Source organism: Vigna angularis, chromosome 10 (genome assembly GCF_016808095.1).
Source record: "Vigna angularis cultivar LongXiaoDou No.4 chromosome 10, ASM1680809v1, whole genome shotgun sequence".
NCBI lineage: Eukaryota > Viridiplantae > Streptophyta > Magnoliopsida > Fabales > Fabaceae > Vigna > Vigna angularis.
Window position 1 is genome coordinate 2125015 of NC_068979.1, and position 71777 is coordinate 2196791.

Consider the following 71777-nt stretch of genomic DNA (forward strand, 5'->3'; position numbering starts at 1 on the left):
ACCTATCTACAAGCATGACAGTTTTATCTTGTGCTATATATTTTTGTTAATGGCTATATATAGTTTATTGGTCAAACGGTTGTCTATGTCTCATTAAACTAAATTGGCAAAATTTTATGCTTGATAGCTTATAATATATATAACAATATATTTCTTTTGTTTCATTTTTTTTATATCAATTGGTCCAATTATTACTCTTTCAATTTGATCGATCAAAGTAACATGTTATAAGAATCTGAGAAAAGAGGGTGAAAACAAAAGGTTAATTAAGTGAGCCAATGAGCCAACTCGTTTAACCCATCAACCCGTGGTGGGTCGGGTCGGGTTCAAATTTTTTCGGCTTGTTAATAAATGAGCCGAGTTGGGTTGACTCACTAAATGACCAACCTGTGGTGGATCGGGTCGGATTGGGCCGGGTTACACGTTTTGACAGCTCTACCTTTTGATGTAAAGCTAGTAAATAGACCAATACTATTATTTAGGGTTTGCTTTTGGAAAATTTTCTGTCAGTGTTTTTGAGAAAAGGAAAGAATTTTTTTAATATTAAAATTAAAATTAGTTTGTAGATAAATTAATATTTTTTATAATCTTAATGTAAAAGATTTTTGATTTAATGTCTAGATAGGTCTCTATTTTCGTCCGGAATCTCAAATAGGTCCCTTTTCTTTTCGGCATCTCAATTGGGTTATTGTTTTTGTAAAATTGAAGCAATTAAAGGTCTGCCGTCAAATTAGACAAACGGTAGTTTAAGTTTCGGTTACGTGGCATGGTCAGTGTTTTCATTAATCACACGTGCCATTAAAAACAAATTCTTTATTAAAAATTTGGATTGGACACAGAAATGAGATTTAGGAAAGGGAAAAGTGGGCAAAACAAAAAAAATATAAGTGCAACCCCTGCAATTGAGAAATGGAAATGAGATTGGGGAAAAAAATTTGGGACTATAATATTAATAATATTAGGGTTCTTGTGAGAGAAAAAAAGTGCTCTTTCATCTGAGAAGATGAAGCCACAAGCAAGAGAAGCAACGCAACTTGGAGCCAGAAGCGTTCCTACGCCGTGGAGAGTAATAGAATTAGCTCCAGGAAGCGGAGGCAGAAATCTCCGGCGAGAAAGCCAGAAATTCCGCTGAGGTCACAACCGGTTCCCTGGAGAGATTCTGATCAGGTACGCCGTCTTTCCGGCGGGGGTTCCATCCGACAGTCGAGGTCACCAACGCATGGAGGCTAGAGTAATATTCGACCGCCGACGCGGCAGGTTCCGGTGACTAAAGATGTCGTGCAGAGAAACGACGGCGTTTCGGTGAAGGAGTCATTAGAGAACCCGCACATGTCATTGGAGTGCTTTATTTTTCTGTAGGTTCGGCAAGCAAGTTTCTCTATTAGTTGTTTCAAGGGTTTTTGGTTTGGTGGAAGCAAATTTGAGTCACATCACATGACCTGTTTTGCATCTTAGTAGCAATTTCAAGTTCATTCCTTTCCTTGTTTATCAGACATGTTACTCACAAAATTGCTTCTGTAAATACCTGCAACTCCATAGATGTTTTCTTTTTTGGTGTTCTAGCCTTAATCGTGGAACTAATTTAACTTGATGAAAAAATTTTCATAATTGTATGGATGTTGAAGTATATTTTATTTAATTATATGATTTTGAACAAAAAATATGTAAAAATATTAGGATTGAAATATGATTGATGAACTTATGGGATCTGGATTGATTGTTGTAAAAGAATTGACAGAACACTGTGCTTAGTCAGAGAAGATTAAACTATGTTAATCTGTAAGTTTGTATGAATATATGTTATAATGTATGATAGTAATTCATGAGAAGAGTTCAATGCAGTCATCGAAGAAAGAAAGAACGTTTTTTTTTTATTTTGTCCACTTTGCCCTTTTCTAAATCTCATTTCATCTATGTGCAATCCAAATTTTTAATAAATAATTCGTTTTTAATGCCATGTGTGATTAATGAAAACACTGACCATGCCACGTAATCCTAACTTAAACGGTTGTTTGTTTAATTTGACGGCAGACCTTTAATTGCTTCAATTTTACAAAAACAAGGATCCAATTGAAACGCCGAAAATAAAAGGAACCTATTTGAGATTCCGGAAGAAAATAGTAACCTATCGAAACATTAAACCAAGATATTTTTACAAATTAACTTATTTTTACATTTATTTTAATTTTTAGGGAGTTTATTTTAATTATTTTTATTTCTTTAAAGGATTTACAAAACAAATCACAATAATCTGATTCTTAATACTTCATTGAATTACTTTACTTCATCAAATGTATATTATTTAATTTCACAATATAAGTAAAATTATAATATTTTTGAAAGAACTATCATTTAGTTGTATTTTAGTCTTTCAATATAAAGTAACAAATGTATAATTTTTGTAGTTCTACTTTTAACTGTTGCAAGTGAGTTTGATATTGATCAGGATCGGGATCAGGATAGAATATGAAAAGCCATTTAAAAAAGAAGGAAAATTATAAACATCTCTTAATCTTCCAACAACTATTTAACACTTAATAAAAAATAATATTTTTTTTTAATTTTATCCTCTCAAATTATTAATTTTATATTTTAAAATATTTTTTTTTTTGGCGTTGAAAAGATATAGATTATAAAAAAGAATACACATATATACCCATTGTCTTTTCTCTGTCCTAATTCTATCTAATATTTAATTAAATTAACTGTAACGACAAAAAGTGATATAAATTAGTATAACTACATGCAGTGGCTAAAAAGCACACTATTTGAATTAAATGACCTATAAAAGAGCTGGTTATCATTTGAACGAGAACTCATATCATTTTATTATTATTATTATTTTGGTAATAATGTACAAAAGAATAATATCCTTTGACTTCGAGTATATTAATTGCTTAAATATTATATGAAACTAGAACGGTGGACTCGACCTAATGGTAAAAAATTTATATGTTCGATTAATACAATATTCAGTTAGTCTAAAATTTCACGGTAAAAAAAATTAAAATTACTTATAAATTCTTTTACGATTAAATATATTTTTAATATCTTAATTTTGATATAAAATTAAAATTTATTCATATATAAAATTTTAATATATTTTATTTTCTAAATTTTTAAAAATAAATAAATATAATTCTTTTAATTTAATTATATTAATTTTTTTAGTATAAAGCGTGTTTTTTCAACTAATATTAAATGAAAAACGTATTAAATAATATAAATAATTAAATATTATCATAAAACATATTAAAAAATTTAATGTAATTAAATTAAAAAATTATATCTTTTTTTTTATTTTTAAAGTTTGAAACTCTCTTAAATTATAATTTTGTATTAATTTAGTGAATAAAAACATAGATTTTTTTTTTAAGATCGATGATCATCTCTAAAGCCAACCCGTTAAAGATTCCAACTTTAAATGCCACGAAGCAATCAAATCCAAGAAACGAACGTATAAGCACTGCGAATTGCAACAAATTCTGAGAAAAATAACTTCTTAAGTCATACACATTACTAGACACAACAGCATATAATGACTGAAGAACCAGATAAAGATTCTTATCAACTTGAAGAAGGATCAAGATTCTCTGAATGAATATGCAAGGTAAACCAGGTTTATGCAGAACGCTTTCCTATCCAGGTATCATGCCATAGAACATCAACGAGGAAAAGAAAAGAGAAAGAGAATGAGAAAAATGATCATACCCATAAAATGTTTATGAATCTATGAAGAGAATATTATGTATAAACAAAACCGCAACTCTAATGGGGTGAAACTGAAAAGTAAAAACTGTATCTTTTGTAAATTTGTAAACATTGAGAGATCCCATTCCTCAGGTTTCAGTCTATATATATTGATACCATTGAAGATCAGAAAGGTTAGATGCACAGGAAAAACTGACAGTAACAAAAGTATAAAACTCAAGATTAAAGGAAAGATTTTCAAGGATTCAATTATTAATGTTCTTCACTAATTGTCCATTATAATGGTTTCCGACAAGTTGCTGAAGAGACAGTGGTAATATGAGCCCCAAGTGTCCCAACCCAACATATTCCTGAACAGACATTACCCACTTCACTGCTTGTCTACTATTTATCACAATGACATGATATGCAGACTGGTTCACGTGCAATCTTTCCTTCTTTCATCTTTTTCCTCGAACCTCTTGGTCCATTCATGCTCATTTAGTACTTAGTTTTATTTGAAGTTGGAACAAGTTAAGCCACACAACATAAAGTTATAATTATCACTCAATTAATTTCCTGTTAAACAATCACACCAAGCCAGCTATTAGCCCACTTAAGCACCCCCTACATTTATTTATCTGTTTTTATTTTCATGTTCAACACAAATTCATGAAAGCAAATTATGTTGATAGTGTAATTAATAATATCAATATATGTAAAATATGTGTACTATATAGCACAAGCATTATGATCACCCTTCCTCTCTACTTCATGAAATGAACTGCATAACCATCCTTCTTTAATCTAATGCAAAAATACATAGCATGAATCAGTTTTATTCTGCCAAAGTCAATAACTCTTAAAATATTTATCTTAAACATCATAACAACAGTTTTCACTTTTGATTGAATGATAATTGATGGTAATAATCATTAAACCAGTATAATTACGAGCAATATTCCTTAAATATAAACTAAGATATCACAGAAATTTTGTGACTTAATATAAACTCCAGACTTTAATAAAGTGTTTTTTAAAAGAGTGCAGTGGAGAGTATATTTTATAGATTTTCGTGATAAGGATGTCTAGATATAATATATATATATATATATATATATATATATATATATATATATATATATATATATATATATATATATACACACATATAAAGTATGCTTTTATTTCTAAAATATTCAAACTTCTTTTGTTATTTTTCTTCTGTCAGCAACATGTTTACAAGGTTTATTTTAGATCGCCATGTATTAGTCAAATGCTTATATAATGCTGAATAGAGTCACTATCATTTTATCAGAAAAAAAACACAGAAAAGAAGGTTTAAACTCTGAAAGACACAAAGGATCAAATGTTTTGTACAATAACTACATGCATTGTTTGAGATTTTTTACATTATCAATGATATATATATATATTCAACGAATGAATCACTGATATAAATACTGTAAATTTAATTATATCAGTTGTGTTAAATTATATGTACAGTACACACATGCATTTCTAAGATCAAGAATATGGTTGACACATGCAGTATACTCTCACCCTCCTTCTCGCCCATGTCCAATAGTGAAACACAAAAGGGTCAAGTTCTTTGAACATGTCAAAACCTAAACTGAAATGAACGTTTACTTCTGAAAAACACCACATCCATGTTCTTCTACTACCAAAATGCAGAAAAATTATAAACATGTAATACTATCTCTCATTTCATTTCCATATATATGTTCTTTAGTTATCATATCATTTATAATATTTATTATTATTATTACCTTTTTCTTTTCCACACTATCCAAAAAATGGAGTTGATCTTGAACACAATTAAAAAATGACTAGCCTGAAAAATTAATGTTAGTTTTCCACTAAATCAAATTAAGAGCTCATCAATCACAACAATCCCACCAGGAAGGGTTAGCAAACACGGAACACATACTTTATACGAAGTAAATAGAACACATAATCTCGAATTGTGTGAGAGTGTTTCCAGTATAACATTTTCTGAAATAAATGCTAGAGGATAAAATCTAAAGAAAGAAGAACACCACTTAAAGTACACTTCTAAGCTCGTAAGCCTTTGCTCTAATTCTTTAAAATTTGAAGTATAGTAATAGTACTAAGAACAGGAATAAACTGTTATTAATTAAAACACTTAATAAAGTTGTTTGTCGCTGAAGAATATCTTAGTCGACCAACATATAAGAACAAATCCCTGATCATCATAAGTAAGACATAAAAGTAAGCAAAATTGAAGCAAATCCAGTCTGTATTCAATCGGAAAGCTATGAGACGAATGATTCTCTATCTCTAACTTTCTTAATTAAAAAAGTTCCGGGTCAACTGAAAATAAATACATGATTAAGGATGCTAGCTAAAGATCAACCACAGAACAGAATACAAAGTTTCTTATCCGTTTCAAGTACAACTACACAACAATAATAGATTTAACATTCCATTTAAACTGATTAAACTAGCAGACAAAGCACACACTGGTTTATTTTTCACTCGCATGACCCACATTATTCACCTGTATAAACCTGCAACAAAAAGGAAACTTAATCCCTTACTTGATTTGATTTTTTTTTTCTTTTTACATTCTAATAAAATCAAATTATAGGTGATTGATTCACTCAAACCTCACACAGATAAGCTACAATAAAAAGTATCGATTCTCCTTGTCAGATAGCACCAGTACTATCAATCAATGTCGGAGAATGAAATATCACTTATCTCCAAACAAGTATCCAAGCGATGAATGACCTCCGGGAACCGATTTGACTTTTGTCGATGGACGATCCTGTAATATATATATAGAGAAAAAAAAACTATATTAATTAACGAAAAAACTATAATTAAGATGACTATGAAGGTTAATAAAATGGGAGATTATCTTACAGTTACAATGTTTCCCAAGTGGTGGCCTTGAGATCGGTTGTTGGTGACAACAAGTTGGGTGTTGGGAGGATTAACAGTGTTGTCGATTTCAACGCCATAGGGTGGTAATGAAACTGTTCTTGTGGGTTGAGGTTCATTTCGCTGTTCTTCTGACCCAAATAGATACCCCAAAGAGCTCTGACCACCACCAGAACTTTCACCTCTACTCATGGCGCACGCAATTCCCTTCAAGATCTATGCCCTCTTAATTGCAGATCAAGCCAACGTTAATTTCAGTCACAACAACATTAACCCTAGATATGTGTATCTATCTATCTATCTTTATATATACCCGGTGGTGCGGTTTGTTGTGTGCTGAAGCAAAGTATCAAAATACAGTAAAATGGTGCAGATGATGTGATAATGCACTGTACCTAATTGCCCATTATTGCCTTCATCATACACTTAAATATGTAGTTTACATTACTACAAAGGAGTAAGTGGAAGGGGTCCTTTCTAAACCCAAATACACACTGAATCGTTTTCTCCATGGGAATACTATATATATATATATATATATATATATATCAAAGGTAGGTATTTTATGACTGCTTTAATCATTTATATACAAGAAACTAAAGATGCTTTTTCTTACTGCGGAAAGAGTGAGAAAAGAAACCCTTTATAGAGTTTAGCCGAAAGTATGTAACCAGTGTTGGAACAATCCATGAGGTTTTTTTATTCAGGTATACATCTCAACATTAATGTAATTCAACCTTATATATCTCATCCATATCAAACTTGACAAAATTATAATTTAATTCCCTTGTTATTACATTAATTAATACACCAAATTTTTTCTGAAAATTGCTCAGTTATAATTCTTCTTTTTTTCATAATAGTGTTAAATCAATGATCTTATACATACTACCTCAATCTCTTTGACTCTATAAATTATATGAAGGAGATTTCAATAAAACCAATCCGTCTAACACTCTAGCTAATACAATGAAAGTGCATATATCCTCATAAAACCAAGTATAAAAAACTGGGTGAACTATTTTTAGTTAGTGTATTCAATTAAGTGATGTTTAATTGTGATTGATTATCATCATCCATGTAAGTGCTACTTATATTTTATTTGAATTTTATTTTTAAGAATGACCAGTTTTTTATTCTGATCAATAGTTCTTGACACTATTGTGTACAATTAATTAAATGTTTGTGTGTTGATATAGAAACTCCAGTAATAACTGTCTCAAGTGAGATCAACAAATATTTTTAATATCATGTCAACAGGTACTTCTAATTTCTTTTATATATCTAACTATTTATAAATGAATGTCGGAGAAAAAAATAGCGATTTTAAGATAATACAAAAATTGTGTATCAATCACGACTAACATAATAAAAACGTTAATAAAAAAGCTTAAAATTAGCTTAAACACTTGTGAAGTATAATACTGATAAAAAGTTTTCCAATGAATGCTACTTAAGAAGTTATACCTAAAAGTATTCTTCATATATTATATATTCAAATTCATACTTTTCAAATTAATGTGGCATGTTCAACTCTCTTAGGCGTAGGTGGAGTTAAATTCTTTGCTGATGTTATGCATATATATAGCTAATAAGTCAGTTAACATACAATCTGCGTAATTATTTACTTTTAATCAAAAGTTAATAAAGTCATGGATCGTTAAGAGATAAGAAGAATATTAAAGTTGAAGCTTTGTGATTCAGGTGGACCAGAAAGTAGGTTAAGTGTCAAATATCACATAACCATTCATTAATAATCTACAACAACATGTTCATTAATTAATTAATTACCCTTAATCCTTCTCTTTCTACATTATTTTCACTAAAGAAAACTAGTGTTATTCCCCATGGATGTGTGCTGCAAACAAAGCTTAATGTCCAAAAAACCATCATTTTAAACATGGAATTTTAACGAGATAGAGAAGGATTTACAATCTTTTCTGGAATATAATAATTCATGTCTAGAGAGAGGATACAAAATATAAATTAATATATCAAACACTAAAGAAAAAGTTATCATGTGCTCAATACTATCTTAAAGTGGTCTCGTACTTTGTATGTTTTATGGATCATTATTAAATTTTACCTTTTTGTGTCGATATTATCAGTGTAACATTTTTTCTGTTTTCATGTGTTAATGTTTATGAAAAATTCATTAGTTTCGAGTTTATGTAAGTTGAATTCATTCCACTGTGCACAAGTGGATGAATCATGGATTAGCATAAGTTTTTTTTTTTAATATATGATGTTACATTCATTGAATTATTATTTGTTTTAACTTTAACTCTTTTTAAATTAGTTTAAAATATTTTTTTGAATATAATAATCTATTATATAAAAACAAAATAAATTATATTTTACAATTAGTGTTTGGTATATTAATTTATATTTTGTGATACATTGTAGTCCATATAAAGTGTAGTTGTAATAAGATTTATATATATATATATATATATATATATATATATATATATATATATATATATATATATATATAGTGTCTAGGTAATTGAAAGTGAATATATATATTTGAATCAGTGTATAAGTTTTTGTGTTTTCTATATCTGATTAATTAAAAAGAAAAAGTTTTTTAAAATATCAATTCACTTTCTTGTGAGATAGACCCAATTTTTCTTCACTATATAAAATATATTTAATAAAATGTTATTTAATCGTATTATATAATTACGAATCATTAATATGTAAAATAAAATATTAAACATTTTATAAACTCCTAGACATGGAGTTTATTTATAAAATAAGTTGATGATTTATCTTTGTAAATCCCATTGTTATTAATTATTAATAAAAATTAATGTCATTTCAATACTTTATCTTAGCTATGAAATTTAAAGAAAATTTAAAGAAAATAGACAATAGTAACACTTATAAAAAATTCCTTCCTTATATTCTTGTTATGTTTTAAAAGTTAGATAATAATATTTATATTTTTGTATGGAAAATATTTAATGTTAAAAATTATGCCTCGTTCGACTAAACAAGTTATTCAGTATTTCAATTAGTTCAGTTTTAAAATTCATTAATTTTACTAATTTTATAAGAGATTGTTTAAAATAAAATAAAAACATTTTTACCATTGTTAAAAATCCATTTAAAAAAATTTTAAATTACAATGGCTTTATAATATTTATATATTAAATAATTACGTATATTTATCTGAAATAAATAAATTGTCAATGTCATTAGGGAGAAGTTGCATTGCCATGGGATCATGCACTAACTACGTTTTTCTAAAATTATCGTAGGAAAGTTATTATTCGTCGATGGAAGGAAGTACAACAAAAACTATGCTACTTAGGGGCATTGTCTTTTCATCATTAGTTCGACATAATCATGAGCTTTTGAATCTAAGTAATAATATTTAAGTTGCTGACTATTGATTAGACGAAGGTCAAGAAAGTATTTTTATTTTAAAAATGCTTGAAAATGGAAGAACATAAATAATATTTTTTATTATTTTTGGGTAATTAATGACCAACTTATAGTAATGAATATTTTTTACAAGAAAAACTAAATACATTTTTTTAAAAAAATTTCATAATGTTTTAGAAAGCAATCTCTTTTTATATATTATTAAAATAATTTTTATAAATTATGAAATAATAAAAAATGGAAATAATGGGTGGGTGTAAAGGGTGAGACATAAAGAGTGAAATAATGGGTGGTGTTGCACTTGAATATGAATGGACCCATAGATGACATGTATTCCTTTGGAAAAAGATGAGAAGATTAAAGGAAGCCACAAAGCTCCATTGATAGAGTTCGGTTGGTAGGGATCTTGTAGGACCTATGATCCTTTCCAAGTTAAACCATGTCTTAGCTTCTAATTATGTTAAATGTGTCATATATATATAAATTATTATAAATAATTTTATATCTAATAGTTTTCTATTTTAAATTCTAAACACAAAACCAAACACTTTTGATTTCATTTCATATTATCATATTCAAATACTAGCAACTTCCACATTACTCTTTGCTTATATGTATTTGTGAGATCTTTTCAATTAATGAAAACATTAAGAAAAAAATATTTTTTAGTTTATATAGCACAATAAATGTATTAATAAATTATATATTTTTTAAATTATTTTAATTTCTTAATATCAAAGTTTATTAACCTTGTCTCTATATTTTAAATTAAAAGTAATATACATATATATAAGTTAATGTTTTAAAATTTGAATTAATCTTCTTATTCACTGTATTGTTTTTTAGAAAAATAACAACAAAAAACAATGGAAGAATAATTTGGTTCAAGTAGTTAGAACATAGAATAAATAAACGTTGTAATTTGAAAAAGGATACCCGTCTTAAAAAGAATTAGGTCATGTAATTTAATATTTGATTTATTTTCTTAAAGTTCATATAAGTATCCAACTTTTTATCCGTGTCCTTAAAAGTAGAAACATGTTAGAACATCACAATGACAAAAAGAAAAAAATAGTTACTAAATAAACTTTAATAACAAATTATATTTATTCATAAATTTTACAATGAAAATATACAAAATGAATAAAAATATTATTTATATAAATAAAATATATAAAAGAATATTTATAGAATAAAAAGAATAAAAATATTTTATTGATAAAATAATAATTAAAATATATTAACTAATTGATCAAATTTATTCTAAAATAAAACAATAAAACTTTTAATAATATTTTGGAAAAAATAAATTTATTTTAAAGTAATTACTTTTAATTCAAACCTTTTTTATGTATAACAGTACTATTAACGACGAACATAAGTTATATTTTCCACTTTCTACTCTCTTTTTTTATCATAGTTTCATCTTAAGACTCATAAAAAATGAAGCGTGGGGATAATAAATAGTAACGCATACCATTCCAAAAGATCTGGGTAGTCATGAGAACCGATGTATCTAACACCCACTACCCCATAATTTATATCAAAATCAATATATATATATATATATATATATATATATATATATATATATATATATATATATATATATATATATATATATAAACATTTCTATAACTATTACAAAATATGAATAAAAGGAACAATTATCTAACGAAACTTTTCATAACATAATATATTGTGTTTAATTTATTCAAATTACTTAATGTTAACAATAATAGTTACAATTTTTGTTATACACGGAAATTGATTAATTATCGTGAAAAGAAAAATACAAAAAACAACAATAAATTTACTAAATGGAATTGTTGTTAGAATTAAATTTCACCCTAAATGATACTTTTAATAATTGTCGATAATATATATTTATTTTAGAATATTGATTATTTTGATTTTTTTAACTATTGTTAAAACAAGAATGTGTAAGAATTTTGTTTTTGAGATTAATAAAAACGTCTAATAAAATAGCAAGCTAAATGTGATTAAATAATATTTTGAATGCTCATAGACATGATATATTTGTTAACAAATCTTAAATGATATAAAATTACTTTGACTTTACATAAATAATGTACCATGTTAAACTTTACATCTAAATGAATTGTGCAAGTACCACAATTGTTTCTACAAAAATAATATAGCATTTAACTTTTCACAAAAGTTATATACTTACGTCAAAGTCAATATCTAACTGATTTTTTCAAAGCTGCTTATATGAATAATATCGCATAAAAAGAACAATAATCTGAACTACATATACTTTTACACTATAAAAACTTTCTTTCAGTTGTGTTGTTTAAACTTTAAAAGAAGAAAATTTTTGTAAAAAGTTTTTTGGATAAATTTTGTATTACTTAAATATCTTCTGTAAGAAAGTTCTTATCAACATTATAAAAACAACTTTATTATTTTTGTATAATGACTTAAAATACTTGTTTGTTTAATTTAGAAAAGTGAAGAAGTACAATAAGTTTAACTATTTAATACCAAAAGTAATTATATTCACAGTAAATATAGTGCTTAAAAAATAATTAAATATAATTTAATTGAAATAAACCAATATAAAAACTAATAAATTATACAAGAATTAAAGAGAAACTATTGTTATTATTGTATTTCCTAAAAATTTATTATATTGAATATGTCTATCCAAAATATATAACATGTCATTTAAAACATCTCATTAAATCTTCCCATTTATAAATCTTCCCATTTATAAAGTAGGTATCATAATTATTTTATATTGATGTTAAAAATCATCTTGTTGAATAAACTTTACTTTTGCTAAATTGAATAGAGCAGGTGTTCCAAGATTTAAGGAGAAAAAAGTTTGTATTAATGTATATAATTATTAAATTTTCCTAACAAACACACATAACTAATATATATGTCCAAAATATATGAGCATCAAATATTTATTACATTTTCTTAACAAATGCACAGTTTTTTAATAATTATGTCATCAAAATAAACATATCAGCATAACGTAAGTCAGATATGAAGTCCCATCTATACAATTCATTCCATACAACTATTGATTTAATATTGAGTCTACATGTTCACACATATAGTGTCATTGTATCACCATAAACAATTATTTCATAATTAAACTAGGAAAATTGATATATATTAAATAAATACTGATATAAAATATTATTATGTTGAGTTTCGAATATATAAAGATTTATTTAATGGTAAAGTTGAAAAATAGAATGAAAGAAATTATGAGTTTAACTTTTCTCACTAAAACTTGACTTATTATAAAAATAAAAATCAAAGAGAAATTCATATAACTATTTTAGTTATCCAATAAATGGAAGATATATTAGTTTAAATCGAGAATGAACATTTGAATAGACAGGTGGACAAATATGGAATTGAGATATGTACTTATTTATCTCTATTTTTATATTTAATTTTAAAGAATCAAATATTATTTATACTTATATTGTATTTATACCTAACCAATGCAATAATTTCCCATAAAAATTGAGACACAGAATAGAAGAAAATTTTGAAATTTCGAAAAAAATATCCAGATGTACAATTTTAATTTTTCAATATCATTGTTTTATTATATTTTAAACATAAAAGTATATCTCTTTATTCGTCTGCTTGACTACTTCCTTTCCTTCAAATAATATAAAATATAAAAAGTTAAATGGAAGGTCCGAAGTGGAAGGTGAGATGAATAGCAATTAGCATGGGCCTGTGGTGTTACTCTGTTAGTGGTCCAGTCCAGTCCACTCCGGTTCAATCTATGAAATGAAATTGAGTGATAGGAATCTTCGGGAACAATCCATTTTCCGTTGGATTTAATCAGCTTCCAATCTCTTCTCCTTCCTTTCGCCTCTGTTTCTTTCTCATCCTTCCAATACAGATTTAATCCTTTCTGTAAGTTTTCTTTTCACTCTTATCATTGCTTCACACATACTCTTGCAAGCTTGCTATTTTCTCAATTAATTCCTCGGAGTTTGTTGTTCATGATCTCCAATTTGTGTAAGTGAATGCGCTGGCTTGAATTGAATGAATTGAAGCGTTCATAATGTATTCTTGTACGTATAGTCATAGCACAATTGCTCTTCCTCTTCTTTTTTTTCTTCTTTTTTTTTCAATAAAACAAGTTATTCAAATTAAAGAGTGCGAAGAATCCTATTGTTGCTTAGTGCATGGCTGCGATCTTTAATTTTGTAGATAAATTTGTGATCGTAAACCATTTTTGAAACCTTGTATAAGAATTGTATGTTAATAACTGATAAATATAAATTTTCGTTTTCTCCGCTGGCTAAATCAGTTGAGTTATCCTTTGCAAAAATTCATTCTTATGTAGATGCTTTATCAGAAGTAGTTAATGCGTATGGCCATATAGATTGGATTCTGCTGCTAATATCAATCTGTGATGTGATGACACCAGTTGCAGTAATCGATTTGTAGATGTGTCTAACACCTTTTATGAACGAGACTCTGTTTGGCCTTTCCTATGTTTTAAGTTGGTCATATGTGTTTTTCTCCCGATGTAGTTATTCATAAATCTAAAGCATGTTTCCTTCAATCATTGCAGGTAACGGACGGTAGCTACAGAAAAAAATGCGGGGTTCTGTTGCACTCGTGCTGCCTCCAAAATGCAGGTTCTGGCAAAAGTACTCGATGAAAGGATCACGGGGTATTGTGTAAATTCTATATTTTATATTGTATAGATTGTATTTTTTAATTTCTTGGAAGCTTTTGTTTATTTGTTACCTGTTAAACTGCGCGAGCAGATAAGAAAATTTATTTATCACACAATTTTATGCTTGAAACAGGATTATTGACGACTCCAATACCTAAGAAACAAGAGGAGAATGAAGCTAGCAAAACTAGGATAAAGTTGGCTGACCCAATAGTCGCCTATAGCAAGCCTCCACCACTTCCACCTGTTATTGGACCGTTGGTTGTTCTCTCGTTGCTAGAGAGTACTGATGAAAGAGACAAGTGATGTGATATCTAACCCTCTGGTGCTAGCAGTTCTTAAGACGAAGTATATGCTAAGTAGTGTGATCCTTAATTGAAGAAAGTCTTGGAAATAAAAATCACTAGAGTGATTGCAGAGCTTAGTAATCGAACAAAGAAACTCCATAGCTTTATGTAGCCATCTAGGAGAGGATGAAGCCAGCATGCTATAAATATATTGTAAACTTTCAATATCCATGATAGTATCACATGAGGACTTCTCAAGAACCCTGCAGGAACATGCACTTGTGTATGTTAATTGAAGTTTTTTGGATGGCTAAAAGGATTTGTAAAATACAGGAACGATGACTTACACTCAGCTAGTTTTGGAAAGTTGTCAAATGTCGAAGTCACGTTTTTCAATAGGGTCTGAATTTTTCAAGAGGGACGCCAATTAAACATACCCGAAAAAAAAAAGTATCATAGATTATCATATATGAGATGGCTGTGCATAAAGGAAGGTGAAAAAATAAAGTTGCTTTCAGTATCACAGAAAGAAAAAAACTAGGGAAGAAACAATTCACGTTTTGGGGCTTACCAAAACTATGGTTCCTGGTTTGATAGGTGATTCAATTAATACCTCAGTTCTCCTGGATTAACTTTTATTGTGAGCACATGATTTACACAAATAAAAGACCGGAATGAATTGTTTTGCTACGTACCAAATGATCAGGTTCTTTCCCAATTTTGTTAACTTGAAGAAGGTGCAACCTCTTGTGAATGGGATCTGTTTCTCTTTCCATTCTGCCATACCACAAAGATTGTAATCAACCTCTTGATCATTTGTTTATAAAGAGAACACTAAAAACTAATGAGAAAATTAATAGATGTACGAAAGAAATATGACCCATATGCCAGTTCGCTGCGGCAGTTAAATCGTCTCCCTCGTATATATGTTTCACCCTGAATTTCACATTCCGGCCCATGCATTCAGTAAGCTGTTGTAAGAAGTGCATAACTTCCTGCAATGTTATTTTTAGACTGTGTAGCAGAGCTATTTACACTTTGCAACAAACCATGGCTTAGTTTTGGTAGAAAATATGGTTCTGAAACAAACCTTCTTTCCCTGGAATGGTTTGGTGAAGGCATGGTCTTCAAAGCAAGCATCTTCGGATATGCACTCATCCAATTGTCGCAGATCTTTACCGTTGATGCTTGTGAAGTACTGATCAACAGTTTCTGCTGAAGAAAGAGAATTTTGCTGAGAATTGGGATCTCTTTTTGAAGCCATGGCTAAAATTCTGTTTCTACCCCAATATTTGCCCAGGACATTGTTGTTGATGGTGTGTCGTTTTATCTCTATCTTGTCTGAGAACCTGATGGCCAGTCTCTTTGTGATGTTGGAGTCTATTCCCAGCCAATGGCATGAAGTTCTGGCGGGTAAATTGATCACAGCATTCATTTGTAAATTTTCTTACCCAAATATTACCATTGACGAGCAATGGCAACTCACTGATACTAATATCTTCTTCCTATGTGACTTCCTTGAGGAAAAGAACAAAGAGTTTTCTCTAGCCTTAATCAAAGAATCGTTCCTAGTTTGCTTAGATGCTTCATTTGTTTTGCTGTATCTGACTTGGCATGAAATCCAAGAATATGTTATCTCAGGAACAAAAGTCAAGTACACAAGGAAAGAAAGACAAATTCTATCTGTCTATGTCCTTGTGTCCACCTTAACAGGAGGCAGGCCTGAATCTTCCACGTAATAGACAAGTTAGGTCAACCAAATACCATCCAGTCAACCGTCATAAAAAGCACCAATTGAACACATATCAGACAGAAATTGACAAACCTTCTTTTATTTTTTTTATATCATGGTGCACGGTGGTCGTGTTTGATATCAGAAAAACAAGTTTTATAACCCTGTGACACCGCACCATCATCATGTGTATATAAATAACATGAAAAATGTTCCATACACACTCAAATAATTAACATACAATCATATATTAATATTTGCTTGACCTGAATATACATAAACACAGCCAGCTGGTCTTGCAGCTGAATCTGAGACAGCGACAAAGAAGTGCAACATGCTCTTGAATTGATGTCCAAATGTCAACATACGTATCTGACCAAGGAAGAAACAAGCGACTGGTGAAGATACCAAAGATCCTACTGATTTACCCGCACGTGTTCATCGCTCCTACTGGTGAAGGCTGAAAAGAACAATAAACCTATATCTTTGAAACTACATAATATAGTACACGCTTGTGATGATTTGTTTTTGTTTCATTCAAAATAAAAAAGTATGGATTCGACGCTGAAGTTGTCATGTTGAGAGGAAAGGAATCTTATAGAGTAACACAAAATAGCTGGCATGCTTCCTAACTCCCACCAGCGAGACAGTGCTGCTTCACCCTCTTTCCCGATATTAATTTGCATCACTCTTCCACGCTCTCTCGTACCTAACTATATTAAAATATGGATAGAGTTTTTCAGGGTTCTTTTCTATATAAACTCCTTCCTACCTTACATTTCCTCCTACCCAGCTCTTCACATAAACACTATTTGCTACCTTCACTCAAAAGATCAGTTTTTTTAACAGTAAGAGAATGAACAACAGAATGGGTCGTGTTTCAGCTGCTGAATTTGCCAACAGGAACAGGTTGAGAAGCCAAAAGCCACTTCCAAAAAGAGGGCAGATTAAGTCCAAGATAGCAGCCAATGCTTTTCATTCAATCATATCTGTAATTTCCAGAGCATCTTCCTCAGGCTCCAATTCTCCAAGGAAAATCTAGTTGCTGTCATAATCCACTAGTTGTTCACGTTCATTTGTAATTTGTATTCCCTTTTAGGTAGCTTTCCTTCTATCCTTTATATATTGTTCTCTCTTTCTCAGTTAGCAATATCCAGTTTTGAATGTACACTCAATTAGAAAGGAATTTTTGTCAATTTCTAGGCTATGCCGTGCACTTAATCCAATATTTGTTAATTAATAGTTATACCGTCAAGTGCATAATGAATTCTATTCTATGGAATATGAGTACATGGGTTAGTGCATAATTTGTCAATTTTTTTCTGGGCCCATAGTTTATTGGATAGGCCTGGAAACGTATTTCGAAGTCAACTTAATGTATATCTTGTTCATTCTTCACGACTTGCTTGAAGGTGGGTTGTGTGTGTGGTGGGAGAGGGATGTATACTTGTGATCTGTGAGTAAAAAAGGTGACATGATCCAGTTCAAAACGAGTAACTGAGGTTTGATTTATCGACTCATTTAATTATAATTTCTTTTACCTATAAAAAAATATTTTTTTTAAATTTAAAATTAAATAAATTTTAAAATAAAGAAGTTAAATATATCAAAATTATCATAAATTCTAAATATAATTCAAAAACTAGAATAAAAAGTGAAATTAGGTAGATTAGTGAATCAAAACTTAACTTATCACATACTCAATTTAAGTAGTCTGAATTCTTAATAAGTCAAGTTCAAAATTAATTTATATCAAAATTTTAATTTTTTAACTCAATCCAACTCACTGGAATGATCATGGTTCCAATCCATTTTAACAAGTGAGATAGATATAAAGAGAAAGGTAAAGATTTTCTTACCCTGGCGAGAAAGTTGGGTCAATTGATTGATATAGAAAAGTTTAGAGGTGAAGGAAGAAAAATTGGAGTTGCAGGAAGGAAGCTCCGTAGAATAGAAAATTGGGGAAGTCTCTAAGGCACAACTACCCTTGCAGATGATGGGTCGATAGTAACGGTCCTATGGGAGCGAGACATGAATATTTTTCTTCTGTGCTGTATAGGGTGCACGAGTTAGCAAACACAATACAGAGAACATGTAAAAAGTTAAAAAAATTATAGAAGATAGTTTCTAAGTTTGTAAAAAGGTGTTTATGAAGTTTTTCAAGAACATGTACCATTCATCATCGTGGTTTTGTGGGGTAAAATTTCTCATTATTATATGTTGCTCCCAGTACTTTATGTATACGTTAAAGGAAAAATAACTACCGTGTTATATTAGTTATCTGCTTCTGCTTTATCTCAATAGGTTGACTTTCTTATATTTAACACATGTTTCCACCTTGGACATAAAAGTTGTCAGAATACCACAGAATATGTTAGTAGCATTTCTCATAAAATTCATATTAACATAAATTTCCTTCAACAAATGAGTAGTATAAATTATAAAGTTTTCCAGTGGGAAACAGAACAGAGACAGAATAAAGTACCACTTCGTAAGGCATTATCATGTTAACTATATAAAAAATTATCTACAACGAAAACCACAATTCATAGGTGAACAAGGCATAGTTTTACGAGATCAGGAGTTAACAAAAAAATTTCAAACACACAAATCAACGAGGCTTTCTGAATTGTTACGAGGATAATAATATTTTAAGAACATTTTTTGACAACATTTTAACATCATCTACGTATCATTTTGTGATTGTTCTATGTTGATGTTTATGATTATTATTATTGATTGTGAAGTAATTTTGGACCAATTACATAATGACACGTAGATGATATTAAAATGTTGTAAAAAAAATGTAGTTAAAATATATAAAAAAAAGAAAATCACAACGTATTAATATTTATACACTAAAAAAATTGTAATGTAGTATGTAAAAATCAATCCGTTGACCAGCTAAAAAAGTGTAGTATCTAGCAATAAGTACATGGTTATTTCTAGTTGAATGAAATCAGCAGAAAATCCCTTTCACTAACTCGAGCATGGTAAGTGGTAAGTAAAAGGTGTTGTGTATGCGTAGCAATAGTTGTTGGACAAGTAATAGAAATTGACATTATTGCTTTCCTTTTTCCTTAAAAGGTGCTGACTTCTATTGTGGATGAGAAATTTGGTTTTATTAAGAAAAGTAACATTGTCAAATAGAAAAGAAGTCTCGTCTGAAATGAAAATTTCAGACAAAAAATGGCAGCACACGGTTCTATTGTTAATATGTTGTCAATGACTGTCACAGAGAACGATAGATTTTTCATGTTTGCGCAAAACTAATATATAAAGATATTCTTGAACATAACAAATTGATATAAGTTAACAACAATAATCCGTTAGTGACCAAGAAGAAGATAAACGAAAGAAAAAGACAAACGGGGAGGACTTTACCATTGCCAGTTTTAGATGATAGAAAGTAGTTAAGCACTTAATCCCCAGAAGAGTAAAAACAAAGAGAGGTGAAAATTGCTAATTATAAAAGTAGAAATTTAGACGTTTGTCTAACTCCGATAACGAGTATTTATCTAATGCATTCACTCTCCTTATTTTCATTGCATATATAGCTCACACACAAACCCATCACCTCCATTGACACCTCTGCATGTTTCATCTTCCTCAAAATTAATAAGTGCTACCTCGTAATGTGTGCTCGTAACTGGAGACTAATGTTTTGTTCTATTCAATTCATTTTTGTGTCTAACGGTATTGAAAGGATATATTTTTGTGCAGGAGAGAAGTTGAGTAAATGAAAGAATCGGAGAAAGTAACGTGGGATCAGGGACGATGTCCGGCGCAGGCACGATCCTTAGGCTCACAGAAGCTTATGGTATGGCTAATGCTCTTCGTTTCGCTCATCTACATGCTTTATACTCTGAAGCTCGTCTCAACATCGTCAAGCGCCTGCAACCACGCGCCTTTCATCATCAACCATCTCGGTTCTTCCTCTTTCCCCTACGCAAACGTTACGGAGAAGAGGGAATCCTCCTCTTTGGGTACCGGAACGGGGAAGCGCCGAGACCAGAAGACGGAGCTCCGTCACGTGGTGTTCGGAATCGCGGCGTCGTCGAAGCTGTGGGAGCACAGAAAGAATTACATAAAGATTTGGTACAGGAAGAAGGAGATGAGGGGAGTGGTGTGGCTGGACGATCGCGTGAAGATCGACCCGGGGGAAGGGTTGCCGCCGGTGAAGGTTTCGACGGACACCTCTAATTTCGTCTACACCAACAAGCTGGGTCACCGCTCCGCCATTCGGATCTCCCGCATTGTCACCGAAACGCTGCGTCTGGGGCTCAAGGACGTGCGGTGGTTCGTCATGGGCGATGACGACACTGTTTTCGTGACGGACAACCTGCTGAAGATTCTGAACAAGTACGACCACAACCACATGTACTACATTGGGAGCTTGTCGGAGAGTCACTTGCAGAACATATTCTTCTCCTACGGCATGGCCTACGGCGGAGGGGGCTTCGCCATCAGCTACCCCTTGGCTAAAGCTCTGAGCAAAACTCAAGACCGTTGTATTCAGAGGTACCCTTCTCTGTATGGCTCCGATGATCGAATGCAAGCTTGCATGGCTGAACTCGGTGTTCCACTCACCAAGGAACTCGGTTTTCACCAGGTCTCTATTCCTACCTCTACCCCTACTAATTTATTCTTGCAAAAAATCTAGCTTTATAAAATACGTACTTTTTCTTTTTCATGATTAATTAATTAAAGTACAAAAACATGTCTACCCAAGGTGTACCAAAGTTTGAGATTAATTTTAGAATATTTATAAAATGAGAAATATTTCTGAAAATAGAATTTGTTGTTTGATATATATCATCAAAATTAAACTTTTTATGCAGACGTATAGTAATCTATATTCAAAATAAAAAGATGAGTCTATAAAGGAGAAAGGAGAAAGAGGGAGAGGTGGTGAAGGATATAACAGTACAACTTTCCAATTTACTGTTATTGCAAACAGTACAACAGTTCACTCAATGGTGTCGGTGGTCTCGATTATGTCTTTCTCTTTTGTTTCACATCTAATAATTTATCAACTGAATAATAACTGTGCCTTTAAAACATCTACAAAGTTTCATGTCAGGGATACCTTTAACAAAATTTAGATTCATACCCATTTTATAAATGTCTTTGATAAACCAGATAATACATCAAATATGGAATATATCAAATTAAATACATTTAATTTTGTTGGTAGCTTTTATTAGTGTTTAACAAACACATTTGTTTGAAAGTGAAATGATTTGTTTTTCTTTAAATGAAGTGAAGTTATAAGTATAGATTAGTTTTTAATTTTTTTTAAATGAAAATAGTTTTTTTTTTATCGAAAATAGAACCTTATATAAAAGAGAGTAACTTTAATTGCTAAAAAGAAGAAAGGAAAATAAATCATGCTTTACTATTTTTTTTATTTCTTTTCCTTTTGATTTAATCACAAAATTTTCGAAAGCACTATATGATCTTAAAAAACATGATATATTCACCTTGTATTATCAATTGATGTTTCATTTCTGATTTCCTTACGTAGGTCCAATCACTTCGTTAAGAAAATTTATTATCAATTTTTAACTTTTTAAGTTACACACTAATTAACACATAAAATAGATTTTTTTTAAAAATAAAATAAAAATTTCAATGGTTATTGAATTAATTAATTATTATAATTTTTAGTATTTGATTGTTATGATCAATACTTAAAATCTGTAATCGATATTAATTATGATAACATGTTTATATTTTTTTTCACAAATTTCTCTATAATATAAATTAGTTAAAAATTATTCTTTAATTAAAAATAACTATTTTCAAAGTATATTATATATGCATATACTTGTGGATAATCACTTATAAAATTCAGGTTCATAACTATTGTATTAATGAAGTTGTCATGAAGCAAATTACTAAAATGAAATCAAATAATGTTGATAATTTATTAACACATTGAATATTTTTTTTTGAACAACAGAGTTAATAGATACGTGGCCATGGGAATGTAAAACGGAGAAGGAAACCACACAAGGGTGAAGAATATAACATAATATTTAAAAAATATAATGAAAACTAGTGTTCTACAAACAATTGAACTGATGTTTGAATTGTCTTTTATGTATGTTCGGTGCTATATATCTGTTAAATGCTTGAGTTATTAATGTATTAGATTATACAGCAAACCAGTTGCTACTGAACTTACCAGTTTGAAAGTGATATTTTGCATCTAACTGCAAGTTTCTTGCAAACAAAACACGGTCCATTATAGGACGGTGGGTGGTGAACAACTTCTATGTTATTTTCTAATTTACTTAGGTTTCTAAACACTCTTTTGTTTCCATTTCGTTGCAGGGGCACCATACATATAGAGCTCCAGTTTAGGAACCTTATATTTTGACTTTAATCATCGTAGGTTTATGGTAGTTGAGCAAGCAACACCACACTAAACGACGAGGACTTTTGTTGTTTCTTCCGTGTTTAGGGTTGTCTTTTTATGAGTTAGCTAACAGTGACATTGCGAAACTATAACACATTGTTTTTGTTGAAACAGTATGATGTGTATGGGAACCTGTTGGGGCTTCTTGCAGCTCATCCAGTGACTCCATTGGTGTCACTGCACCACCTTGATGTGGTTGAGCCAATATTCCCGAACGTTACAAGAATAGAAGCCCTTCAACGGCTTACCATTCCAATGAAGCTTGACTCAGCGTCCCTCGTTCAGCAGTCAATTTGCTACGACAAGAAAAGAAAATGGACCATTTCGGTTTCATGGGGTTTTGCTGTTCAAATATTTCGTGGGATATTCACACAGAGGGAGATGGAAATGCCTTCCAGAACATTCCTGAATTGGTATAGAAGAGCAGATTACACTGCATATGCATTCAACACACGCCCGGTTAGCAGAAACCCTTGTCAGAAGCCTTTCGTGTTTTACTTCTCAAAGGCAAAACTGAATTCCACATTGAAACACACAGTGACTGAATATGAAAGACATCTTGTTCCTCACCCAGAATGTCACTGGCAGATGCCTGATCCTTCTCATCTTCAAAAATTAGAGGTGCACAAGAAGCCAGACCCGCATCTATGGGATAGAGTATGTTATCATTAATATTTTCTATATTCCTTAAATCATTATAAACATATTAAAATCTTAACCCTTAATTTCATTACATGTGTGATAGGCCCCAAGGAGAAATTGTTGCAGAGTGATGAAGACCAACAAGACAGGAATCCTGAAGATAGATGTGGGTATATGCAGAGATGGCGAGATCCACGAACCTCTTTGATTGTGAAAACTGTGAATCAATATTGATTAACTGGGTTCTCTGCATATATATATATATATATATATATATATATATATATACATATTCTTGGACCTCATTTCTTCATTTATTGGACTTACGTTAACTTCAAATTTTGTAATTCTTCCCGGGCGTTCTGAGATTGGGTGGTTGTAGAAAGAAAGTTCATGCTGTAATTCATAAAAAAGTATCGTTATTATTGGTTACAAAATTGTATTTCTATTTAATTAAGTTGCAGATGAAATAGCTCAGAGGGCAGCACGTAACTTTTCTGCTTTGCTAGATAATCCTTAGAATTCAAATGCGCTGTTTACAGCGATTCTTCCATTCGAAAACCCTGAAATCATATAAATATGTAATTATTATTCTGATCACTATTGTTAACTGTATTGCACATGATTTTGTATGGTGGAGTAGTATCTCTAGGCAACATAAGTATTGGCCTTGTTTTAGGATAATAATATGACAAACAACACAACTGAATATGTTCTAAATATCTAAACTTAAACATGTTCAATTTGTATTGTGATTATCATTAAGCTGGCCAATTACCTGCCAATTTATCAGAATTAATGATGTACTATTTTATAACTTAACAGAACTAATGGTCTCTCCGAATTATGTTGAACTTCTCATGGAGAGAAATCTAAATCAGGGGAAAGGATGGGATGTAATTGTAATTTTCTAAGTTAACTAGTGCCAATAACGTTCAAGGGGTACTAATAGTAGGATTAGGAATATAGAAATATGTCCTAGTCCACAAATATTATACGTTTCTTGCTTGAAAGATTTAATCTGTAAAACCTTCAACCTTGGGCCCCTTCGGCCCAACAATATTACGCGGTAAGGCCCTCTCCTGGTGCGTGTTAGGATCCTCTCCATTTTGCAAGGAAGAGTGTTTCTTCTTACACTATCCCACATTTTTTTACAATTTCAAAACTATTCCTTGCATTTTTTAAAACCTACACCCTACTTATTTTCTTTAACGAGATTCAAAATTTATTGAAGAAATTTTTTTTAACAAATTTTAAGATTCGTTGAAATTTTTTTCAAATATTTAACGAATTTTAAAATGTGTTAAAATTTTCTAAATTTTTTTTAATAAATTTTAAAATTCATTGAATTTTTTTTTCAACAAATTTTAAAATTTGTTAAATAAAATTACTTTTTGGAATGTGAAAATATAAAGAGAAATGTGAGATAGTACAAGAGAAACATTCTGCAAGGATATGGACACATGGCCCACAAAAAAAACATTAACAGAGAATTAATTTCTATTCAAAATAATTCCTAGAAAGTAACGCTTGCTTTTATATATATATATATATATATATATATATATATATATATATATATATACACGGAAATAATATAAAAATATAAACAGGTATTACTATACTATATATGTATCGCGTACAAATCAATTTATGCAATAAACTGGTTTAGAAAACGTATATAACTACTGTAGAAAGGTAGAACGATTTTAGGCAAGTTACACAGGAAAGTGTGTAAAATATAAAAAAGAAGTTATTCGTTCTTCATTCTAAGAAGTCTGATAATAAAATTTATTGATAAGATAATATTTTAATGATGTTTGGTAAATATATTATTATACATTAAAAATTGGAAAACATTCTTTGACCGAGTAACTAGTTTTAAAAACATCAATTTACCCTATTTATATAAAATAAAGTATGATATATAACTTGGAGTTTCATGCAATATTTGTAAGATCCATGAAAAATATTTACTTTAATTGTAACAATTTTATTATTAGTAGTAATAAATTTCTTTGTGAATGAAAAATATAATTAATAAGTTAAATAAGAAAATTTGGTAGCTGTAGAAAATTATGGTGATTTCAAGAACATGGGTTCAAACTCTTTTCTACCTTTTTGTTAAAAAAAAATTAAAATATTGACAGTAGATGAGCACTCCACGTTTGAAAGCATTATTGAGGGATCCAATATGTCAAGTGGTGATTAAAATATTTATATAATAAGATAATATTAAAATAATAAATATGAGAGGGGAGATTATTCTGCACAAAGAAAGGAAGAATCAACTGAGAAAGCTTGAGAAATAGAGAAGAAAGAGTTAGGAAGAATATTTTAGTTGCAAGAAGAGTAGAGGTTCTGGAGGGTATTCGGGGAAACAAATTCTGAGCAAGAGATTAAGTCTGGAATAGAGTAGAGGAGCTAACCTTTCTAAACTTTTATATTATGATTTAGTATTGTTTTATTACTATTCATGTCTTGAAATTATTTGTGAATACTGTTAATGAAAAACATATGTGCTTACTGTATATCTATCTATATTGAATTTCTGTGTTAATATATGTTGTTGTTTTGAATCTGTAAATAAGAAATTTGTTAAAACTAGTTGAGGAACACTTTGGCCAAGGAAAGACTTGATACTTAAGTTGTCCATTGTGACACACCTCTCTTTCCTAGAAGTCTACTCGACAAGTTTTTAACTTAAATCTTGTTGAACAGATTATGAACTGTTAAATTATTGTGCAATATATCTTGTTGGAATGAAAATTTCTGATGAATTCATGTTATTGTGGTAGATATGGAATTATGAATTATAATTGTGATGGTAGGATAGAGGAATCTTAAAAACCGGAGTTGGTACATCCCTGATCATAGAGCAGCCCTGGTCAAATCCAGTAAATTGTGATTAGTCATATGTACTGCCGTTTATGGTGAGTTTGATTCGTCAAACATTTGATTCTTTTCCGGTGACCATTTATGGTGATATTTTAGTATTGTTAATTTATTTTGTGATATATTCATTTTGTATGATTTCTGTGATGATTGTATTTTATTATATTGGATTTGAATTTATGCATCTGAACATGATATGAGTATTATGGGGAGATTTTGTAATGGTATAATATGAGTTGAGGAATATGAGCATGGTATGAGTCTCGTGAAGAGATTCTGTAATGATATGGTATTAGTGTATATGTTGATGATAAGGGTCCCGTTGTTGGAGGCTATCCTGATACTAGTATTATGGGGAGATTTTGTAATGGTATAATATGAGTTGAGGAATATGAGCATCGCATGAGTCTCGTGGAGAAATTTTGTAATGATATGGTATTTGTGTATATGTTGGTTGAGGGTCCTGTTATTGGAGGTTATCCTGATACTTTAATAATCATCCAATCTCAAGTAGAGAATGATGAATTATGTGCTGAAAGGGGCAGAAAATCCTGATCTATGTATCGGTTTTGGACATAGTGTTGAGGACTAACCTTCTTGGCTTTTAATAGACAGTTGACCCATTCCTTTATCTTTCCATACATCTTTATCTGCCGGATCACTCCACTGAACATACCAAGGGTTACAGTAAAAGACATTATTGGAACGAACACAAGATCAAGCTGAATCGGAGCAAGGGCAGAGAACTTTAAAATGCTTTCCTAAAACAATATTACGTATCACTGTAAAATAAAACTAATGAAAGAGTACCTTCACATAAAGCTTGCACTTTACTTCATGTACAACAACTACACCTTTCTCTTGTGTCTTCTTAACTGATGGGCTGCTAGGCTGCTCCAATTCATTTTCTGAGACCACAGCAAGAATATTTTATTCATCATCCCAAAACTTCATTCTAAGAGAGGTTATACTTTATAAATGTCATGAATATTACTAAATGTGGTACAGTAGCGCACTATGTTTAACATGTGAAGGGTAACACAAACGCTGAAAAGACTACTATCTGAAGCACCCAGCTCAATGAAAAGATAACACAAACGCTGTGTCACTTCTTTTCTTGTTTAAAAAGAGTTTCTTACACAATTCAATTGCGGAAAAAAGAGTTTTGCTCCTTCAGCATAGAGTATCTTTCATTTAAAGCATAGCATATTGAAGAAAAGGTGAACATACAATCATACAAATTGTATCTATAGCCAGACATATATTTATCAACACCACCTACCTACTATCAAGAAAAGGAAACAACCTTCATCAATAAACAAGAACAACTTCGACAATAAAAGATGGCACCAGAAAAGCTCAAAACAGCAAAATAAAAGTACAAATATAATTGCTAAAAGAAATAAAGATAGAAATAAGAGAGTCGAATTGAATCCTCACCTTCATCTACGTCAACTGAAGCCTTGTGGTTAGAGGGAGCTGAACTTTGGTTACCTAAAAATGGAAAGATATTGTGCCTGAGTTCAAAGTGTAACATTGAAGTGGATAAAAACAAGTACAAAGGTTAGTAAGCATGAAACCCTGACCTTGTTTAACCTTTATTTTTATTTATACAAAAGTTTTTTATTTTACAAATCACAAGCAAATTCAATATGATTTTCCATTAATTATGTGAGCGCCTGTAAAGGGAATAGACAATTGGCTTTGCTTAAAAAATGATAGAGCAAAACACCTATCAAATCTTAATAGGGACCACAATAAGATTTCATGATATTTTGAAGAACTAAAACATATTTTACACACACGAACACATACGTACACCTATGTCAGTTTTTCCTGTGCATCTAACCTTTCTGATCTTCAATGGTATCAATATATATAGACTGAAACCTGAGGAATGGGATCTCTCAATGTTTACAAATTTACAAAAGATACAGTTTTTACTTTTCAGTTTCACCCCATTAGAGTTGCGGTTTTGTTTATACATAATATTCTCTTCATAGATTCATAAACATTTTATGGGTATGATCATTTTTCTCATTCTCTTTCTCTTTTCTTTTCCTCGTTGATGTTCTATGGCATGATACCTGGATAGGAAAGCGTTCTGCATAAACCTGGTTTACCTTGCATATTCATTCAGAGAATCTTGATCCTTCTTCAAGTTGATAAGAATCTTTATCTGGTTCTTCAGTCATTATATGCTGTTGTGTCTAGTAATGTGTATGACTTAAGAAGTTATTTTTCTCAGAATTTGTTGCAATTCGCAGTGCTTATGTGTTCGTTTCTTGGATTTGATTGCTTCGTGGCATTTAAAGTTGGAGTCTTTAACGGGTTGGATATAGAGATGATTATCGATCTTAAAAAAAAACGTTAACTATGTTTTCACTGACTAAATTAATATAAAATTATAATTCGTTTATTAATTTTAAACTTTTCATATTCTATCCTGATCCTGTCACTTGCAACAGTTAAAAGTAGAACTACAAAAATTATACATTTGTTACTTTATATTGAAAGACTAAAATACAACTAAATGATAGTTCTTTCAAAAATATTATAATTTTACTTATATTATTAAATTAAATAATATACATTTGATGAAGTAAAGTAATTCAATGAAGTATTAAGAATCAGATTATTGTGATTTGTTTTGTAAATCCTTTAAAGAAATAAAAATAATTAAAATAAACTTCCCTAAAAATTAAAATAAATGTACAAATAAGTTAATTTGTAAAAATAAAAAAAAAACATTCTTTCTTTCTTTGATGACTGCATTGAACTCTTCTCATGAATTACTATCATACATTATAACATATATTCATACAAACTTAATAGATTAACATAGTTTAATCTTCTCTGACTAAGCACAGTGTTCTGTCAATTCTTTTACAACAATCGATCCAGATCCCATAAGTTCATCAATCATATTTCAATCCTAATATTTTTACGTATTTTCTCTATTTTTTGTTCAAAATCATGTAATTAAATAAAATATACTTCAACATCCATACAATTATGACAGTTTTTTCATCAAGTTAAATTAGTTCCACGATTAAGGCTAGAACACCAAAAAAGAAAACATCTATGGAGTTGCAGGTATTTACAGAAGCAATTTTGTGAGTAACATGTCCGATAAACAAGGAAAGGAATGAACTTGAAATTGCTACTAAGATGCAAAACATGTCATGTGATGTGACTCAAATTTGCTTCCACCAAACCAAAAACCCTTGAAACAACTAATAGAGAAACTTGCTTGCCGAACCTACAGAAAAATAAAGCACTCCAATGACACGTGCGGGTTCTTTAATGACTCATTCACCGAAACGCCGTCGTTTCTCTGCACGTCATCTTTAGTCACCGGAACCTGTCGCGTCGGCGGTCGGATATTACTCCGGCCTCCCCGCGATGGTGACCTCGATCGTCGGATGGACCCCCCGCCGGAAAGACGGCGTACCTGATCAAAATCTCTCCAGGGAACCGGCCGTGACCTCTGCGGAATTTCTGGCTTTCTCGCCAGAGATTTCTGCCTCTGCTCCCTGGAGCTAATTCTGTTGTCGTCCACGGCGTAGGAACGCTTCTGGCTCTGAGTTACGTTGCTTCTCTTGCTTGTGGCTTCATCTTCTGAGATGAAAGATCACTTTTTTTCTCTCACAAGAACCTTAATATTACAGTCCCAATTTTTTTTCCCCAATCTCATTTCCATTTCTCAATTGCAGGGGTTGCATTTAAATTTTTTAATTTTGCCCACTTTGTCCTTTCCTAAATCTCATTTCATCTATGTGCAATCCAAATTTTTAATAAAAAATTCGTTTTTAATGGCACGTGTGATTAATGAAAACACTGACCATGCCACGTAATTCTAACTTAAACGATCGTTTGTCTAATTTGACGGCAGACCTTTAATTGTTTCAATTTTACAAAAACAAGAATCTAATTGAGATGCCGAAAAGAAAAAGAACCTATTTGAGATTCCGAACGAAAATAAGGACCTATCCAGACATTAAATAAAAAATCTTTTACATTAAGATTATAAAAAATATTAATTTATCTACAAACTAATTTTAATTTTGATATTAAAAAAATTCCTTCTGTTTCTCGAAAACACTGACAGAAAATTTTCCAAAAGCAAACCCTAAATAATAGTATTGGTCTATTTACTAGCTTTACATCAAAAGGTAGAGCTGTCAAAACGGGTAACACGACCCCACCCGACCCACCACGGGTTGGCCACTTAGTGAGTCAACCCAACTCAGCTCATTTATTAGCGACCCGAAAAAATTTGAACCCGACCGACCACGGGTTGGTGAGTTAAACGGGTTGGCTCATTGGCTCACTTAATTAACCTTTTTTTTCACCCTCTTTTCTCAGATTCTTATAACATGTTACTTTGATCGATCAAATTGAAACAGTAATAATTGGACCAATTGATATAAAAGAAAATGAAACAAAAAAAATATATTGTTATATATATATTCTAAGCTATCAAGCATAAAATTTGCCAATTTAGTTTAATGAGACATACACAACCGTTTGACCAAGAAACTATATATAGCCATTAACAAAAATAAATATATAGCACAAGATAAAACTGTCATGCTTGTAGATAGGTCTAAAAACAAGATAAAACAAATGATATATTCCTGAATTATCCAATCTATAATATTATCCATCTATTAAATTGGAGTCCTAAATGGATAAATCTACAGTATTATACTCTCTTGAAGCATCTTCTTCTTTATATCCATCTATAATATTATCCAATCTATAATCTTAGACAGCAACACGAAAGGCTCTGTTGCTAAGTAAAGGTTATGTATTTTGAATAATTAATTTAATTAATTTGATTTCAATAAAAAAATAGGATTTGAATAATTAATTTAATTTAATTAAAAAAATATGTGGGTTGGTGAGTCAACCCGACCCACCACGGATTCAACCCGTGTGAGCCGGGTTCTTAGTGAGCCGGGTCAAAATTGGCTCACATAAAAAATTTTGCATTTTTTTCCAATCCAACCTGGCTCAAACCTGTGGTGAGCCGGATTGGCTCACGGGTTTCAACCCATTTTGACGCACTATCAAAAGGCGAACAATAACTTTGATTTTAACAGCCGAATTAATTTAAATATTTTTCTATTTTGAATCCCATAAAGAAATATTAGATTTGGAGTTTGTATTCAACGTAATGATGCAATTATAATCCATTTACTAGGGCTTAAGGATTAACGTATAATAGCATAGTAAAGCACACCATTTAATTAGATATGTTAAAAAGTAATAATGTTTTTATAAAAATTAAGACAAAAATTGCTATATTTTCAAAATTTGGAAACATATTTAATACATAAAAAATAGTTTAAAATATTATTTTAATGAATGATATATAAAATAAATATGTTCAAAATGAAGTATTGTTTAAAAATTCAACATTAGACCATCATTTACACATTGCAATAAATTATATATAGTCTATGGTTTAGATCAAATGAAACAACTACTACATTTTATGACTATATAGATGTCATTTAGTATTATTGTTCAAAGTTTTCTATATTGTTTTTATTATTTACGTACGGAGAACAAATTTGTTGCAAAAAAATAGTCCAAGATAAGATGTTGAAAAAAAATTTGTTGTAAAAAAGTCCAATATAAGAATAAAAAACGTCTATCAAAAGTTGCAGTTTAAGTATAAAAAGATGGAGAAAAAACACATATATGATGTAATTAACGTGTCAATCTATTATGTAAAGTAAAATATAATCATGACTTAAAAAGATAGATAAATAGATTGTGAATGCTTACCTTCCATTGAAGAAGTAAGTTGATGAAATGAGTCTCATCGTGAATGCTTACCTTCCATATTTCACTATGGCGTTTGAAATTAGTCTCATCGTAAGATTAACATTGTTGGTCCAACTCTAGGGATAACAGGAATATAGAACTCTGGTATAGTGAACTAGCGTAGCCATGAAACGACAGTACACTCTATATGTGTAAAAAGCCAGACATAATAGATGTGAAACAAATGGTGCTAGATCCAAACATTCAAACCGGAACAAAAAATTAATGATAAATAATAAGCAAAAGGCTCCGTGACAGACCATATTTGTCATCATAATTGTTTCCCTAAACCCTGACTACCAATTTGATTCCTAATGATTACTCATTTGGTTTTTATCCAGAATGCTTTAGGACTAGATTACAACAGTGAAACTTTCTGAATTTCTATACATAGCAAGTAATCTGAATAGTGGACAGGCACTGTATTTAAGTGAAGAGGTGTATCATGGTACAATCTCCTAATAAGAAAGAATACTAATGTTTCCCTTGTCACTCAACTATTAGTTTCACACGTTACACCCCCATCATTTCTCTTTATTTCCCTTCTTCACTCATTGTATCATCAATCATATGAATCACTTATCTTTCCCTCTTCCCGTGTCTCTCCAGATGTACACCCAAGACCAAGAGTGGTCAGGTGATCATTATTCAAGAAAGAATTACTGACTGGGTGGATCCGGATTGAATTTCACTGATTCCCTCCAGATGAGCTCCTTGATGTGCTCTTCAGTGCATGTTGGCTGCTCAAAATCAAAATTGAATTGCCCAGGACCAACTGGTTCATCATTGATGTCATGAAGTGATGAAAGGTATGGGTGACACAGTGCTTCATCAACTGGAGGAAATAAGTGAAATATTACAAAAAGTGTATAAACAAATATGAACTTACATTCAATAATAAGCAAGTTAAAAATACATCCTTGAAACATAATTCATGAGGCATACCTGTAATGCGTTTGTTGGGATCAAAGATAAGCATCTTCTCTAGTAAATCCAATGCCTCAGGAGACATACTTGGGAATCTAGCCGAGAAATTTTGCTTCCTATAATGGGGAAGCTGTCGAATATATCTTTTAGCATTTTCACTTCGGAGAAATGCAAGACTAGCATCATCTGGTGAACCTAATAACTTTTAAGCAAAAGGAAAACATAACAAGAGTGTCAAGTTACAACTAATTTACACATAACTGCAAAATCGGCTTATGCAATCCCTCCATTTTCTAACAATGACATTCAAAGATGGAAATATAAACCCTCCCTTATTCCCTAGTGTAGAAAGGGTAGAAGGTTTGGATAGATATTACAGGAATTTATGTCACGCAGCAAATATGTTGGTTTATAAACAAAACCACGACGATGCTAAAGATATTGGCTTTTTATAACATTAACAATGCTTACCTTCCAGTTATCAACAATAGTAAATTAACAAGAGTAATGTTATTTCCAAATTATTTTTCACTCCCATTTCCACAACAAGGAGAAAGTCAAGATGAGAAGAGATAGAAGTGTGGATTAAGATGGTTAGTTGCATAAAGATAAAATAAGAAAAACAATGTTGTGAAAGTGTTGTAAGAAAATCTAGGAATAACACTTCAATTAGTAATAGCTAGAATGGAAAAGTAAACAATCAAACCGGAAGAAAATTTTAACTGCATGGTTTTGTACTTCATTAAGGTGAAGGGTGCCATTTCTGGACAACAGATTTTTCTATTTCTATGCAATCAGAGTCTGTAAACCTCACAGAACCCAATTCACAAAGTTAACTATCGAGCTAATAATGAGCAGTGACGGTAAGGGTAAGAAAACAAGGAGTACAAAATGAAAACCAATGGCTTTTTGTTTCCAGCAACTTGGGAGTATTAAGCATGTCTGGAAGGTCAAAGGAAACAGGGTTCATAAGTGTAAACATGTTTCTTAAGAAGAAAAAATTTACAACCAAGAGACTAATGCCAGAGAGAGGTAATGCATTACATTATTTAGAAAGCTTCAGCAACCTGTAATTTCCAAATGAAGTGTAACAAGCGGAAATGAGGAGGAGGGTCACATTACAAAAATAAAGAGCAAACCTCAAAGAGTTGACATGGCAAAAAAGGAGAAACATGTGAGACACCCAAATACACTTTTGAGAGGGTATCTGTGGAAAGGGAATTAGTTATATAGCAGAGGGTGGGTAAGAGAAAGGTAGGAAATGAATTGGGAAATTATTCTTCTCTCTCTGTGTAATTTCTGTACTGGTGTTTTTCCTTTCCATTTCTGTTTTGCTAAATCTTTTTGTAATTAGATTGATTTCCTATGATCTCATTTGAACTCATAGGAAGTGCGATCTCAGCCAGACCTTGTTTTCATAATAAACCAGTCTTATTACGTTTGTCAGTCTTTTATCCCTGTATTTCCTCACTGTTCATTGGTGCTTTCATCACCTCCACCATGACTACGAATACACCTTCATCGGAGCTTTCGCATATTCTCGAAATCCTGGATCAACGCGATCGTGACCACGCACGTGAGATGACAAAGTTGAGAAATGAATTAGTAGATTTTAAAGCTAATATTCAAGGTGGGGGCGGAACTCACAGGGTTTCACACATCCCTTGCAAGTGAGGAACTTGAAGTTGGACTTTCCGAAATTCGACGGATCTAAGGTCCTTCAATTGATTTTCCGTGCAGAGCAGTTCTTCAAGTATTATAATACTCTTGATGAGCAACGCATTGTGATTGCAGTAGTCCACTTTGAGAAGAATGGAGAACCAGTCCAATTATTTCCTGGAATACGTTGTACACGATTATTATGTTAAATTTACTAGCCTTGCTAATATAATTTGTGGCGTTAACGTAGAAGTTCTATTGGACTATTTTGTAAGAGGTCTTAAACTTGACATTAAACGTGAGGTCATAGCCCAAGCCCCTAGTTATATTTTAAAGGCCATTGCATTAGCGTGCTTATTTGAAGAAAAATATAGTGTCAAAACCAAACCTCAGTATGTGAGTTACCATAGACAGAATCATCCCACCAATTCCCAGCAATCATTCACTAACCCTGTGCAACAGCCCATTTTGGCTACACCAAACACCAAACCTACTGCTGCATCTTTTAGAAACAGTACCATAAAGAAGATGTCCCCTACTGAATGCAATCCCGAAGAGAGCGAGGCTTATGTTTCACTTGTGATGAAAAGTTCTCTGCCACACATAGGTGCCCAAATCAACAGTACTTAATTATGCAGCTAGAAGAGGAGGAGAAGGAAGAACAGGAACTTGAGGAGGATGTGGTTAACTTGGAAGAAGAATTGGTACATCATTTATCCTTTAATGCATTAAAAGGATCCGCGGGCACCGGTACAATGCGATTTATTGGAACCATCGCGAGAAAGGATGTTCAGATACTACTCTGACAAAAATATGATTTAAACAAAATATTTATTTTTATAACGAGATAATGTTAGAACCTGATAAGATTGAAGTTGGTCTGAACCTTCTTGCACGAAAAATATGAGTTAAATAAAATATTTATTTTTATAATGAGTTAAACCTTTCTGTGCACGATATTTTTACTCACAAAAAGATGAGTTAAACAAAATAAAAATTATAATTTATAATAAAAAGTATTGGAAAGCAATCCTCCGATGGGTGGTTGACCTGCAAAATATATCTATATTTATAAGATAGATCAAAGTTATTTTACCTGAAATGTCAATAGTATATTTATAAGGTTTGTGGTAGCCAAACAAATTGATTAATCATTAAACCAGACAATCAAATTCAATAATACCTGTTAATTGTCCATTAATACCATATTCTCGTGCAATATGATCTGTCAATCACTCATAAATAGCGTATATTCGTATTTAATATGGCCATTAAACAAATTAATTGGCCATTAATGATATTTACCTTTCCTTATTAGTATTTGTCTGACCGCCGGTTGGTTGCATGTTTTGGTCCCGGTCATCGGGGTATAGTACAGTGATATTTATCAAAATAAAGTGAGTTGGTTTTGAAATTATCAAATTGAGTATTTAAATTGTAAACAAGTTTTTTACTTTAAGAGAGTAAATCGTTTATTTGACGAATTTAAAATTTGTTGAACTAGAATATGTTGTTTAAAAAAAATGGAACGAAGTTGAAATTTAGAAACTTTTATTAGGTGTTTTAAAGGACTAAAACAATCAAATTTTATTTTTTTAAGAAAAAAGGAAATTAATTTCACAACTATTCACAATATGTACACTTATATATTGAAAAAAAAATACTATTGGACCAAACCGATACTTACTTGAATGACCAAAATTTGATTAATATGCCTCTATTTTTTTTTTATCTTTGTAATTAATGTCATGATATGATATCTCCTAAATTTATTATATTTTTCTCTCTTTCTAGATATAGATAGGGATTTAGGTAATAAAGGTAGGTGTTCTTAACAAACAGGAAACAGGAAACGAAAAAATGTCCTTTAGGTGTAAGGAATATGTTGCATTTAAAATAATGAAGGGAAGTGGGAAAACGTCTATAGGTGCGTAGAGACAGAGAAAGACGTAGAAAAGGAAATGTGAGACGTAAGATGCCGCAATTGTTTAGTGAAAAATTGATGGGATTATTTGAAGAGACAAAATTGGGGAGTTGGTTGGGAAGTTGAAGAAGACGAAGACCCTATTCTACAATTTCATCACATACGACATTGTTGTGAAATTAACAGCAACGTATGAAAAACGGTCCTCTCTCCTCTAATAATATTCTCTCCGAATTGCTTCATTAGTCACACACCAATTAACTCTTCTTTACTTCCATCCTCCTCTTCCAATATTCTCGCTCTACACCTCAACAATGGCCCTACCATCAAAATTCTTATTTTCTTTCATTGCACTAAATGTCCACCAATTCCTCCTAATTCCTCCTAATTTTTTATTTACAAAATAAAAATTAAAAACTAAAGGATTAAAAATGTTTTTAATCTCTAAATTTTGAGATGAAATTAAAATTCGTTCATGTCTAAAATTGTAATACATTTTAGTTTTTAAATTTTAAAAATGAACCAATCACTATTGACCTATTGTCCTGAACCGATCATCCTTGATTGACCACTCTCGACTGACAACAAGGATAGATCACTCGTGACCAACCACTCATACCAACCACCCTGATTGAACGACAATACATAGTGAAGCTTACATTAACATGAATGATAATCATGAATAAAACCGACAAATACTGATTAAGGTATGATTGGATTGTGATTAAGCCAACAAAAAAGTAATTACTATAAATAAAAGTTTAAGGCATGACTTTCATATGTATGCACAACACATGCATGATCATAACTAATTCTTTTCCGCTTCGTCACCTATTAATTTTAACATCGAAATACCCTTTACAAGTACTTTTTCAACAACTTTGATGAACAATACTTGGATTTGGAAGGGACTAACTTGAGACCGACTAGTCCCATTGGCAATCCACTAGTTGAAGTGAATACTTGTGCTGCCTATTCTGAAACATGTGTCAAAACACAATTCTCAATTAATATATTAAAATAAGAACATGTCAAATTATGTAAACAACTAAAATGTTAATATGAGACACTTCAATATTAACTGGAAAAATGCATCTAATACTGTGAATAAAAATTAACAACATTGAATTAAAAGGATTAAATTCATTTATTTTGTATTATTTAAAAACAAAAATATATCAAAATTTTGAACAGAAATTTTAATTTTGTATCAAAATTTAAGAACTAAAAATATATTTAATTTAAAACTAAAATAATAAATACAAAATGTGTGTAAAAATGTGTTCGAAGTTAAAATAATAGCATCTTTTGCTATGTAAATAAATTAAACTTTCTCAATCTAATAAGTTTTTTAAGGAATCGTTATTATTAACATGACTTGTATAATATAATATATGTTCTTGTGCAAAAAATGGACATATAGAATAGCTAAAAGTTAAATGTGGTGTAATTCGAAATAAAATGTAACCAAATGGATTCATATGGGAAAAAATCCAATTAAATTTTTGGAAAGAACAACAAAGTATTTTAAATAATGAAAGTGTTTAACACATTCTCCCTAGGTACACATGTGCTATAATTTGTTTGACTGGAGTATATTGTATGCCTGTTCTTTAAACTTCTAGGAAGTCAACCATGTGACTGTTCTACACATTTTCCAGCTTTTGTTTTCTCTTCTTTATTTCTTCTGCTGCTTCGCTGTTAACCACAGACATAACAGGAAATACAACATTCATTCCGAACCAACAAAATATAAAAATAAAATCAAATAAATATGTTTCATTTATTTGGCATGATAGAAGAGAAGAAAATATCAATATATCGTTACCCATAAATTTCATTTATTTGCTATTCTTAATTAAACGTATACTTAAAAAAACTCACTCTATGATTTAATTTTAATTAATTAAACTATTATTATGTGTAGAAAATAATAATATAGGTTAAACGAACGACCTTTACCGGGTAAGGTGCTGTTTATTTTTTTTTTCTCACAAATAACAAGAATAAAATTAATAAAGAGTTTGTGAACAATCACAGTCTCCTCATCTATTATTACACCAATAAAAAAAAATGTATGGGCATGATATGTGCATCCATGTCTGGTGGGTGCGATTCTGTTCTTCATCCTTTGACACACAAGTTGCACTCCTTAGAGAACATATAGGGTTGATAGGATCCTTTGAATAGCCTACCATCTCTAATACTAAATTTATTAATTCAAGGGTATCTCTTATATTGGCCAAAAAAGAAACCAATGACAAAAGTTGACAAATCATAAAGCAACCAATTCTTATCGCCACGAGATGTTGTCTTCATGAGGGCGTGAATTAGGGACCACACCCACCAAATTATCTTTGATATTTTTTTTTCTAATTCTTGTTCTTCTTAGCATCCAACCAAATTTCTACAACCTAACATCATTGTCGTTTTGCAATATATATTCTTTTCTTTTCATAAAAAACTACAAATATCTCCAATCCTCACAAAACGAATTTTATTTCCCACTAGCTCAGTGCCAATGGAACTCTCCCTTCAAATTCAACACTAGGCATACCATATCAGCGTACTGAAACAAAATTTTGTTAAGTAAAAAAATTCTTTGTAAAATCTTGATATTTACGAATTCCAATTCCATATTAAAGACATGAATACACATGTTGAAACTGAACTGTAAGTAAGTAGGCTTATCTAATTAACCAAGTTTATATATATATATATATATATATATATATATATATATATATATATATATATATATATATATATATATATATATATATATATAGCTTTATGTATGGAATTAAGCATTTGTATGTAGCTAGCTAGCTAAGAAAAAAAACTAATCTTGATTTGTGCTTGATCATTCATATTATAGTAACCGTTTAAATCTGAACTGGGGATATAAAGAATCCATGATCTATCCTGCCAAATCATGGAGAAGCTGTGCTCCCATTAAATTTCTGTAAGGCAGGTTTTGTCCTTCAGCATCCAAAAGAGAGTACTGAACTGGTTGGCAATCTTCAATTTGGTCCCTTGGGTTTGCGTAGTACAGTGAACTCTGTGATGGTGGCGGGAACGCTAGGCTGACTCCATGCTGCTGTAACCCTAGTGTGAGAGACACCCCGCTCTGGCTGTTCCCGCTTTGATCATTGCTTCCGAAAGAAACCATGCCCGGGGACTGGTGTGTGTATGATGAAAAATCAAGCTCCACCGACCCAAAGCACTGTTCTTGGCTCTTTGGGTCGTTTTTGTTGTCTATGGTGTGGTTGTTGATGATGGAGGACGCACACTCTGAGTCTATTCGAAGCAGTGATGGCTTCTGATCCTCTGATCGTGTTGTATGGGGTGGAGGAGGGTTTTGAACATTTGAGTTTATATCATTGTCTGGATCAGTAGCACCATCTGAGGAAGCTATGTTGTTCTCATGATCCTTCACTTCCTCCAAGTACATTTCCTCCACCATTGGCTTCCATAGTCTCACCCTTGCATTAATAAACCAATTCGAAACCTGCTTTCAAACATTCGGGTTACCCAACGCGGTTTTCAATTTTCACAAGAAATGTATCCAATGATATAATAATAACAACATCTTATACCTAATATCTATTTTATCTACGCAAAACATATGTAACCAATGGGAATTTAGGTGTGTATGTGTTAGAGAAAGATATGAACGTGCCTGGCCTCTCGAGAGACCGGTTTGGCGTGCTAAAATATGCTTATCGACATCGCTTGGGTACCTACAAAAGTTTAAAACATTCAAATTAATTAACCTAGCAGGTTGTTAATTAAACATCAAGCAATATTGGTAGAAAAGAAGTATAATCAAATGAAAGGATTGTTTATGTGCCTACTTTGCTTACGAAAGATTGAAAATAACATGACGAAATACCAACAGAAGGAATCTGAATAGTGATGCGCAGAAACTACCAAAATGTACCATAGTTTTTGCAAGCAGAAATCATTGAGATTCTATACGCTAGGCGTGAGAAACACACGGTACATCAAGTTGCAGTTTGGTGTCTTATTTTATTATAGAGAGAACATTGATTCTTGAGCAAAATCTACTTTGTTGGTTACTTATATTGGTACTTGAATAATATATGTAACTAGCTAACTGGCAAACACAAAAGAAAAGGATGAAGCAATATAGCAAGGGAGAGAGTTAGTTACGGATGGAGAAAATGCTCAAAAAGCCAAGCCCGAAGAACCGAAACAGCACGCTCGGGAAGGCCACGTTGGGGTCTCCAAGGGTGGGTTTCCATCATGCTCATTTGCTGAAACGCCCTTTGTTGTCTCAGTGCTTGGTCAATGACTTTGAGCCTAGGTGTTTCACCCCTTGTTGTGCCTGGTGCAACTGGGTCTTTCTCTCCCATGGCTTTTCTTGTTGCTTGAATCTGCCCCAAAATCCCATCCTTCAAACATTTGAAATGTCTCGACATGGCTTTCAGAGCCAACGCCGAGTACACCGTGGCAGCACCATTACCCGCCACCGCTTCAAACGACGACACCACGCTCTTCATCTGATTTCGGTAGTGCTTGTACCTTCTCTCGACCTTGAAGACAAATCAAAGCTAAAATATAAATATGCAACACTTTAATTTGAAAGTTACAGCTAGTTAGTCTCCATGGAATGAAATGATTCACCATGCATGCTGTAAGAATAAATGTTGCCAGGAAAAGGAAGATGGAAAAGGGGTTTGCATTGCGAAGGTAAATGAAAATGAGTGAATATTGTCATGGGTTGAGAGCATAGCATTTAATGAAAGGGCCCGTAGTGGCTGCTGAGTTAGTTCAGGAATCAAAATCGAAAGACCCCAATCCAATAAACCCACACACACCAACCCAAAAGTTAAGGAACCTGGACGGATAGATACCAATACCATTACCAATTCACTTGGAGTAAAGGCGTAGATTTGACCTACTTACACGCTTTTTTCATATTTTGGTGAAAGATGGATAAAGGTATGTTATTTCCTTGCAAAAAAGTAGTTCTAGTACACAACACTCTTAAATGAAGCCAAACAAGATTTGGAAACAGACATCAAACATATATACCTCTTCCAGCATCGAAAGCAGCTTTGTCTTTCTCTTCTGCAATTCCACGAACTCGAGAGAGGTCAGAGAAGGCTTCTTCGAGGAACCAGTACATATGTTATCCTCTTCCCACTGCTTCTTCAACGATTTAAGCTTTCCCGCCTCACTTATCTTTGCGTCTAGGCTACAAAACTCGTTGAGAAGGTCCTGTGCAGGCAACAAATACTTGGAGTTCTTCACCAGGAAATGTCCTTGTTGGTAAACACTTGCAGCTTTGGAATTAGAACTCGCATACCCATCTTGTAACATCTGTTGCTGCTGAACACTCACTGGTTTTCCAAAGAACCCTTCTCTGGAACCCGAGGGAACAAAATCAGGATGGTGGCTTGTTTGTCGTAGCTCAAAAGACTGCAACCCGATAGTGGAAGGGTTGGTTGAACTGAGAGAGAGTGAAAGACCTTGACTGGGCCTTTCGTTGGCTTCACAAGGGAACACGCACCTTAAAGAAGAATCGTCAAACCTGTTATGGCTGTTGTCGTCTTGCCACGGGGCCGAATCGTGGGCTCCAACAATTAGATTCTCGGCACTTGTTTCAGAAATATTCCCCGGTGTGAAATCTGAAGGCTTGTTGCTGTAGTCACGGTGGTAGAAAGGGGTGGAAGATTCGTTCATGGTTTTGGAAGAGGAAGAACCCGGTTTGGGGATGAAACTTCTCCACATGACAGCGTTGGTGTCACTCTTTGGAAACCCTATCATTTCCATGCCCGTGCTGAGGTTGTACATCTCCGGGTCTGACACAAAGCCTTGGATCTGGTTCACCAGCATCGTTGGATTTCCCGATGACACATCAGAGTAGCAGAATTCGGATGATGATTTGTCTTCACACAGTTGTCGAGCCATCGAATCAAATTAACTATCCAAAGCTCGTCGAGTTGCAACAGTTCTTCTTCTTAATTCATCAATTGCCTTCCCACCAGTTACTTATATACTGCTTCAGGTTTGGCTCGCTGTTGGAATATCGTTGCAAGGAACGTGCTTGGTTTGTCGAGCTGTTTCATCCCGCAAAACAATCCACAAAACACTGAAACAGAGTTGAAAAGCATCAAGAGATGTCCATGCCGAATCATAAACAAGGCCAAAAGCAGAAGGGCGGAAAGAAAGGAAGTTGAATAGTTACTTTGCTTGTTTATGTGGAAAGTGATTAAATAAAACAGATCTTACCGTAATGGAAGTGGAATAATTAGTTATGTATGTGGAAAACGGATCAAAGTAGGGTTTTGTGTCTCCGACGGTAGTCGGTGGAGGGTAGTTCCGAACAGCGACGGTGGTAGTTTGGAGAGTGAGAGCTCCGTTTATCTCAGACTTGTTCTCCTAATAAGCCAACATAGAGCTACCATGAAAACCAACCTAGGAACAAGGATGAGAAATACTTCCTCAGAAATAGAAGATCAGATAGGAGTGATGATGACCCTCATGCCATGATCATAATTTGATATATGTCTGCCCCTCTCTCTCTTGGAAGTGGGTCAATGCAAGATATAAATACAACCAAAATAGACTTCTGGTACAGTGAGAAAAATATCAAGGAAATTTCCTCAATTATTTCTTATCCGTGGTTCCTACAACCAGTAAAATAAATAACGCTATTAAAAAAAAAAGAATATATATAAATAATAAAAAAAAAAGCTGAGCCAGATATGAGTCATAATTAAAAGAAAGAAGAAGAAAAAAGACCATCTCTACAAAGTACTAATGAAGGACCAGGAGCAACAGAAAGTTATAATCGTCCTTTGCCTGGTACATATACTACAAGCCGCCACATGAGTTGCTCTCTGATTTACGAAAATGTTGATTTTTGAAGAAATTGTGCTTTTACCAGGCAGATCCAAATCCACCATAATGTTGGCATGATAGAAAAATAGTAGATTTGTAGGGTCTGTGTTGGGCGATGAATTTGTTTATTGTTTGAGAATGAGAAGGGTTTTGAATTTTTTAAGAAAAAGAAAAGCATTGGTTTTGAGATTAAGGGAATCTTTGTAAGGAAACGAATCCCAAGATCGAAGTGATCCTAAGTAGGAGTGGCTTTTTGAGATTGGTTTTGTTGTTTAATCTGTTATCTGGTGCAGAGGGTAGAGAAGAAGGAGTAAAATAGATGGTGTAAAAATGAGATATTTGGATGAGGTGGTCCAATGAAATTGTTATTAATTGGTGTATTAAAGTACTCCACCCATCCTCTTCTCTCCATTTTGCATCCCGTGGGACCGCATCTTTTCTTCCACGCGCATTTCCATTTCATCACATCTCTTAATTAAACACCCTAATTAGGTTTTCCTTAATTAATACTTCCCTCCACCAAATTAATCTGCGCCCCATTTAAGGAACTACTTATATAAACTATCAACTTTAGGAAAACCTACATTCCAATCTGTATGCTCATTTCACTGCATGCTCGCTACCTACGTACATTTAATATCTTCACCCTCCTTTTACTTCACATGACATCACAATCATTATTGCCCATTTCCCTTTTTTTTTATATTCTTTCATTATTTTTCAATCAAATCCCATATTTTATACCACTTCTTTCTTCCTTTTCCTTTCCATTTCACGAACAAGACAAACCATTCTTACATCTTTCCTGCGTAATCTATTTTAAAAAATACAAACTGATACAAAATAAAATATTTCAAGCTCGGTTTCATCTAATAGGATTACCCTTGACGTATCTCAAAACGATATGTTTGAAATTAGGTTGGTTCAGCCCAATCACAACTCATGTTATTAATTCTTGAAATAAAATAACATAAACCACGCATTGTTTTACTTGCAGTGAAAGCTTAAAAATGGTCAAAGTTTTAGCAGTGATGGGATAAGCAGAATAATCACATACCGGAGAAAAAATTACTAAAACGAAACAGAATCAACGTTATCCCATTTAACTGATTTTGACCGTTTTCCCCCTCTAAACATATACCTAACCCAACCATTAACTATGACTATATTACTTTTAAGTGCCTTATTTCCTACTATATATGTTACATAAAACATACTACACTAGTTTCTGTAACGCTGGGTTCGATTACTAATACATAAAAATAAAAAAAATAGTCAATATATAAAATTACTAATACATGTTTCGTATGATAATACAAAAAGCAAGCATTACAAAATTATCATTCATTTTACTACCAAATTTTTCTTGTAACATCTCAAATTAATATTCCCTTTAATAAAATTCTTTATCTATAAAAAAAAGCTTAGAAGCAAGTGAAACATTGAAACATATTTTCCACCACATGTTCTCACGAGTAAAACTTACATTATTGTGCTTTAGTTCAGTGCTCAATCTACAACGAGGTTCATCCATTAAGAAGATTTTCAGTATATGTTATTGGGACCTAGTTATTGAAACACGTTGACTTAATTTATCAAACTAACTCAAATAAAAAATCCGGAACAAATGAGAATATAAGCAATAATCTCCTATCTAAACTCTTTAACTTTCATGATTTTTTCATTTCCAATCAAATATCACGCCCAACAATAAACTTTCGAGTTTTATTCAATATTCACCTAATGCGTAACTTATAATTAACCTTTTTAATGATTTTATATCTTAAATTGAAACAGTTTAAAACATTTAGATAGAAAAATAATTATGTGAAATTTTTAAGTGGAAACAAAACTAAAATCGGTCAAATTTAGAAGTTAAAAAGCTTATTTGACTAAACAAAGTTATAAAACCGAAATGACTTACCGTTCAAATCAATAAAGATGAAAAAATAAAAAGTAATTAATTAAGTGAAAGGTGTGATAAACTTTGATTGTTTAATGTGTTTCGAATTTATGGGTGTAAGCTAATGTTGTTTATTGATGTTTTGGTATTAAGTATTTAAAACTTTAAATTCGCGTGCATATAAAGAAGTAACAGACGTTGGACGCAGAAACTGGTACAAACATATTTAAGAGTAGATTTATGAAATTAATTGAATTAAGGCTTAAATACAGTTTTAATTTTTTAAAAATGAAAATTTGAGTATTTAGGAAAATATTTTGAAGGCGAGGAAAAGGCACGCGCGAGGGATGAAGGTGGAAGAGTGAAGGTGGCGAAGAGAAGACAGCTTTAAATGTTTGTCTACTAAAAAGCAAGTGGTCCAGTGAGGGTAGCTTTCTCCGCCGCTTACCAAATTTCTCTTCCCATCACCTCACTTTCCCTTTTCTCACTTCTTTCTTCTTCGCCTCTCTGCGAACCTTTTTGGCTCTGCCTCAGGGTGTGCACTGCGCACTCCGCGCATTCCATTCTTTTTTCTCTCCAACTTAATATGTAGGACACAACACAATTCACGCTACATTCCTATCCTACTACCTATAAAACCGCAACACATTCATGAAAAACCTCAACCAAAAATAACGTTATTTTACGTGAAAAAACAACACTGTTGTTTGGTTGTTTTTTAAGTTTCAGATAGCAGGAGGAAGGTTTTGTGAAGTGTGAGAGCGTGTGAAAGGGATCTTCTGGGGACTCCACAAATGGTGGGGGATTGTGTGCGTTTAAGACTGAGACTTCATTAACACCACCTACGTTTTTGAACAGGCTTGAAACTTGTAATTACATGCCACTGAACCAACCTACGAACCATAGGGTGGTCCATCTTCACATTTATTTATCTTTATGCATATAAAAATACCTTTTTTTCTTTATTCCTACACTATTAGATCGACCACCATTAGAATATATGTGCCATTTCTCGTTAGGACCATCCTAATCCTATACTAGGCGAGAGAGAGAAAGAGAGAGAGAGAGCATGCATATATTTAATAGAAAAATCACGCAACTTTTTTAATCACAGAATCAATCGTGTCTGAATTTCAGAATGACACAAAAGGGGGAAGGAGGGAAATCACTTTTGCAAATCCACACCGTCTAAACTAGCTAACCTGCTTTTATCATTAACAATATTCATTTCCTCCACTATATAAACCATTCATATTCTTCCATTTCACCACTTTAATAAATCGCAATTCCCATTTTTACCTGTAATCTTGAATTAACTATGATCCTTATGCTGTGACTATTATTGAACTTTTGCATTGCAAGACATGAACCTTAAGAGACCAGAATGAGAATACTAAAGTGAAAAGTAACCGTGCATGTAATAAGCGCAATTTGCGGGGGCGGTTTTATTTGCTTACTCCGACCAAACATGAGCATGCACTCACCGACACCGATAAAGTCAATTCAAATGATAAGCAAGTTAACGAGACAACATGTTTTGCGTACGTCACGGAACAACAACTTCACCAATATAAAATAATAATTCCATTCCACATAAAACTAAAATTGACGTCAAATAAGATGGAGCAGAATACCTATTTCCAATCCTCCTATATATTCAAAAATATACAAAAGTTTTCAAAAACATAATAAATATGTTATTATTATATAAATTTTTTAAATACTTCGTTAGTAAATATTATTAAAGTATATGATACAAATATGTATCAATGATCAATACATAATTCAAATTGGAAGTATCATAAGACATTCAAACAGACAGTAATTTAGTAATGATTTGGATGAAAACATTATTTGTTTACATGCAAATATTAAAAAAGAATGTGCAAATATAAAAAAAAAGTGTTAAATGAAAAATATTTTGGGAAATAAAAGTTTGAGTAATAATCCACATATTATCACCGTAGCTATTTTTTAGCCACGCATAAATAGAGCGTTGAATCTATAGATTGTATCGTGTATCTATTTATTTTTTTCTAAAAATTATAAATATGGATTAAAGTATTATATGCATGCGTAATCAATATTAAAACAAAATATGTATATTCTGTATGTAGCTAAGTGGTTATTAACTTTTAAGTCTATATTTATATATAATTTTATGAGTTTGATTAATTCTTTAATTTTATAATATATAAATACTTTTGAATATTTAGATAATTATTACTCTTTACCATTCAGTATAACTATTTAAAATGAACAAAAATAAATACATTACTGTGGTAAATATTTTTTACATATATTCAGTGTCAAGAACAACATTCAAACAATTGACATCCATTATTGCATTCTACATACTAAATGACAAATTCTAATTTGTTCCAGCTTTTTTAATTTTACCAAAAAAATTAAATTAGCAACGCTGGCGTTGTTACTATTGCAACCACTGTTCTGCGGGATTCTCGATGCCTCTATATAACATATTAGAGTTGTTTTCATTCAACATAGCATATAGGATAATTACAAAATTTGTGTCGTGTTATATAAAGGTAATTTAAACATAGAAAAAAAAATTAGAAAATAACCTTTAATTAATGAGATTCTTCAATTGAAGCCCTTAATTTGTTAAAATTGTGAATCGATGAGTACATGTAAAAGGTTTTCCTTAGTAGGCAAGTCTTATGAAAGCAACCCTTTATTATATAATGCTTAACTTCTTCCTCTTCCTTTTGGTTTTCACCATAAATTCCAATATGAAAGCTAATTTTTCTACGATGTGACGACAGATGCTTGAGAGAGCATCTATTTTTTATATTATCACGTTATATACATAGTAAAAAAAAAGTGTAAAAAGAAGTAAAACAAAAGAACCGTACGTAAGTTTCAATATATATTTGTTTTTGTTAAGAAATTTGGTAAGTATAACAATCATATAAGTAATGATATGAAAAAATAGCATCATTCATTACCAACATGCAATAACTATCTCATAAGCATAAGTAATAATGTCATCACAACTTATTCTCTAAAAGAAAAAACCTCACGCATTATCAATACTCAATTTATTACATATTTATTGACTTAGGGTGTCAATTAGCAAGTGCAAATTTAAAATCACATTAAAAACTAAATTTTATGTTTAAAGAATATGAAATTTATATATATAATATTTATTTAATTCATATATTTCGTAAAAAAATATTAGTAAGGTATTTTAAAAGGTAGTAAAAAACATAATGTAATCAATGTTTATCATGAGATTGCTTTAAATGTCTTGACATGATTGGATCATATAACGGTTTAAATAGTCTGCAAGTATGAAATTCTACAACTTTTATGTCTCTGAACACATGGGAAGAAAACAAGATTAACAAAATGTACAAGAAACCATTATTCAGGACACACGATAAACCATTGTCAATAAATGTGAAAAAAGCTAAAACATTATCATGTGAAACAAATAAGTAGTTTATTCAAAGTAAGCGCTATGTTTGATATATCATAATTTTAAAAGTAATTAACAAATAAAACAAATCAGTAAGTTTTGGTTTAACTGAGTTATCTATAGGTAACATATTGCATTTGATTATTCATAATAAATGCTAGACCTAGTCAAAATTGAATTATACAATGTTATCAAAATCAGTATCATGAATATGATTTACAACCCAACAATTATACAGGAATAAAATAATAAAAAACACCTCTATTATTTGGCAACTATAAACTAATTTTTTTCTTACAAATAAATATTTGACCTAACAATTTTTTTTGTTTTTGTTATTTATCTTTATTTCTCATAATGATAATTAAAATTATCATTGTTTTTATTTTGTTTATTTTTATTTTTTATTATTGCTTTTTAAATAATTAAGGTTTTATTTAATAAACTAGAAAATAAAATTATTTGGTTTTTATTTGTAAAAATATTATACTTAAAATTGAATAATATATCCAGAAAAATCAATTATCAATAAATTTCGTTACTTTAATTACAAAAATTTATATAAATAGTAGACTTCACTAAGTTAGAAAGACACAATCCTATTAGGGAATAAGAAATTAATCCTAAAAGGTGAAGACTCATTTTAGAGGATACATCCCCGTGAGGTCCAAACTCTAATTGTAAGAATATAAAGAAACAAAAGATACAAAAATGCAGGGATGAGTTAATTATTACAAAAATAATCTCTAATTAAAAGATATCCTAGTATTCACCAAAATTCAATTAATTAAAGTCCAAACATCAAATTACAACAAAAATTCTAAACTTTTGCTTTCAAAAGACTAATATATTGAATCAATACATCTCATTTTATACAACAATAACTCAAGTGGAACCTCGTACACACACACACACACACACACACACACACATATATATATATATATATATATATATATATATATATATATATATATATATATATATATATATATATATATATATATATATATATAATTTTTGTTGATAAAAAGATAATATCTTTTATTTTTAATCTATTTTATTTATTTTTTTTCTCACTCTCTTTATCATACAGCCCAAAATAATTATTCTCTTATTCATTTCTCATTTTTTACAAAGTAAAGATAAGAGGAATTAATTTTATTTGTTAGCTAACTAATAAAGTCTTTCCTTTTTCCTTTTTATAACTTTGTGTAAATATGATTTAGAAAAAGAAAATTAAAGAAGAAAAAGTATGAAAAAAAAAGGAAGGAAAAGAAATAGAAAGCTAGATTAAGATGATTTCTTTTAGTTTTTTTTTCATGAAAAGAAATGTAATATATATTTTATTTAATTTCTTATAAAGTTAAAAGAGAAATAATTTGTAAGGTATATAAGAAAAATAATTTGGTATTTTAATTTATAAGATTAATTTTATATAATACTCCAAAAGAAAAGATATCATTAAAGAAATGTTAGGTCTCCGCTACTTTCTTACATGTTATATAATGCCAAACGGAAAAAGAAATTGATTTTGTAATTTTTTTCTTTTCTTTGCAGTCTGTTCTTTCGTGTATTTTTAACTTTATTTTTATTTTTAAAAATATTTTTCATATTAAAGTTCTCTACTTCCGGTAGCTGTAGCTCTTAGAACTGATATTTTCGGCTCAAAAGAACTTTTTTTTTTCAAGCTTTCTGTATGAAATTAATAAAAAACCAAGGTAAATATTACGAAGTAATGAGATTTCATATTGTTATTACATTTTCTATATTACTTATTTTATTCAAGTTATTTTCTTTAGTTTCTTCAGAAAAAAAATTGTTGTAATTCAGTAATGAAATATAAATCTATTATTTTGCATTAGGTTAGATATTTAGAGTTGTTTTTATTGGATTGGGACGAGGATTATTCCTACACAATTTTCCTGGACGAATGTCTCATTCTTACTTTGCTTTGAATGACCGATCAGATTGAGAAGGTGACCTGCAGAAGACACTCTTACTCTTAAATCAGATCTTTGCTCTGAAGGTCTAAAGTAATTAAATTATGGAAAAGTGTGTCTTACCCGATCAGATATTACTACGAATTGAGTCAAATGAACCAATCGGCTGGGGTACGGAAAAGAACTTCAAAGCCGATCGGGCACGACAACAGTTGAGCATAGTTAAAGTGTAATTAATACAGTAACTATTATTGATGAGTGATTAATATTGCATTAATGACTATATATTAAGAGATAAATTATTAGGTCTGATTTTTTTAAACTCTACAAGTAGATGTTTAATTTCAGTGAGACACTTTTGTAAAATTTAATTACTTTAGATCTTAAGAGAAAATATCTGACTTGAACGTTCTGACTTGAATGTTCAAGTGTCTTCTGTAGGTCACCTCCTCAAACCAATCGATCATTCAGAGCATAATGAGTGAGGACCATACAAAAAAAAATTGTGGAGGAATCATCCTCGTCCCAATCTAACATAAACAAAAATTTATTTCACAACAACCAACAATATCTATCTGTCAATTATGGTATTTTTCACAATTGAGTAACACTGGAATTATTTTATGTTATACAAAAGATTAACTAAGAGTCGGCACTCGTTACCCAGGTCACAAGGCAAAGCTATTGGTGATGATAATAAAACCATGAAAGCACGCTCCTTTCATCTCTGCTTATACCGTGTTTCAGGAAGAAGTCAAGTTTCCAATCACACCTTTAAACACCAATCATAAATTCTTAAATTAAACCTAGTTTGGCCCTAGAAGTAAAATTTAAACAGATAAATTTATGCATTGAAGTGAAACTTTTACAAGATATTATTCAAAAACAAAATTAAGATCATTAACATAAAGTTTAAGAAATAACAAACCATAGTGAGGAAGTGGTCCACATCCTTACACTATAACTTTGACTTGTTCTTCTGATCTCTCTGTTCATATCTATCCACTCGTTATTATAGGTATATTTTATATATTTGTTTTTCTGCAGCAAAGAAAATGTCTCCATCGAAAATGACATAACGATGGATTTAAGCTCTTCCTTTTGCAGCTGAAACTGAGAGTTTTATAAAGATGGTCCGTGCTTGTCGAAGGATCTTGCAGTTATCCTTGTTGGTCCATCTCAGTTTGTTTTTATTGCTAATTTATTTTTTGGTTGAATTAAGGAAGAAGGGGTTAAAGGGTCATAGGGTAACAACAGACAGTAAACGAGGTAAGAAGAGAGGGCCCCACGAGAAAATGAAAACGACAAAACGTCACAGCCAACCAAGCTTTCTCTGCCAAGATAGATTCTGTCCCTAACGAATAGAAACGAGACTTCTTGCAATGAAGACGAGTAAAAATGAGAAAATAAAACTATGTACAAAAATGAAAACTCAAGTTTCATTGATATTATGTTTCTCGAATGAATTTTTTTTCAATAAATCCAACAAAATATTTATCGAATATTGAAGAGGAAACTTATCTTTCACACGTATATATGTATGAACTGAGTTTTCTGCTTCAGCTATAGACTGAAGCAATAATAAGATTAATTCAAAGAAGATATACAAGATTAAGGAATGTGCTTTCACTGTCACTTTTCGCAGAACGTTGCATTTGGATTTCAGAGAAGCTTGTGGTTTCAGATTGGATATATGTGGAGCTTGTTTATTCTTAATCCAACTTAATCTTCTAAGGCTTATAATAATCTTTATATTTGTTCTTTTGTGAAATAACTATTATAATTCCAAATTTATGAATTCCATTTTCTTTTGTCTTGAACTCTACTTTAATGCTAAAAGGAAAGGCAACTTGTATAAGAAAAACACTCACTCTATATAATTAACATTTAAAATCAATATGTTGATATGTATACATACATATATAAATCATATTATAATTAAAAATTACAACAACAAAATATTTTCAAATACATAATTTTTTTTATTGGCAATAATTTCTGGAGAGAGTAATTTGAATTTCATACATAAATTATCTTGAATAATTTTTTAATTTGAGTAAATTTCATTAAATTACAGGTGTGGTTGTACAGGTTTTTTGAAAAAGGCTGGGCCTCGGCTTCTCCAAAAAATGTGTTCCTCGTACTTTTCTTCCATCTTTTAGACTGTGTTCACTTTGAGGTGATACACTGTTAAGGAGAGAAAGAGAGCGATGGATTAAAAAAATATCGTGTTCACTTGCGTAGTATTGTGAGCGATGAATCGGAGGTAACAGCGAGATTCACGTACTGTAGCATCACTCTCTTAACTGTGATGATTTGCAAGGAAGAAGGGTGATTTGCCTAATCTGTCCTTTTGTGATTTGTTATTATTCTCATACAATAATAAAATATCAAACCACCATAATACTGTGTATTCACGAGTGCCTGCATGCCAAAAGAACAGTGAAGATTCCTGAAGCTACAGCCATGGTCACACAGTGAAGATTCCTGAGAAGCTACAGCCTTGGTCACGTTGCACAGGAAAGATTCCTGCTCTTGATAATACACAACGCTGCACTACACTGCTGATATAGCTTTTTGACCATGTATTAATATGGTGTATGTATGCTGTATCTGTTTGAACGAGAAGAAGAACTGTCTACTGTTGCGCAAGGGAAAGGTGGCTGGGTGTGAAGAAGAAAAATGAGGTGAGGTTTCTATAGCACTGTGTAATGAAATTTGCAGGAGTAGTGGTGTTTTTGAAGGGAAGGAAATGGCTGCCAGGGGGTGTACACGAAGAAGAAGCTGGGTTACGGGTTGCTGCCAGCGGGTGTAGACGAAGAAGAAGCTGGGTTACGGGTTGGTGCATGGTGTATCTGGTTACTATTTCACAAAAGTGAGAAGCCATATCCGAATATGGTTTTTTGGATTCCCAGGTGCATGTATCCGGATCACTGAAGCTCGTATCCGGTTACAGCCCTTTCTTCAATTTCCATATTTGGTGTATTCGGATCAGTTGCATTTGTATCCAGTTACAACCATCTTCTTCTTCTTCTTCTTCTTCGTTACAGCCATCTTCTTCTTCTTCTTCTTTCGTTACAACCATCTTCTTCTTCTTTCGTTACAGCCATCTTCTTCTTCTTCTTCTTCTTCTTCTTCTTTCGCTGCTGCTGCTGCTTCTTCTTCTTCTTCTTTCGCTACTGCTGCTGCTTCTTCTTGGTCCGTTGTTGCTGGTGCTTCTTCCCGGTCCGCTGGTGGTGCTGGTGGTGTTGCTGCTTCTTCCCGGTCCGGTGCTGTGGTGCTTCTTCCCGGTCCGCTGCTGCTGCTGTTGTCGGTCTACTGCTGCAGTTGGGCCATTCTTGTTGTTGTGGCTGAAATGGCATGAAGGTCACCAAGGTGGAGGATGTAGAGGGGAGGATGGACACTGCTGGGACTCTGTGGATGGTGACAAAGTTGACGATGCACAACCAGCCTAACCTAACCTTTGTTTTGTTTGTGTTGTAGGTGAAGGACTTCTGAAGAAAGTGAAGGTACTTGTTGTTTAACTTGTGGAGGTTAAGCTTGTGAAGGTCAAGGTTGGACAACTTCATCCACTTGGTGTATTCGTGGAGTGTGGTGAAGGTTGAAGGAGTTAGCTACTAAAGTTGAAGGAGTTAGTTGAAGTTCCAGTATTACCAAGGTTTATTGAAGGTATATGATGGTTAAGAAAGTTTTTATTCTAGTATTGTATACTATATTCATAAGTTTCTAATCTCGTTGCCATTTTTGTTGTATTAGGGTTCTAATCTCGTTGCCATGTTTGTTGTATCAGGGTGAAGGTTTCAAGTGGACGTGCATTGCAGAGTGAATCTTCATTTTGATAAGTCTTCAAGAGGTATTTTTTAATGTATATTTTAAGTAGTTGTTTATATTAAATATGTAAATATATGAAATGTGTGTTAAATTATATTTTCTTTTATTATAAGTCAGTGTGAAATGTGTGAATATAATGTGTGAATATATGAAAATAATGTTTTAATTTTTTTAATTTGCTGTTTGTAAATAAAGATTGAAGAGAGAAATGTTATTGCTCGTTTATTTATAATAAATAGCCTAATGTTTTTTAATGTGTTATTTAAATATTTTTGTTTTGTTTTTAAGTAATATATGATTGTATTAATGTATATTGTTCATGTATGAATATATGATATATGATATATGAATGTATTAATGTATATTGTTCATGTATGAATATATGATATATGATATATGAATGTATGAATATAGGATTATGTTTAATGAATATATGAATGCATGATGTTAATTATAGTATGATTATTTGTTTAAGTAAATATAGATGGAAGAAGAATTTGACATGTAGTACTTGGACCGTGAAGATATAAATGATGATGTGGTTGATGTTGACTTTAATATAGTCGCAATACTACATCAACACTTACAAATAACCACCTCCCTGGCTGCACTAACAATGTTATGCATTGTTTGTCATGCCTTGAATATATTGAATATGTTCTCGAGTGATCCAAGTAGTGTTAGCAATTTCCTTCCCGACAAAGACCGTCGCAGACAGGAGTTAATGTCGTACCTGGTGCATACTACTCAGTGTCGTGACATTATTCGGATGGGTCCAGAGGCATTTATTAATCTTTGTGACAGATTAAGATCAACTGGGTTAGTTAAAGACGTCATTCGGTCTACAGTGGAGGAACAAGTAGCTCGATTTCTTTATATAGTTGGGCATAATGTCAAGAATCGGAGTGTCGCATTTTTCTTTCATCGATCTGGGGCGACGGTAAGCAAATTCTTTCCCAATGTGTTGGATGCTGTTATAACTCTAGAATCATAATTTTTAACTCAGCCATCAGGAGATGAGGTTCATCCATATGTGTTGAACAACAGTCGATTTTATCCTTACTTCAAGGTAATGATTTCAATGTGTTAGTCAGACTGTGATTTTATGAAAGGATGTTAATGTTATGCAGTTGTATGATGACTTCTTAATTCAATGTTTAGGATTGCTTAGGGGCCATAGATGGTACTCACGTTCGTGTAAGGGTGCCAAGAGAAGATGCTCCAAGATTTCGTGGTAGAAAAGATTGGCCAACTCAAAATGTGTTTGCCGCATGTGACTTTGATATGAAATTCACATACGTTCTAGCTGGGTGGGAAGGCACAGCATCTGATTCTAGAATCTTAAAAAATGCTCTTGATCGAGATGATCCGTTGGTTATCCCCCAAGGTAAGTCTCTTCATTGGAATATAATGATTGGGAATTTATTGTAATTAATCAGTACTGATGTGAACATACCTGTAGGAAAATATATCTCGGCGACGCTGGATTTATGCTGAAAAGTACGGTTATGACACCATATAGAGGCGTCAGATATCACCTTAAAGAATTTTCTCGCAGAGGACCACAAAATGCACGAGAGCTCTTTAACCATCGACATTCATCACTCAGAAATGTTATTGAAAGAACATTTGGTGTATTGAAGAAACGGTTCTCTATCATTGCAAGTGGCACTGAACCACATTATGAATTGGAGACGATGACGGATATTATTTTGGCTTGTTGTATCCTACACAACTTTATCCGTGGAGTTGATAGGGATGACCCATTGCTTAATGAGGTTGATAACGAGTTAAATGAAAGGGAAGAGCAGAATGTGTCATCCTCTCAAGTTCGTGAATATGATTATAGGGTTGGTAGTATTATTAGGGATGCCATAGCGGATCAAATGTGGCGAGATTATCAAAATTCTTAGTTATTGTAATTAATATATTGTTATGACTCTATGATTTGAATATGCCATGTTGTTACTTTTATGTTTAATTGAACTTCACTTCTTACTGGTTTCTCTATCAAATAGGTTTAATATGGACAGGGGTAAGGGTGTTGCGACTGATACCTCTGGTGGTATGAGAGAGTTTTGCAAATGGACTGAGGACATGGATGCAAAACTTTTGCATTCTATGATTGAGGATAATCGTTTGGGGAATAGGATTGATGGTAGTTGGACAACCCAAGCATACAATAACATGGTTCAATTCCTTCATAACGCTGGTTATGTTTATGTTACTAAAGCTAATGTAAAAAATCGTCAAAAGGTATTGAAAGACAGATGGCGGGAGGCTCATGACCTCTTTAGTGGATTGAGTGGCTTTGCTTGGAATAGTGTCACTATGAGATTTGAAGCTGAAGACGAGGTTTGGGCTGACCTAATTCAGGTATTTGTTAAACATTGACTTTTGGTACATTCTTAAAATATATAACTTCAACCACTAAATTTTTCATGTACGTTGTTTCAGTCGAGGCCAGCTGCATCAAAGTGGAGAGTTACCAGCATAAGACATTATGATTTAATGGTGGAGTTGTGGGCTTTTGATCGAGCTACTGGGAGTGGTGTTCGGACCGCTCGTCAAACACGTCGTCGGATTACGCCTCGTGTTAGTGTTGATTTGAATCAGAACATTCAGTACATTCCAGAACAACCTGACTGGACGACATACAAAGACCCAACTCCAGCATCACCTCCTCCATCTGTAGATGAATATAGTCCAGGGAATACTCAATCTGTGCCTTCCGTTCCATCTGGTGGAACTTCATCCTCAAGAGGCTCCAAAAGGAAGGCACCGCTGATCGATGTCGTTGATGCTCACTTTAGTGCATTGAGGAGCAGTCTGGACGGTTTCACTCATGCCCTTACCTCTTCAAATGTGCATCTCGGGGTCATTTCTAATGCAGCCGTAGAACAAGTTTCGACGATGAAAGATAGGAATGAAATATTACGTTCTCAAACAGAAATTCTTCGTCGGACCCCGAACTACACATATACAGAAGCTGACATTTACGATATGCTGAGTGGGATGCAGATATCTGATGAGACTTTGTTGGAGCAATGTTATGACTTCTTATGTGCAAATCCCACATGTGTGAAGAGGTTGATGGGACTTCCACCGCATAAGCGGTGGAATAAATTATGTAAAATGTATTCGGGGGGAAATTGATAGGATGTGTTAGATCACTACTTGTATTAATATTATATTATGACTTCTATTTCTAATGTAATTATGACTCATGATCTAATTATCACTACTTGTGTTAGTAATGTTTATGCTTATGATCTAATTATTTGACATTGGTTGTTATTGTTTATAATATTGAATAATTTGTTTTCATTTATTGTTTTGTTCAAGAAATTGTAAAATGGCGTCATCATCAAGCAAAAGGTCCAGAAAAAGTCGTAAGGGAAAAGAAACCCTGACTGAGTCAGAAGATCCAGCACATATCAGACCATCTCTAGCGGAACAATTAGATCAGCGTCGTTTCTTTACTCATAGCCAGCAGATGGAAAACTATGCAAGTGATTTCTACACGAGGAATATTGTCGCTCCTAAAATAATGAATTTCGAATCATTTGTTGGTTCAGGGTTATTTTTCCAACATAATCTTATTCATCAAGGGGTTGTTGAATTTCTGACACTGCAGGCACCGTTCTATCCCGATTTAATAAAAGTATTTTATTCTAATCTCAAGATTTCTGGGAATGGATATTTGATTAGTGAGGTCCACAAGAGAAGAATCAAATTGAAACCTTTCTCTCGACATGAACCGACAGTTTGCTCAGCTGAATCAAAATGTTAACTTAATTCTTCACCATTTAGATGATTAAGTTTTTCATTATGACATCACTGTATGCAATGAGTTTTTATTTGATGTAATGGATAATTATAACTTCTGTTAATTTTATGCGGTCTACAAAATGAATAAATTTTACTTCCATAACAATTAAATTTATACTTCTTAAAACTAAATTATATCACAAACAAGTACTATATTTAAAAAAAAAATCATTTCAATCAAGTATAATTTAATTATATTTTTTAAATTATTTTTAATAATTATTCCAAATTTTTAACTTTTAATAAACATTTTTACAATTAAATATAACATTAACAAATATAATTTTATATTACTTTAATACCTAGGGACATTTTGGTAATCTTCAATTTCTACCAATTAAACTAATTTTTTAAAATCGTCACATCAATCAAATCCTACACTAATTCTCACAAACTTCAACCCAAAATTCACTCTCAATTACCTTCAAATCCACTCAAATAAACACACAAAAAAATCACCCTCAAATCCCCTCAAATCCACTCAATCACTCTCCCCCGATCACTCTCCCCCAATTACCTCCAACTAAACACACCCTTTTAAAGAAGGCTTCTACGGTGCATTAATCACCAAACATATTTATACCATAAGTTATTGTAGACTGCACATGGTGGGCTAAGCTTTTGGATTATAAGTCTGCATAATAAGATAGGCCCAAAACTCAAAACAAATCCACACAGTACAAAATGCTGATAAGTTTCCCCTTCTCCTAAAACATGGCAACATGGCGCCATAACTATGCTGCCATTTGTCATTCCACAGTGAAGATCCGTTACTCCTCGGACTATGTCTCACTATTCATCATCCGTAACAGCTCACAAACTCTCATCTCCACCGCAAACACTCTTCACACATCTGAGGTTGTTATTGCTTGATACCAATCACATTCATTGGTAGGTGAATACCAAGTTACAGAGCAAAGGAATTCAACAGAAATGAGATGATGTGAGGTTGGAACATTCAATAAATTTACCATCTTCATCACTCACCAGATCGTGAGCATGGCTGTGCTACCTTTCCCATACTCAGCATCTCCCACTCCATCTCTCCACTTGTCTCAACAAAAAGGCCTTAAAACAAAACTAAATTCCAAAACAAGCGCGTTCTCACCAATCCAATGCTGTCACAGCCAGACAGAGCCATTCCTACTGAATGGCCTGGCCAGAGTTTCGGAGAAGATTCCTCTGAGCAACCCTTCTGTTGCAGCTTCCGGCGTGGCTGTTCCACCCAGGCCTCGAAGGATAATCCTTGTTAGGCATGGAGAGAGTGAAGGAAACGTGGATGAGAGCGTCTACACAAGGATACCTGATCCCAAGATATCGCTCACCGAGAAAGGGAGGGCACAAGCCGAGGCATGTGGGAACAGGATAAAACAAATGATTGAGAAAGAACACGGACAGCACTGGCAGGTTTACTTCTACGTGTCGCCATATCGAAGGACCCTTCAAACCTTGCAACACCTCGCTCGTCCCTTTGAACGTTCCAGAATCGCTGGTTTCAGGGAAGAACCTCGCATTCGGGAACAGGATTTTGGTAATATATATTAGCTAAAGTACTCCGTACTTGTGAAATGTGTGTTTTTTCACACTTGAGTTCACTAATTGTTTGTGTGATTCAAAAGGGAATTTTCAAAACAGAGAAAAGATGCGAGTGGAAAAGGCACTTCGGCAGCTTTATGGCCGTTTCTTTTACCGATTTCCAGATGGAGAATCCGCGGCTGATGTGTATGATAGAATCACTGGTAATATTAATACGTATATGTTGTTCGGGAATCAAAGTTATGAAGTTAAGTGCTGATGCAGAGTTTTATACTTGTGGTTGAAGGATTTAGAGAGACGTTGAGAACAGATATTAATATTGGACGGTATCAGCCACCCGAGGAGAGGAAATCAGAGATGAACTTGGTGATCGTGTCTCACGGCCTAACACTTCGAGTGTTTCTCATGAGGTGGTACAAGTGGACGGTTCAACAGTTCGAGGGTCTCAACAACTTGGGCAATGGAAATATGCTTGTCATGGAAAAGGGTCATGGAGGAAGGTAGGTAGATTCATTTTGTTTACTTTATTGAATTAATAATAGGTTATTGAAATCTAAGAGGAATGCGCATGAACAGATATAGCTTACTGATGCATCATGATGAAGAGGAGCTGAGGCGGTTTGGACTGACTGATGAAATGTTGATTGATCAGGAGTGGTAAGAATCATGATCCTTTCACTTTAGCCTTTTCTTTTATGAGAACTACGTCGTTGTTGTTTGATGAACTTGTTGGACTGAGAGGTGTTTGACATGTATGAAGGCATAAAATTGCAAGACCTGCTGATCTGAATTACGATTGTCCAATGGTCAATTCCTTCTTTCCCCACCTCGGTGAAGAAACATGCTAGTATAGTATGAACAAGGAGTTGATCAAGAACTTGCAGCAACTTCAAAGTCAATGCAAAGGCTATAAACCACAGCATGTACAATAAATAGCTCAGTTATGAAAACGAAGAGTAGTGTTGTATCTAGCTAACTAGTAGAAAAGTTTGTACCCAAGAATTTAACAATAGAAAAAGTGAGTATACAATGATCGGGTTACTTTTGGTTAGCACCGTGTTTGGCAATTGTAGGCGAGTATAGATGGTATAACAAATGTTTTGTTGCCTAAGTTGACTCCATTATCTGCGGCATCAGATGCAATTCAAGTAAAAATCATGACTACTCTTTTCCACGAGTCTTTACTCTTGATCTCTGCATAAACCCAGAATCTTTAGTGCATCCATCGTCATTTCCAAAATAACTAAAATCTGATATTGTACGATCGAACACCTTCCTCTTATACACAATCACGGAACTTTGTATTATTTTTTTTCCTGTTGCATTTAGAAACTTATATCGTGGTACCAAACGTGCTTTTTAGTAAGCTTTCAAACAAACAAGACATCCTCGTATGGATGATTGTTTACGAAAAAAGAACCTGTTACAGGGTAGTTCTGCTATATTATCTTCAACATATGAAATGATTATCATAAAAAGGCAAAAAAAATGTACTTCATCAACATGGAGATGCGGGGTATCGATCCCCGTACCTCTCGCATGCTAAGCGAGCGCTCTACCATCTGAGCTACATCCCCTTTTGCTATTGTATTCAAGATTATTCGTTATGATCAATAACACAAGTTTATTTTAATTTTCATGTAGCCATTAACCATGCATGTTAATCTTTTATGTACTGTCATTTTGAGTAAATCACGGGCAAATTACTTTAATTTCTAACCTCACAATTTACAAGACATCAGTTTAATATTTGAATCTAAAATACATATTTCACTCTGGTATTTAACATTAGTGAGTAAATAAAGTAAAATAAAATTAATAAATGTTTCCTTTAACTAATAAAAAATACATAAAGTGAGTCTAAGTTAAATCTAGCCCAGTTTCCAGAAATACTTTTTGTTCTACCCAAATAACCCTCAATACATTATTACCATCAACAAACATGCTTAGTTTTTCCTTGATTTTTTCATCATGGTTTTTTTAATGATGTGTTGATAAATTTTCTTAAAAGTTTTAAGTTCATGTATAGTACAATAAAAAAATTAGTTATTTGTTTTTACTATTTTAATGTATGATTTTCCATATTTGAAATTTTTTATTAATTCAATAATATAATTCACCAAACTAATTATACTGCCATATTTCCTATAAATGAGAGAGTTAAAAAAAACATCATTAATTGAACAAATGGGAGAATTAAAAGAAAATATCAACATATCCTCACGGTGGTAATTACAATCATGTTTTAAAATTAAGGCTAGTTTTCATTTCAAGCACTCTACCATAAGCTACATCCCGATATCATCAAGAAGCACTTTTGAAATTAAACCCAATTAAAAAACTATGGACAAGGGTGGCGGGCATGGGCTTCCCCGTGGAGCGTTGTGGTCTTGGGCTTCCCCGTTGAGCTTTGTGGTCTTGGGCCAAACATGCAGGTCAATCTGTACATTAAATATGCCATAAACTCTAAAATAGTATTTTTTTTTCTTATTATTTTTTTTTCAAGTCCTCCAAGTTATAAGATTGGGGATGGCAACGGCTGGGTGGGACTGCCACACTATTATTCCATTTTTATTTTTAAGTAAAAATTAATTTTCACCTTTATATTTATGAGATATAATTTTTTTGTTTTATATAACTCGTATTTATCTATTTATATTCCAAATATTAATTAAATAATTTTTATAAAATATTTAAAAGCATGATATAATTAGTTATCTAAGTTTAAAAGGATGTGTATTTCTTTTCTTCGTAATCAAATGTTAAAAAAATTATAATAAATATATAAATATTAAATAGAAATATCAAATAATAGATATATTAAGGTCAAATAATTACAGAAAAATAAAAATAATAAATGTTTCTCTTATAAATAAGTTATAAATTTAAATAAAAATAAAAATATAAATCTTTTAAATTATCTAATAAATTAAATATATTTTAATAATTTAAAATGAGAAGTATGAGAATGACAATGGTTTTTATAACAGATATAAAGATACGAATACCTCTTATGCTCTCGTAATTTTTAAATCGAATATTATCAACAATTATACTTATATCCAATAAATAAGAGGATTTCTTGTGGAAACTGATACAAATTGGACATTTGTTATATTTTACAGGAGGGAACAAAAATAAATCATTTTTGTGTAAACAATAACAAATTTTGAAAATTTAAGATTTATCTTTTCATTTGATGAAACCTCGTTAAAAAAATGTATACATACCAAAGAAAGTAAAGTATATATAATATATACCAAGATAATACTATTATATCTTCATTATTGAACAAATCAGAAATCATAATATTCTATCGTACCCATCCACACTGTAGAAAATTTAGATTAATAAATATCATAAAACAGTTGTATAAATATATAATCCTTCTAATCTCTATCTTAAGACATGTTCTAAGAGATTGGTGATAATTTATGTCAAAATATTTAATATAGTTTTATGCAAAATTAAATTAATTTTTGTTTGTCTCTATTCAACACTGTGAATAAGTACAATACTATGAATAAGTACGCATTATTAATAAATAATGGCTGAAATATTGTAAAATAAAATGTATTGATAATAAAGATAAATTTAAGATAAGAAAAATATATATTTTAAATAACGAACAAAGTTAATTGTTAAAATGATGACTTAAATGCTTACTTCGTTTCCAGAGGTGGATTTCTGTTTAGTACGCCGGATTTAAAATTCAAGACATTGGATCCTTATATTATGAGAAATATATGAATAAGGTGCATAAAGAAATAACAAGTTCAACAAATCATCAAAGAAAAAGCTAAACAAAAGATAAAAAAAGCTGAATAGCATAAGAGAAAAGAGAAAAAGGACAATCACATTAGTATCGATTTAACGTTGTTACTGTCAACTTAACGGACAAGACCTTATTCATACTCATAACATAGGGACCCAATGTCTTTATTTTTAAAACCGGGTACTAAAAAGAAATTCACCTCTTATATGAAAACGAAGTAATCATTTAAGCGTAAAAAGATATATTTTGAAAAAAAGAATCCGATTTGTGATTAGGATCTAATAAGAAGAGTGTTGCAGAGTTGATAGAAGATGGTGACATGGGAGACCTTACTGCAGAGGCTGAGAATCAAAAGCAGTTTGAAGTGGCTGAAACAACACCCTATTTTGCCTTTTGTCTTTTCAACCCTTTATGCTATCAAAATCATTCAACCCTATTTTCCCACTTCCAAATGTCTTCAGATGTATATAATATTTATATATATATTTCTCCAAAAACAAAAAATGTACAACATATTTTCCTAATTTTAAAGCTTGACATAGCTAAAGTGATCATGAGAGACATGTTTGTAGTTAAGAAAAAAGATGATAAGAAATATTAAATTAGATGTACTATTTGTAGCAATAGCAATAGATGAGAGTTATTTCTATATGGGGATCGGATGGACGAAGTGGAGCCACGTCATTGTCAGAAGTGGTTGAATGGTTAAGTATTTGAATTTGGTATATTGTAGTGGTCTGAGCTCTCAGATAGATGAAAGTTATGAGCAGAGGCTATATAGCCTTTATTTTTATAGATAGTACCATATATAGCTAAAATCAATAGAAAGGACTTTTTGGGTTAGGTACTTGTTTTTCACTCTATCATCTCACACCACCCTTTTAATTATTCAATCTTATCTTAGTGTGCTAGATCTTACTAGGTCGTAGAATGTCTTATGAACATTTTTCTGCTTCTCTCTTACCTTCTTGTGGTTGCTTCTTAAGTTCATGTTCACCAAAATCTTAACTAGAAGAAAAAAGTCCAACAATATTATTATAAAAGTTAAGACTTCATTTACTAAAATTACTTATTTATTAACTTTATGAAAAATTTGAATACTTGTTTGTTATTAGAAGATTTATAATATGATTAAAAACAATTAAATATTACATAATAATATTTTTGTTAAATATTTATAAATATAATTTTGAGATGTCCAATTCATCAATTTTTTTTACGTTTTTAACTCTGTCGTAGTAATTCTTATAAACAATAGATAAAACAAAATTATATTTTTAAATCGATATGACAAACTTAAAGAATGTTGTTTCGGTAATCAGTTGTCCAATATTCATTTTTCAAGTTTAATTATTGTTCGTCAATACCGATTGCAAGTTTAAAATTAGTTTGATTTTAGAAAAAATAATAATAAATACAATTAAAGAAGAATCTACCACCTTATTTTGTACTTTTATTTATAATTTTTTGTAATTTTTCATTATAATCTAAACTCCACCAACCTTGAAAGATAATTAATTAAAATGATTGTCTACCTTAAATTATTTCTGTTTGATTGTCGAGTTTTTCTGATAAAAATATCGTCTTGATCGAAAAAGTCACCTTGTTGACTGATGGATTAATCGTTCGACCAACTTATTAATCAGAAGATACTATACAAGTGTAATTAAAACGAGATTAAAATAATTATTATGTTTGATTAGTGTTGGAAATATATATTTATAAAAGAAAGAGAGGACAAATGATACGGAGAAAGGAGAAAGTGCATGTATATATACGTGGTCCTTTCCTGCATTAACAGCACAGCAGCTTGCTGGGTGTATTTGGTTTTTGTTTCAAAATTGAAGCATTCTCTGTGCTCCTAAGCAATCATGAAACGTGGTCTCACATGTTAAATTAAGACCGAGGAAAAAGAAAACAGTGACGGCTCATAACCAAGTTGTATAAGATATCCGCAAGTTGTTCTTAATTTTCTCGTAAGTATTATTGGTATTTAAGTGTAAGTTTAAGTCTCACATTAAATAAAAATAAAATAGTGGAATAATATATAAAGATGAAAAACCTATTAATTTATTGTATTAAAGTTTTGATTAAAAAATTATGTCAATTTTTTATATAAATAGTTTAGATATTATTGTTGTTTATGTATTCCATAGAAACCTTCCTCTCTCTATATACCCAACAAATCTTATTTTGAATTGTGATGACTTAAGTGAAGAGGCACAGAAAGATGTGAGTGACAATTTTGCTTCCAACTTCTTACTTTAACTGTAGTGGCAGACAGCTTCTGAAATTAAACTCAAGGTTTTGGCATCAATAACTTAACAATGTCATTAATCACAGGTAAGTCAGAATCAAATTAATAAATACGTACGAACGTAATTAGTGGGAAATTAACTATTAAAGGCTGCTGCTTTTGCTCTTCCTGCAAACTCATCATATGCCTACTGTACTGCCATATGCCACCCTAAGTTTCTAATACAATTTAATTACAGTCAAAACAAGTCAATAATTTAATTAATTTAGTTCTAAATCATCGTGTATTTTTTATTTTTTCAATAATTGTTTGAGACTTATATATTAAAGTAATTCTTAAATCTTTGGCAATGTAAAAGTTCAGTTATTAAAACTAACTCAAAACACTGAAACTTTATATTTTATGTATACTGAATATGTTTATAGTTATGTACATTTAGGTTAAAATGTTATTTTTAGTAAATTACGATTAATTTCCACAAACACAAATATTGTATTATTTTCTTTTCTGGTATTAAAATATATAATTTCACTTATTTAACTGTGATATATAGCACTTGTTAAGATGAGTAATTTATATAACTTTTTTATTTCCTGAAATATATAAACATGAAATTGTATCTTGTCCTTTCATGTTAAAATTTAAAATTTAATTTACTAACGAATAATTTTGAAAATTAAATATCTTCAAATTAATATTTTAACTAGAATACAATTAATTTAACAAGTTTCTTTTACGGTTAATTTATGAAATTATTATTTATCCATTTGATATCCTAATTTCTTCCCATATGTTCTCTCTTCGTCTTCTTTTTTTCTTTCTACACTTTTTGGTGTGTCTTGTTAGTTTCTAATTCTCTATCCTATTTTTTCTTTAACTTTGTGTGGCTTCTCTCTTTGTTTTAATTTTTTTTTTCACTATAGTTTGAGTTTTTTTTTTCTTTCTTGCATTATTTATATATCAAAGTCTAATGCATCAGCCCAATTAAAAGTTACTCAAGGTTATATTTCCATCTCCCACTATATAAATTTCTATTAATGAGAATAAAATTTATGATAAAAAAATCTTTTTAAAATGTTGAGAATAATTAGAAAATAATAAATTTATGTTGATGTACACCGAGAAGCATAAATAAAACTATAAATGTAGATGTAATATGATTCAATATTTCCTTACCTACATCCATAAATACTTGGAACCTTTTTACAAAAACCCTCCAATGCATTTTTATTTAGAGGAACAAACCATTTAAAAAAGTAATTAAGTTGTGTAGTCAACTATCAAATAAACACTTCATTTTTTTACAGTAGTTTTCATTATTCTTTTATTTATACTACTCATGAGACTTTGATAAATGTAATAACCAACAATAAAAATAATATAATTATTAACATGTTGTTTTGAAAAAAAATATAAATAAATAGTCTTGCAATCAATAATTTTTTTCCAATAAGAATTATTTTAGAATTTATAAAGAAATATAAAAATAATAAAAATGATACATATTTTTTAAGTATTAAAGTAAAAACCGTATGCTTTAAATAAATAACAAAATACACCTTAATCTCTTAATTATCTAAGATTTTTTTTAAGAATAAAAAATGAATAATATCTCAAATATGATAATCAACTTTATAAGTATTATTTCAATATATTTAAAGTTATAATATTGAAATTGTTTGTGATGATGTAAAATATGTTCCAAAAATAACTTTCAATCTCATAATCTCAAATGAGAAAACGGAAAAGTGATTTTAAAAGCGATTCCTCTTAAACTTTAACTAAAGAGCTTGGAAAAGAATATATAGATGAGTCATCTTTAATCTCAACTGAACTATGTAAAATTATCATACGTACTAGAACAATTTAGTCATAATAACTCTTATTTAAAAGCAATATATGTATATTTGTAAAAGCGTACATAATATTAAAAAATTTAAAAGAGAATAAAAAAATTGATAATATTATTTATTAACAAAACTTTAACGAGAATATATTTTAATAGAAGATAGGAAGATGATACAATACTTGATATATTGATATTTTGTAAAAGTATTTATACACTTAATTAATCATGAATAATTTAGGAAACAATGTTTTATTAATTCGTAGAAAAAGGAAGGTTCAACATACATACACAATTTCTATATTGGTAAGATATTATGTTTCTTAAAATGAAAAATATGTTATGTGTATATAAATCTATGAGTGGTACTCCCTCCACCACCCCATCTTCTCCCTACACCTCTCCAATTTTTTTTTAAATTCTAAACTTATCCTTTTTACTTTTTACTTTTACCAATTTTACTTTTTATTTTTTAAAACCTTAATCCCAATCCCCTCTCATTTTCACTTCCCTTTTCACTCTCAGGAGCAAGCCCACATCCCCCATTGTCACTTTCTCTTTTTCTCTTAATTTTCACTTTCATTAACACAAAATTTGACAGAAATAGAAGAAGATAAACTGAACTAACTATTTTTTCTTTTATTCACTTTTTATTTTGTACTCAACAAACATACTTCTCTTTATTGCACCACTGTAAGCACAAATGTAATTTTAAGCATATATTTTCAAGTTTGGTTATTTAAAGACAAGGAAATGAAGAAGAAATTTTTAACCGATTATATTATGGAATCATGATACTTCAAAATTCATTAGAAGTTATAAATGTTTTAAATTTATATCATGCACATTTGCTTTTTCTGTCAAATTTTTTTGTTAATGGAAGTGAAAATTAAGAGAAAGAGAGAAAGTAACAATGAATGGTGATGACTTGCTGCGAAATGGAAAGTGAAAATGAAAAGAATTGAGATTAGCGTTTTAGAAAATAAAAAGTAAAATTGGTAAAAGTAAAAAGTAAAAAGGATAAATTTAGAATTTAAAAAAATTGGTGAGGTAGAGGGAGAAATGAGGTGGTGGAGGGAGTATCACTCTAAATCTATTGGAATTTTGTTTGTATTTTAATTATCTTCTTCTTAAACAAAGAATTATGGTTCTTTATCTATCTCCCACAGGTCACCTACTAGAGTTTCACCTTACCGTGGAGGGACATGCTCGTTTGAGCCTCAAAGGTTCAATATACACGTAGATTTCCATATTGGTAAAGATATTATCTGTTTTAAATTAAGTTTTTACGAATTTATTTTTGGTACCACTCCAAAAAGTCTCTTATATCTTATATGTATACGTATATTTTATTTTATGTCCACTTTGTTAGTATCCTATTAAGCAACTATAATGTTAACGTGTATACAACAACAATCCAAAAGCGAATGAGATTGGTGGCGGGTTCCGGTCTTAACCCGGTTACTCAAGAGCTCCACTGCTACTGTTACAGACTCCAAATTAATTCAAACTGGGCGAAAGGTGTGTGTAAAATTAGTGGAAAAATTATGTCAAAAAAGAGTATTTAATTATTTGGCAATTACATATTAACTACTTATGAAAATATTATTGATTAATTTAAAATGTTATTGTTATTATTATTATAAAAAAATTGTTAATTGATAGTATAAATGTGAAACCTTGGTTTTGATAAAATAAGGGAAAAGTAAAGAAAGAGTGAGAAGAAAGAATGAGAGAAGTGTTAGTGAAAGTAAGAGTGTGATTAATTTATTTATGGCATTGAGGAACAATGAATGGGGACCAATAGTGTCTTGGATGCATCAGACAAGATGTCAGAAGAGATTAGGAATAGGGAGTGTTTGGCGTTGCTCATGCCATTGCCTGTCTCTCTGTCTCTCTTGTGCCTCCTCACTCACTGCTGCCCTAACCTAAACTAAACCAAACCAAACTCAACAAAACAAATTCTTCTTCTCTTCTCTTCTTTTCTCTTCTTCTCCTCCATTGCTTCCAGCCCATTCTGCCTCCTTCATGTGCCCATCTCCCTCAATCATATCTCTCTCCCCTACATTATGTTACCAATCAAACACACTTTTTCTAGTTTTTCTCAAAAAATTATATCATGTATGTTTTTCAGTTAAGATCTGTACACTCTTTTACTGGAACAGTATTTAATTTAAATTATTTGCATTTCGCTATAACTCATGAAGGCGGAGAATAATCCTGTTGTGGTTATAATTATGTTATTGAAAATGGCAAAAAGGTAATATTGATGAGTTCACGGGTTTTGCTGGTAAGTGAACTTCCCATCAATCTATTTGTACCTAAAATTTAACGCTACTTGCAATTCTGAAACATGCTTTAATTTGATTACTACTATAGGGGTAGCCTACTTTTATATTGCCCTTCAATTTGATTCTTCGGTACTATTATTTTAGTCTTCTCTAGTACATCTTATTGTTATGTCACAAATTTTTAACTTTTTTCTAATGCAATTGATGAATCACAGTTTTATAAGTTTGCTTGGAGACTGATAGAATAATTGTGTAACTAGAATTTTCATTTGGCAGCAGGAGTTAATGTAAAAAAGTGTCATGTCATGCATTTATCCATGGAGTGGTAGTTGATGGGTATCTTGGGCGTCTTCACGGTCTTCTCTACTCTGGAATAGTCTTCGAACAAAGGGTTTGAATAAAGTACTCTTCTTAGATGTTGTACATTACGTGTGGTTCTGCAGAAAAGCCAAAGTCCAAATTCACATTATGATATTTAAGATGCTACAACTACAAGTTAAAGAAAAGGATAAAGTGATTCGGGACAGAGTTCTTTCCTTTTTGCTAAAAACACGAAAAAATGGTAAATGATTGAATAAAAAGAGAAAGTTTGAGGGATAATCTTTTTGAAAGAGAGAGAGAGAGAGAGAGGCATGTCTCAAAGCATGTCAAATGTTGTTCCTTTACCATTCTTCGGTTGATTCAACTCATCGCCACCACTCTCCATTTTCTTCTCGAGTGGCAAGGCAGATAGCAGTAGTAATGACAAATTTCATCTGTCAGAGGATCGAAATTGACAGTCAAACACTCAGAAGGTTTGATGATCTTATCTGGAAATTAATTACAACTTCCATGTCCTATACTCTGACACCAAATTAATGTGCGCAAGAAGATATTTTAAGTGTAACGATATAGCATCCAAGTCGTTGTTTTCCACAGAAGAACCTTTTTGAAATTTTCTGCTCAAAAAATTAATGCTCCAACGTATTGCCCAATTCAATCAGTGGGGTTTTGAGTCATTAGTTATACACTCCCCAATGCATATGACCAAAGTTGACTGGTTGAGATTACAGAGTAATGTACTCCAAAAAAAATTATAGACAGAAGGCATCGTTCCAAGGTTTTAGGAGAAAATCTTGTTGTCATCATGAACAACGTTTGTTATTGAGATTATGGCAGCTGTGATTCTGTTACTGCTCTGGTCCAGTCATGGTTTTTACAGTAGTTACCAGCCACGA

At 31.5% G+C, this 71777-nt stretch overlaps 8 protein-coding genes and 1 non-coding gene across 10 annotated transcripts; 4 read left to right on the forward strand and 5 right to left on the reverse strand.

Annotated features, from left to right (window-relative positions):
• Window positions 1-6085: 6085 nt before the first annotated feature.
• On the reverse strand, window positions 6086-6982 carry LOC108320354 (protein SPIRAL1-like 5). Its single transcript, XM_017551742.2, has 2 exons — window positions 6601-6982; window positions 6086-6502 (listed from the first exon to the last, which is right to left on the reverse strand). The coding sequence occupies exons 1-2, from the start codon at window positions 6808-6810 to the stop codon at window positions 6428-6430; spliced, it is 285 nt and encodes a 94-aa protein (XP_017407231.1). The 5' UTR covers window positions 6811-6982; the 3' UTR covers window positions 6086-6427.
• Window positions 6983-13773: 6791 nt separating this feature from the next.
• LOC108320345 (uncharacterized) lies at window positions 13774-15007 on the forward strand. The gene is made up of 3 exons (XM_017551731.2): window positions 13774-13926; window positions 14594-14695; window positions 14835-15007. The coding sequence occupies exons 2-3, from the start codon at window positions 14620-14622 to the stop codon at window positions 15005-15007; spliced, it is 249 nt and encodes an 82-aa protein (XP_017407220.1). The 5' UTR covers window positions 13774-13926; window positions 14594-14619.
• On the reverse strand, window positions 15005-16547 carry LOC108320344 (uncharacterized). The gene is made up of 6 exons (XM_017551730.2): window positions 16079-16547; window positions 15869-15983; window positions 15684-15765; window positions 15560-15611; window positions 15336-15390; window positions 15005-15251 (listed from the first exon to the last, which is right to left on the reverse strand). The coding sequence occupies exons 1-6, from the start codon at window positions 16421-16423 to the stop codon at window positions 15073-15075; spliced, it is 828 nt and encodes a 275-aa protein (XP_017407219.1). The 5' UTR covers window positions 16424-16547; the 3' UTR covers window positions 15005-15072.
• A 3687-nt stretch (window positions 16548-20234) lies between these two features.
• On the forward strand, window positions 20235-24514 carry LOC108320311 (uncharacterized). 2 transcript variants are annotated; one of them, XM_017551700.2, is made up of 4 exons: window positions 20235-20357; window positions 20444-21332; window positions 23259-23801; window positions 23890-24514. In XM_017551700.2, the coding sequence occupies exons 2-4, from the start codon at window positions 20460-20462 to the stop codon at window positions 23992-23994; spliced, it is 1521 nt and encodes a 506-aa protein (XP_017407189.1). In that variant the 5' UTR covers window positions 20235-20357; window positions 20444-20459; the 3' UTR covers window positions 23995-24514. The 2 variants fall into 2 exon arrangements, with proteins under 2 accessions (XP_017407189.1, XP_017407190.1); XM_017551701.2 differs by having other exon boundaries at window positions 20235-20352.
• An 8208-nt stretch (window positions 24515-32722) lies between these two features.
• LOC108320316 (mitogen-activated protein kinase 6-like) lies at window positions 32723-33767 on the reverse strand. Its single transcript, XM_017551706.2, has 2 exons — window positions 33465-33767; window positions 32723-33354 (listed from the first exon to the last, which is right to left on the reverse strand). Exons 1-2 carry the CDS (start codon window positions 33529-33531, stop codon window positions 33179-33181), a joined length of 243 nt encoding a protein of 80 aa, XP_017407195.2. The 5' UTR covers window positions 33532-33767; the 3' UTR covers window positions 32723-33178.
• Window positions 33768-39859: 6092 nt separating this feature from the next.
• Window positions 39860-44133, reverse strand: LOC108320364 (homeobox protein BEL1 homolog). The gene is made up of 6 exons (XM_017551756.2): window positions 43804-44133; window positions 43291-43688; window positions 42091-43150; window positions 41206-41588; window positions 40712-40772; window positions 39860-40540 (listed from the first exon to the last, which is right to left on the reverse strand). Exons 3-6 carry the CDS (start codon window positions 42967-42969, stop codon window positions 39950-39952), a joined length of 1914 nt encoding a protein of 637 aa, XP_017407245.1. The 5' UTR covers window positions 42970-43150; window positions 43291-43688; window positions 43804-44133; the 3' UTR covers window positions 39860-39949.
• Window positions 44134-55640: 11507 nt separating this feature from the next.
• LOC128194274 (protein ALP1-like) lies at window positions 55641-56937 on the forward strand. Its single transcript, XM_052869459.1, has 4 exons — window positions 55641-55964; window positions 56031-56093; window positions 56186-56394; window positions 56487-56937. Exons 1-4 carry the CDS (start codon window positions 55641-55643, stop codon window positions 56935-56937), a joined length of 1047 nt encoding a protein of 348 aa, XP_052725419.1.
• Window positions 56938-59549: 2612 nt separating this feature from the next.
• Window positions 59550-61559, forward strand: LOC108320348 (phosphoglycerate mutase-like protein AT74H). The gene is made up of 5 exons (XM_017551736.2): window positions 59550-60386; window positions 60475-60594; window positions 60678-60891; window positions 60968-61048; window positions 61152-61559. The coding sequence occupies exons 1-5, from the start codon at window positions 59855-59857 to the stop codon at window positions 61237-61239; spliced, it is 1035 nt and encodes a 344-aa protein (XP_017407225.1). The 5' UTR covers window positions 59550-59854; the 3' UTR covers window positions 61240-61559.
• A 336-nt stretch (window positions 61560-61895) lies between these two features.
• On the reverse strand, window positions 61896-61968 carry TRNAA-AGC (transfer RNA alanine (anticodon AGC)). The gene has a single exon. It is a non-coding gene; the product is annotated as a tRNA-Ala (tRNA).
• Window positions 61969-71777: the final 9809 nt, after the last annotated feature.

Excerpts from the sequence above, each read along its gene's own strand:
- LOC108320354 (XM_017551742.2), bottom strand. The coding sequence starts at position 6,810 with ATGAGTAGAGGTGAAAGTTCTGGTGGTGGTCAGAGCTCTTTGGGGTAT. Across the intron at positions 6,503-6,600 it reads ACTTGGGAAACATTGTAACT|GATCGTCCATCGACAAAAGT; the intron begins GTAAGATAATCT and ends TATATATTACAG.
- LOC108320345 (XM_017551731.2), top strand. The coding sequence starts at position 14,620 with ATGCGGGGTTCTGTTGCACTCGTGCTGCCTCCAAAATGCAGGTTCTGG. Across the intron at positions 14,696-14,834 it reads CTCGATGAAAGGATCACGGG|GATTATTGACGACTCCAATA; the intron begins GTATTGTGTAAA and ends TGCTTGAAACAG.
- LOC108320344 (XM_017551730.2), bottom strand. The coding sequence starts at position 16,423 with ATGAATGCTGTGATCAATTTACCCGCCAGAACTTCATGCCATTGGCTG. Across the intron at positions 15,612-15,683 it reads GGAAAGAACCTGATCATTTG|GAGAACTGAGGTATTAATTG; the intron begins GTACGTAGCAAA and ends AAGTTAATCCAG. Across the intron at positions 15,391-15,559 it reads AACCAGGAACCATAGTTTTG|ACCCTATTGAAAAACGTGAC; the intron begins GTAAGCCCCAAA and ends TGAAAAATTCAG.
- LOC108320311 (XM_017551700.2), top strand. The coding sequence starts at position 20,460 with ATGAAAGAATCGGAGAAAGTAACGTGGGATCAGGGACGATGTCCGGCG. Across the intron at positions 21,333-23,258 it reads AGGAACTCGGTTTTCACCAG|TATGATGTGTATGGGAACCT; the intron begins GTCTCTATTCCT and ends TTGTTGAAACAG. Across the intron at positions 23,802-23,889 it reads ACCCGCATCTATGGGATAGA|GCCCCAAGGAGAAATTGTTG; the intron begins GTATGTTATCAT and ends CATGTGTGATAG.
- LOC108320316 (XM_017551706.2), bottom strand. The coding sequence starts at position 33,531 with ATGTCTCCTGAGGCATTGGATTTACTAGAGAAGATGCTTATCTTTGAT. Across the intron at positions 33,355-33,464 it reads TCCCAACAAACGCATTACAG|TTGATGAAGCACTGTGTCAC; the intron begins GTATGCCTCATG and ends TATTTCCTCCAG.
- LOC108320364 (XM_017551756.2), bottom strand. The coding sequence starts at position 42,969 with ATGGCTCGACAACTGTGTGAAGACAAATCATCATCCGAATTCTGCTAC. Across the intron at positions 41,589-42,090 it reads TGCTTTCGATGCTGGAAGAG|GTCGAGAGAAGGTACAAGCA; the intron begins GTATATATGTTT and ends TTTGTCTTCAAG. Across the intron at positions 40,541-40,711 it reads CCGGTCTCTCGAGAGGCCAG|GTTTCGAATTGGTTTATTAA; the intron begins GCACGTTCATAT and ends GTTTGAAAGCAG.
- LOC128194274 (XM_052869459.1), top strand. The coding sequence starts at position 55,641 with ATGTTATGCATTGTTTGTCATGCCTTGAATATATTGAATATGTTCTCG. Across the intron at positions 56,094-56,185 it reads GATTTTATCCTTACTTCAAG|GATTGCTTAGGGGCCATAGA; the intron begins GTAATGATTTCA and ends TTCAATGTTTAG. Across the intron at positions 56,395-56,486 it reads GCTCTTGATCGAGATGATCC|GAAAATATATCTCGGCGACG; the intron begins GTTGGTTATCCC and ends ACATACCTGTAG.
- LOC108320348 (XM_017551736.2), top strand. The coding sequence starts at position 59,855 with ATGGCTGTGCTACCTTTCCCATACTCAGCATCTCCCACTCCATCTCTC. Across the intron at positions 60,595-60,677 it reads TGTGTATGATAGAATCACTG|GATTTAGAGAGACGTTGAGA; the intron begins GTAATATTAATA and ends TTGTGGTTGAAG. Across the intron at positions 60,892-60,967 it reads GAAAAGGGTCATGGAGGAAG|ATATAGCTTACTGATGCATC; the intron begins GTAGGTAGATTC and ends GCGCATGAACAG.